We start from the raw sequence: 71,205 nt of genomic DNA, 5'->3' as shown, positions 1-71,205 counted from the left end.
GCAGGAGTAGGAGTAGGCCCCTCGAGCCTGCTCCGCCATTCAATAAGATCAGGGCTGATCTTCAACCTCAACTCCACTTTCCCCATGTCCCTTGATTCCCTTAGCGATTCTCTTCTGGGGCAGAGAATTGCAAAGATTCACCACCCTCTGAGTGAAGAAATTTCTCCTCATCTCAGTCCTAAATGGCCGACCTCTTATCCTGAGACTATGGCCTAAGAATTCGGTTGCTTTGTGCCTCCCATTAACGACCTAAGAGGGCGCTAACGGGACGCAAAGCAACTAGGGCCCGGGCGCTGCGCCGCCAATGCCTCCCACGAAATTCAGCGGGAAGTTAGCGGCGGCGGTAACCGCTAGAGTCCCACGGCGCTGCACCACCGGCGTTGACGTCATCGCCGTGCGAAGCACCCCGCTCGCACCTCGGCCGCGATCTTCGGTAGCGCCTCCTGACTTACCGCCGGACACTATGTCCGACGGGGTCAGGGGGGGCCTACCTGCGGAAAGGGCGGTGCAAATTAAAGGGGAGGTGCCGGCGGCCATTTTTGTTGCTGGCCGCCTGCCAGCAGCTGCCCCCTCTGCCGTCCCTGGCCTCCTCTGCAGCCCCCCCCGCGGGGTGCCGGCTGCACTCCAAGAGCCCGGCACTTCTCTTGTGTGCCGGGCTCTTTTGCCGGCTCTCCCAATCCCTGGTGGCCCAGCTGGGCCCCGGGCCACGCCGTGCTAGGCCCCTCCCCTTTAATAAGGGGAGGAAGGCCTGCAGTACCGCGGCACGACATGCAGCAGAGCGTGGCGCTGCGGCACGTAGCGCCGCGATATTCACTTGCAGCGCCCCAAGAGGGAGGCGGGGCGCTTCCAGTAGCACCCTGTCTCCCTCTTGGGGCACTACCGGTGAATTTCGGCCGCAGGGGCACTAATTTTTTCGGGGAGCTAAAAGCGCTAAAAGCGAAGTAAGCGCCCCAAAGGGGGCGCGACTCAATTTTTCTCCCTATGCCCCCTAGTTCTAGACTCTCCAGCCAGGGGAAACAGCCTCTCAGCATCTACCCTGTCAAGCCCTCTCAGAATTTTACTCACGAAGAACATCGGGATAGTTCAGCTCAGGCCACCTCCACAGAGACAGGACGGAGTGCTTAAATGCTACGGCCTCCCCGCTCCCCCATTCCTCCCTCCCGCTTGCTTTCCCGCCACTTCCCAGGTAACTGGGCCCTAATCAGAAGAAGTTCCATCTGTATCAGGAAGTGCCGATTGGTCACACGCTCGGTTATAACCCGAGTATAACCTTGTAATGTGACAGCACGATCCAGTAATAAGTGCTCACAGTCTGTAATTCTAAATCTTCTTATATGATTAACCGCTGCCGATGTGCATCATTTTGATCTTTCTTTATGTAGGGACACAAGTAGAGGGCCGTGGCCCAGACTGCAGGACATCACCAAGGTTAAAATCAGTTAGGATTTAAGCTCTCGGGTAACGGACTCTGCTTAACGTGCTCGCATCAAATTATTTCCTGCACCGCACCCATTTTGTCGGGCAGCAGTTGTTGGTGCTGATTCTGCTGTTGGCATTTACACCTCCTCTGTTTCTTTGCTTGTCCTGTTACCGCCCCCTTTTTGCCTCGCACCATCATTCCTTTTGTCATTTAACCACTCCTGCCGTCCACCCTATCACAGACCCTCCCTTTTGCTCTTTCCTCCTCTCGCCCGCTTTCCCCGCCTCTGCGCCTGCTTAAAACCTGTTACATCACTAACTTTTTCCAGTTCTGACGAAGGGTCATCAGCCTGAAACGTGAACTCTGTTTCTCTCTCCACAGATGCTGCCTGACCTGCTGAGTGTTTTCTGTTTTATTACTTTCTGCGCTAGTCTAATGTCAAACCACCTTTGGGTCTCCAGGAATTAAAGATTCATCTCCTGGACACTGCTTCCACCAAAAGCTCTGTGATCAGCTGTGGCTCAGTGGGTAGCACCCATCGCCTCTGTGTCAGAAGGTTGTGGGTTCAAGTCCCACTCCAGGGACTTGAGCACAAAATCTAGGCTGACACTCCAGTGCAGTGCTGAGGGAGTGCCGCACTGTCGGAGGTGCCGTCTTTCAGATGCGACGTTAAATTGAGACTCTGTCTACCTCCTCAGGTGGACGTAAAGGATCCCATGGCCACTATTTGAAGAAGAGCAGGGGGAGTGCTCCCCAGTGTCCTGGGGCCAATATTTATCCCTCAATCCAACATCACTAAAACAGATTATCTGGTCATTATCACATTGCCGTTTGTGGGAGCTTGCTGTACGCAAATTGGCCTCTACATTACAACAGTGACAATACTTCATTGGTTGTAAAGCGCTTTGAGATGTCCGGTGGTCGTGAAAGGTGTTGTCGAAATGTAAGTCTTTCTTTAACCCTGGAGAAAAATATAATGGGGTATTAAAAACTGCTCTTAGTTATAAATATATTGGAGATGGGACAAAGGCTGTTTGACTGGTAGTCGAGGAGCATTCAATTTGGGTGTAGGAGAATCAGTTTGCTTTCCAATTGGTGTGGGTAGGCGATGCGCCGTGAGGATGGTTGTGTCGGGGGAGCGTGGGGGCGGGGTGGCTAGAGGTGGGAGGGTCATGTGACAAAATCTCCAGGAATTCCTCCAACCAGAGTTGGCGACCCTAACCCTACGTGAGTACATCAAGCAGCGCCTGAAAAAATTAAACCCGAGAGAGAGAGAGAGAAAGAGCCTTGGGAAATCAGGATGAATTTACTCTCCCCTCCCCTCCCCTCCTTTCCCACACCTCCTTCCCTCTCTGCTTCCTCTCCCCCATCTACCTTTCCTCCTTTCCACTCCTTCTTCCTCCTCCCCTCCCACCAATCTCTGTCCTCTTCCATCTCTTCACCCTCCTCCGCCCCATCTGCTCTCTTCTCCCTTCCTCCCTCTTGAAGAAGTCCCACTGTTTTGGAAGGTCTCGGGAATGAATTAAGCTAGTGACAAATCTTGAGCTCAATACAGTTGTGGATGATGGAGATTATGAGGAACACAATAGCAAAGCTCAAAAAGCAAGCACCGACCACTGGAGAGAATAGATTCTAAATATTGCTACCATCTGCTCAACTGTTTACAGTCTATTTTTTGCCATAGAGGAATTTATAGCCCTTAATCATCCTGCGGGCCTTTGGGTGTGGTCTTGAGCAGTGCATTTTCACGAAGTTAGGAGGCACAGTAAGTTGTGTGGATGGGAGGAAAAAGTTACAAAGGGACACAAACAGGCTCAGTGAGCGGCCAAAACTTGGCCAGATGGAATCCAATGTGGGGAAGGAAGTGTGAGGCCATCCGCTTTGGATCTGAGAAAGACCAAACCTTTCTTAACAGTAGGAGACGAGGTGCTGTGGAGGAGCAAAGGGATTTAGGTGTCCGTGTACACAAATCACTAAATATTAGTGCAGTGCACTGGTACAAAAAGTAATCAAAAAGGCTAATGGAATATTTTTTTATTAGTTTATGGGATGTGGGCATCGCTGGCAAGGCCAGCATTTATTGCCCATCCCTAGTTGCCTCTTGAGAAGGTGGTGGTGAACCGCCTTCTTGAACCGCTGCAGTCCGTGTGGTGAAGGTACTCCCACAGTGCTGTTAGGGAGGGAGTTCCAGGATTTTGACCCAGCGACGATGAAGGATCGGCCGATATATTTCTAAGTCAGGGTGGTGTGTGACTTGGAGGGGAACTTGGAGGTGGTGGTGTTTCCATGCGCCTGCTGCCCTTGTCCTTCTAGGTGGAAGAGGTCGCGGGTTTGGGAGGTGCTGCTGAAGAAGCCTTGGCGAGTTGCTGCGGTACATCTTGTAGATGGTAAACACTGCAGCCACGGTACGCCGGTGGTGGAGGGAGTGAATGTTTAAGGTGGTGGATGGGGTGCCAATCAAGCGGGCTGCTTTGTCCTGGATGGTGTCGAGCTTCTTGAGTGTTGTTGGAGCTGCACTCATCCAGGCAAGTGGAGAGTATTCCATCACACTCCTTACTTGTGCCTTGTAGATGGTGGAAAGACTTTGGGGAGTCAGGAGGTGAGACACTCACCGCAGAATACCCAGTCTATGACCTGCTCTTGTTGCCACAGTATTTATGTGGCTGGTCCAGTTAAGTTTCTGGTCAATGGTGACCCCCCAGGATGTTGATGGTGGGGGAGTCGGCGATGGTAATGCCATTGAATGTCAAGGGGCGGTGGTTAGACTCTCGCTTGCTGGAACTTTACCTTAAAGAGATGGGAATTCAAAATTGAGGGACTGTCGCTTCAGTTGAACAGAGCCGTGATCAGACTCCGTCTGGAGAGCTGCGCTCAGTTCTGGGCACCGCACCTCAGGAAAGATATATTGGCCTTGGAAGAGGTACAGCGCAGAGTCACCTGAATGACACCAGGGCTTAAAGGGTTAAATTATGAGGGCAGGTTGCATAAACTTGCCTTGTATTCCCTCGAGTATAGACAATTGAGGGGTGATCGCTACGTTAAAACTGTGACTACACTTCAAAAAAAGTATTTCATTGGCTGCAAAGCAGTTTGGGACGTCCGGTGGTCGTGAAAGGCGCTATATAAATGCAAGTCTTTCTTTCTTTCTTTCGTGTATTTGAAATGATCAAGGGGTTTGATAGGGTAGATGCAGAGAAACTATTTCCGCTGTTGGAGGAATCCAGAACAAGGGGTCATTTAATAATTAGAGCTAGGCTATTCAGAAGTGAAATCAGGAAGCATTTTATCACACAAAGGGAAGTGGAAATCCCCCCCAAAAGGCAGCACTTGCTGGGGGGGCCAACTTAAATTTTCAAGACTGAGATCGATAGATTGTTGGGTAAGGGTACCAAGGGATAGAGAACGAAGGCAGGACAATGGAGCTGAGGTACAGATCAGCCATGATCTCACAGGATGGCGGAACGGGCTCAAGGGGGCTGAATGGCCGCCTCCTGTTCCTACGTAACCCTGCCTTTGTTCGGCCGACTTTGTGGATTGTGTCTCCATCTGCTGGACTTCAGTCGGAATTGGCGACGGAAAATGATCTTGAAACTTGACCTTATCTGACTTCCGTTGTCAAAACACTGTCAACGCTATGACCCTGCCAGCTGAAGCCTTTCTGGGACCATCAGATGGCCCCAGGGAAATCCCATTCCCCACCTCAACACTCCCAGAGATTGCACATTGCTCAAACCTCACCAGGTCTAATGCTCGATGAGCCCCCTGACTCAAGTTACTAAGGAAGCACCCTGGGCCTGTCTATAACAACAAAAACAACTTGTATTTATATAGCGCCTTTAACGTAGTAAAGCGTTTCACAGGAGTATTATAGGAGAAAAAATTTGACGCCAAACCACATAAGGAGAAATTAGGGCAGGTGACCAAAAGCTTGGTCAAAGAGGTAGGTTTTAAGGAGCGCCTTAAAGGAGAAGAGGGAGGTAGAGAGGTGGAGAGGTTTAGGCCGGGAATTCCAGAGCTTAGGGCCCAGGCAACAGAAGGCACGGCCACCAATGGTGGAGCGATTATAATCAGGGATGCTCAAGAGGGCAGAATTAGAGGAGCACAGATATCTCGGGAGGGTTGTGGGGCTGAAGGAGATTATAGAGATAGGGAGGGGACGAGGCCATGGAGGGATTTCAATACTTGGATGAGAATTTTGAAATCGAGGCGTTGCTTAACCGGGAGCCAATGTAGGTCAGCGAGCACAGGGGTGATGGGCGAACGGGACTTGGTGCGAGTTAGGACACGGGCAGCCGAGTTTTGGATGACCTCAAGTTTACGTAGGGTGGAATGTGGGAGGCCGGCCAGGAGTGCGTTGGAATAGTCAAGTCTAGAGGTAACAAAGGCAAGGATGAGGGTTTCAGCAGCGGATGAACTGAGGCAAGGGCGGAGACGGGCGATGTTACGGAGGTGGAAGTAGGCGGTCTTTGTTATGCTGTGGATATGTGGTCGGAAGCTCATTTCAGGGTGAAATATGACACCAAGGCTGCGAACAGTGTGGTTCAGCCTCAGACAGATGTTAGGGAGAGGGATGGAGTCAGTGGCGAGGGAACGGAGGTTGTGGCAGGGACCGAAAACAATGGCTTCGGTCTTCCCAATATTTAATTGGAGAAAATTTCTGCTCATCCAGAACTGGATGTCGGACAAGCAGTCTGACAATTTAGACACCGTGGAGGGGTCGAGAGAAGAAGTAGTGAGGTAGAGCTGGGCGTCGTCAGCGTACATGTGGAAACTGACGCTGTGTTTTCAGATGGTGTCACCAAGGGACAACATGTAGATGAGAAATAGGTGGGGGCCAAGGATAGATCCTTGGGGGACACCAGATATAACAATGCGGGGGCAGGAAGAGAAGCCGTTGCAGGAGATTCTCTGGCTACGATTAGATAGATAAGAATGGAACCAGGCGAGTGCAGTCCTACCCAGCTGGACGACAGTGGAGAGGCTTTGGAGAAGGATGGAATGGCCAACCATGTCAAAGGCTGCAGACAAGTGAAGAAGGATGAGGAGGGATAGTTTACCTTTGTCACAGTCACAAAGGATGTCATTTGTGACTTTGATGAGAGCCGTTTCAGTACTGTGACAGGGGCGGAAACCTGATTGGAGGGATTCAAACATGGAGTTGCGGGAAAGATGGGCACGGATTTGGGAGGCGACAACACGTTCAAGGACTTTGGAGAGGAAAGGGAGGTTGGAGATGGGGCGGTAGTTTGCAAGGATAGTGGGGTCAAGGGTTGTTTTTTTGAGGAGAGGGTTGATGACGGCAGATTTGAGGGAGAGGGGGACAGTACCTGAGGAGAGAGAACCGTTAAAAATGTCAGCTAACATGGGACCTCTTCCACCTAGAAGGACAAGGGCAGCAGGCGCATGGGAACACCACCACCTCCAAGTCACACACCATCCTGACTTGGAAGTATATCGGCCGATCCTTCATCGTCGCTGGGTCAAAACCCTGGAATTCCCACCCTAACAGCACTGTGGGAGTACCTTCACCACACGGACTGCAGCGGTTCAAGAAGGCGGCTCACCAGCACCTTCTCGAGGGCAATTAGGGATGGGCAATAAATGCTGGCCTTGCCAGCGACGCCCACATCCGATAGAAAATGAATTTTTTTTTAAATGTTGGGCTAATTTTAACTGGCCTCTTCCGCCTCCTTGTTCTCGTGGCAGCACTAACAATACTGAGCATTCACTTTACTCTGCTGGAACTGACGTTGGCAGCAGCTTCCCCATGTTTAGGGGAACTGGAAGCGAGGCTTAAATGTCAAATTGGCCATTTCATGGCTGCCCGAGAATTTGCAATGAGCCAATTTTTTTTTGTTCTCGAGCCAACAGAATATAGTTCAGACACTGTATTGAGTAGAGTTAAACATGAAGGCCTTGTGACATCATCATTCTCAAATTAAACAGCACAATTGATCACCCTGCAGCAAATCCCAATTGTGATGAAAGACTGAATGTCCATTATCTATTTTCCCCTAGGACACTGGCGCACAGTTACCCTATTGCCGTCCCACAAGAGAGGAATGGGCAAAAATCACACACGTTTCTTCATTCCTTAGCTCTTTCCTTTGTTCTCTCCCATGTGCCAATCTGACAGTTGATTTTTATATCAACTGCTAATGGGTATTTCTTTTTCTAAAAAGCCAACACTTTCATCCACCCCTTCTCAGTTATAAGAACAATCCCGGTCTATATTCTCTGGAGTTTAGAAGGATGGGAGGTGATCTCATTGAAACATGTCAGATTCTGAGCTAGGATTGACAGGGTAGATGCTGAGAGGCTGTTTCCCCCTGGCTGCAGAGTCTAGAACCAGGGGGCATAGTCTCAGGATAAAGGGTCGGCCTGAGATGAGGAGGAAATTCTTCACTCAGAGGGTTGTGAATCTTGGAATTCTCTGCCCCATAGAAACATAAGAATTAGGAGCAGGAGTAGGCCATATGGCCCTTCGAGCCTGCTCCACCATTCAATAAGATCATGGCTGATCTTCGACCTCAACTCCACTTCCTGGCCCGATCCTCATATCCCTTGATTTCCTTAGAGTCCAAAACTCTATCTATCCCAGTCTTTAATATACTCAATGACTCAGCATCCACAGCCCTTTGGGGTAGAGAATTCCAAGATTCACAACCCTCTGAGTGAAGAAATTCCTCCTCATCTCAGGATGACCCCTCTGCTATCTCTCCCCTAACCTCTTCCTTCTAGGATGCATAACATCTGGGCCTGGTGATTTGTCTTAATCCTCTTTGTGCCTATTAGAATATTTATCACCAGTAATGGCTCTTCCACATTCTATTTCTGTATTCATACAGTTCCCATTTCATCTTCCTCTAATAACAGACAAAATATTTAGGCAACTCTGCCATTCCCGCCATCTTTGGTTCAAGGTTGGCCCTTAATCTAGCAGTCCCAACCCTTCATTGATTCTTTGTAGTGGATTACATTAAAAGAAAGAATTTCATTTATATAGCGCCTTTCACGACCACTGGACATCGCAAAGCGCTTTGCAGCCAATGAAGTGGAGTCACTGTTGTAATGTAGGAAATGCGGCAGCCAATTTGCGCACAGCAAGGTCCCACAAACAGCAATGTGATAATGACCAGATAATCTGTTTTTGTTATGTTGGTTGAGGGATAAATATTGGCCCGGACACTGGGTATAACTCCCCTGCTCTTCTTCGAAATAGTGCCATGCGATCTTTTACGTCCACCTGAGAGAGCAGACGGGACCTCGGTTTAACGTCTCATCCAGAAGACGTTACACCACATTACAGGAAAGATGATATGCACTAGAGGATTCAAAGGAGATTTACGAGGATGTTGCCAGGACTAGAGAATTTTAGCTATGAGGAACGATTGGATAGGCTGGGGTTGTTTTCTTTGGAACAAAGGAGGCTGAGGGGAAACTTGATTGAAGTGTTTAATATTGAGGGGCCTAAGTAGTGAATAGGAAGGACCTAGTTCCCTTAGCAGAGAGGTTAATAATTAGAGGGCATAGATTTAACATAAGAACATACCATGAGCAGGAGTCGGCGATTCGGCCCTGCGAGCCTGCTCCACCATTCAATAAGATCATGGCTGATCTTCTACCTCATCTCCACTTTCCTGCACTATCCCCATATCCCTTGGTTCCCTTAATATTCAAAAATCTATCGAGCTCTGTCTCAACAACTGAGCCTCCACAGCCCTCTGGGGTAGAGAATTCCAAAGATTCACCACCCTCTGAGTGAAGAAATTTCTCCTCATCTCAGTCCTAAATAGCCGACCCCTTATCCTGAGACTGTGACCCCCTGGTTCTAGACGCCCCAGCCAGGGGGAAACATCCTCACTGCATCTAAGAATTTTGTATGTTTCAATGAGATCACCTCTCATTCTTCTAAACTCTAGAGAATATAGGCCTAGTCTACTCAATCTCTCCTCATAGGACAATTCCCACCCACCTACCCCGCCCATTCCAGGAATCAATCTGGTGAACCTTCATTGCACTCTCTCAATGGCAAGTATATCCTTCCTTAGATTTGAAGTAGAAGGATTAAAGGAGTTGAGGAGGAATTTTTTTCAGAGGGTGGTGAGGGTCTGGCATGCACTGCCTGAAAGTATGGTAGAGACAGAAACGCTCATCACATTTAAAAAGTGCTTGGATAGAAGCGCTGTAACCTGTAAGGCTACGAGCCAAGGGCTGGAAAGTGGGATTAGACGGGATAGCTTTCGGTCGGTGCAGATTTTGCCAGCGCTGGGGAGGCAGGTATGGAGGTGGGTCTGCCGGGAAAATGGCAGAATTTGGGGGCGGGTGCCCAACCCGCCTCCATGCCATCTTCCCAGGAGGCGGTTAGCCGTCCCGCGTCGGGTCCCGTCTCCTTGGAGGCGGGAAGGTATTAAAGCCTATTAACTGCCTTTTAACAGGTAGTTAACAGGCAGAAAATATGATTATGCCCTTTTTGCCCTCACAAGTGCGGGCTTCCCGAAGGCTCTGAAACCCGCCAGCGAGGCAAGGCGAGGCGAGTGCTGGGTCTGCGGGGGTCGGGAGGGTGCAAAAGTGTGGTGTGAAGGTAATTGATGGGTGCAACTGTGGAGACGTGAGTATCTGAGGTAAGTGCAAAGTGTTATTAAAAATGTACTTACCTTTGTTTCTTCCTATAGGCTTCAGTCGGTGTCTATGCGGAGAGTCTCGGACCTCCGAGTTGGGAATGACAGGTGGCCGTTGCATTCACAGATGCAACAATCATCTCATTTCTGTAAAAGAAAGAAGTTTGATGAAGACCTCACCAAACTGCAGAGAATGTCAGTGTTTGACAGCTTCACAGAGCTGTGCTGTCAAACGATGACAATTCATCTGTCAAAATTTTTTGACAGATGAAACATCATACATTGACGTGCTCTGCAACCGGCTTTCCCTTAATTGGCCTGCTAAACCCGCTGGGCGGGCTTAACAAGGTCAATCAAGGGAAAATAGTGTGGGTTGGCCAGAAGTTGTTGGAGGCAGGACTGAAACCCGACAAGTGGGAGACCCGCCTCCAAAAGCTCCCCATTGGTAAAATCACCCCCGAAGTGCCGTAAATTTCTGATGCTATGGAAATAGTGTTATGGTATTGGACTGGTAACCAGTGGTAAGTTGTGCAATTGGATTCAAAAGTTCTGGTGATTTGTGCTGACTCCAGAACATAGGCCCAGCAGATTCATTCATGTCTTCTTTAGGAAGGGGACCCAGCCACCCCTACCTGGTCTGGCCTGCGTGTGACTGCAGTCTATGCTATGTTTGACACTTGATACCCTCAGCAACTGAGAATGGACTATAAATGTTGCCTTGTAATGTTGCCTGCATCCCATGAACAAAAAAACTTAAGGTTTTTATAAAGTCCATGATTCCCTATATTGACATTGTCATATTTCTCCATTTACAGTCCCATTACAGCGTTCTACTCTTGATTGTTCTCTTCAATATCCTCTAATGGCCTACAAATCCCATCTATTCTGTACTATTCAATGGTTACCTAGGAATCTTTGTAGACCCATCCCATTACTATTTCTTAAATTTACCTGGGAAGATTCTGAGCACTGCCACCATCAATATTTTCCTTTCTATGGGTGAGGTAAAGAGAATCTAACTTGACCATGCTGACTATCCAGCTTCAATTTGGAACAGGAGCTTGGGACGCCCAAGACTAGGGCTGGGCCCGGTGCGTTCGAGATTTGAATTGTTTTTCAGATGTCCTACTTCGACCGGGACGATGTCGCTCTGGTCAACTTCTCCAACTTCTTCAAACATCGGGAGAAACGGGAACGTGCCAGGAAGCTGATGGAATTCCAGAATCGGCGTGGAGGCCACACCCTCCTGCAGGATGTGAAGGTTGGAATTGAGAAATTTCTTGTAGAAAATGGCTGCTTGTATGATTCCACTTGACATACAGGAAACTCTTTTTTATCCGGCACCGACAGGACCGGCATGGTGCCGGTTTATCAAAAAGTCCGGATTACAGAGGGGTATAGTTAAAAGGTACGAGAGCTCCGTACACAGCAACAAATCCAGGCTTCCCTGTTGCTTAGCAACAAGTGCAGGAACCCCGGCCACAGACCAAGCGTCCCTGTTGCTTAGCAACAAGTCCAGGAACCCCGATTACACAGCCACAGATCCAGGAACGGCCACTAATATGAAGTAAAACTTACCTGCACCTACTCCTGAATTTTGCCGGTTAACAGAGATTTCCGGTTATTTAGGTGCCGGTAAATCGAGAGTTTCCTATTGGGCTAATTTGTTTAAACTTTATGGGTGAGGTGGGGGAGTAGGCTGCCTTGTGGAGCTGTTTTGTGTTTCTACTAGTCTCTAGTCCAGGTGATGAAACTTCCCCAGTGTGTGTGGGGTGGAGGGGATTCATGAAGGTTCTTGGGCTATTGTGTGTTTGCATTTAAACCAGTATCTCAATCCCTGAAAAAATGGTTATAACTCGCTTCCCTGTTTTATCTCCTGTGAGCCGAGTACAAATGGACATGATCCAAGTCCCCTGAGTTAATGTGAACCTTTACACTTAAACTTGAAATGATTTTTTTCCCTTAGAAACCAGAGAGGGATGAGTGGAGCAATGGTCTACAAGCAATGCACATTGTCCTGGAGCAGGAGAAGAACATGACCCGGAGTTTGCTGGATCTACACCTCGCCACCACCCAGACTGACTCTCAGTAAGCTTTGCTTCCAAACCTGTTATAATTTTAGTCATTAGTTTTATGGGTTTGTTATCGAAGGCCCCTGATAGAAACATAGAAGGTCATTCGGCCCCTCAAGCCCGCTCCGCCATTTAATGAGATCATGGCTGATCATCCAAATTCAGTACCCTGTCCCTGCTTTCTCCCCATATCCCTTGATCCCTTTAGCCGTAAGAAATATATCCAACTCCTACTTGAATATATTTAATGAATTGGCCTCAACTGCCTTCAGTGGTAGAGAATTCCACAGGTTCACCACTCTCTGGGTGAAGAAATTCCTCCTCATCTCAGTCCTAAATGGCTTACCCCTTATCCTTAGACTGTGGCCCCTGATTCTGGACTCCCCCGTCATCGGGAACATCCTTCCTGCATCTAGTCTGTCTAGTCCTGTTAGAATTTTATAAGTTTCAATGAGATCCCCTCTCATTCTTCTAAACTCTAGCGAATATAAGCCTAATCGACCCAATCTCTCCTCATACATCATTCCTGCCATCCCAGGTACCAGTCTGGTGAATCTTTGCTGCACTCCCTCCATGGCAAGAACATCCTTCCTCAGATAAGGCGACCAAAACTGCACACAATACTCAAGGTGTGGTCTCACCAAGGCCCTGTACAACTGTAGCAAGACATCCTTGCTCCTGTACTCGAATCCTCTCGCTATGAAGGCCAACATACCATTTGCCTTCTTAACCGCCTGCTGCACCTGCATGCTTACCTTCAGCAACAGGTGCACAAGGACACCCAGGTCTCGTTGCATTTCCCCTTTTCCCAATCTATTGCCGTTCAGATAATAATCTGCCTTCCTGTTTTTGCCAACAAAGTGGATAACCTCGCATTTATCCACATTATACTGCATCTGCCATGCATCTGCCCAATCACCCAACCTGTCCAAATCGTACTGGAGTTTCTCTGCATCCTCCTCACAGCACACACGCCCACCCAGCTTTGTGTCGTCTGCAAACTTGGAGATATTACATCTAGTTCCCTCGTCTAGATCATTAATATATATTGTGAATAGCTGGGGTCCTCGCACCGATCCCTGCGGTCCCTGATCTAGGTAATGCTCAAGCCCAAGTGGTTTGGACTTGTCTATTTGACCCAATTTTTTGTCCCTGATCAGACCTACACTCCCGTGTCCATCACTGGAACACTGCTCCCAACAATGTCACTTGGCAATTGGGCTAAGCTAGGATCTGTCTGGATGGTAGGGCTGGGTCTGGCTGTCCATTTTTGGGGCAGAAACTGACCGCTCATTTAGGCTGCATTTAGACTGAGTGTCACCAATGAGCCCTAGTAAAACGGAAGTCAATGCGGATGGCGGGGAGGTGGTGGGGGGGGGATCTCTCCAGTGGCTGTAGTAATAACTGGCACAAAGGAAGATGGTTGTGGATGTTGGAGGCCAATCATCTGAGCTCCAGCACATCATTGCAGGAGTTCCTCAGGGCAGTGTCCCAACCCCAACTATCTTCAGCTGCTTCATTAATGACCTTCACTCCATCAAAAGGTCAGAAGTGAGGCTGTTCACTGATGGTTAGTGTTCAGCTCCGTTTGCAACTCCTCAAATAATCCGTGCCTGCTTGCAGCAAGACCTGGATAACACCCAGGCTTGGGCAGTTAAGTGGCAAATATCATTGTGCCAGACAATGACCATCTCCAGTAAGAGAACATAATCACCTCCCATTGATATTCAATGACATTACCATTGCCAAATCCCCCACCAGCAACATTACGGGGGTTGCCATTGACCAGAAATTTTGCAGCAAGTGTCTCATCTCCTGATTCCCCAAAGCCTCCCCACCACTAACAGGGTACAAGTCAGAGTGTCACAGATTACTCTTCACATGCCTGAATGTGTTCAGCTGCTACAACTTCAAGACATTCGAAACTATCCAGGACAAAACTTGACCTGCACTCCCACCACCACTGGCGGACCGTGGCTGGAGGTTGTACCATCTACAGGGTGCACTGCAACAATTTGCCAAGGCTTCTTTGGCCGCACATCCCAAACATGCCAACCTCCACCTTTTAGAAGAAGGGCAGCGGATGCATGGGAACACCATCATCTCCAAGTCACACACCATCCGGACTTGGAAATATATCGCCGTTCCTTCATAGTCGCTGGGTTCAATGACCCACTCCAAGAGACTTGAGCACAAAATCCAGGCTGACACTCCAGTGCGGTGCTGAGGCGGCGCTGCACTGTCGGAGGTGCCGTCTTTAGGAAGAGATGTTAAACCGAGGCCCCATCTGCCCTCTCGGATGGATGTAAAAGATCCCATGGCACTACCCGAAGAAGAGCAGGGGAGTTATCCCCAGTGCCTTCATTGGCTGGCTGTAAAGCGCTTTGGGATGTCCTGAGATCGTGAAAGGCGCTATACAAATGCAAGTTCTTTCTCTTTACCACTCTATTCCTTCCGAGCTTAAAACCTCATTTGCTCATCCAGCAAGCAACTTCTCTGGCCTGTGTATGTTGTAACAAACATAGAAACATAGAAACATAGAAGATAGGAGCAGGAGTAGGCCATTCGGCCCCTCGAGCCTGCTCCGCCATTCAATGAGATCATGGCTGATCATCCAAACTCAGTACCCTGTCCCTGCTTTCTCCCGATACCCCTTGACCCCTTTAGCCTTAAGAAATATGTCCACCTCCTTCTTGAATATATTTAATGCCTACTGCCTTCTGTGGTAGAGAATTCCACAGGTTCACCACTCTCTGGGTGAAGAAATTCCTCCTCATCTCTGTCCTAAATGGCTTACCCCTTATCCTTAAACTGTGACCCCTGCCTCTGGACTCCCCGACCATCGGGAACATCCTTCCTGCATCTAGTCTGTCCAGTCCTGTCAGAATTTTATAAGTTTCAATTAGATCCCCTCTCATTCTTCTAAACTCCAGCGAGTATAAGCCCAATCGGCCCAATCTCTCCTTTACGTCATTCCTGCCATCCCAGGTATCAGCCTGGTGAATCTTCGCTGCACTCCTTCCATGGCAAGAACATCCTTCCTCAGATAAGGCGACCAAAACTGCACACAATACTCAAGGTGCGGTCTCACCAAGGCCCTGTACAACTGCAGCAAGACATCCTTGTTCCTGTACTCGAACCCTCTTGCTACGAAGGCCAACATACCATTTGCCTTCTTAACCGCCTGCTGCACCTGCATGCAACTCCCATACTGCTTCTCCTCTCCCCAGCGCAGTTACTGTCCTCAGCACAGAACATATTGGCTGTCATCTGGCTCTGTGCCCTGCCCTTTTTTAAATAAAAGATGCAAAGAAAGTAGAGTATCAACATGCAGTGAGAGGACTTAAAGCAGGGGGTGGGGAGTAGAAAGTGAGAGAAAGGAAACAGACAAACAACAATGAGATAATGTGTCACGTACAGAGAAAGAATGGAAGAGAAACAAAAGGTGGGAGGCAACAATTTGCATTTATATAGCGCTTTCAACGTAGTAAAACGTCCCAAGGCACTTCACAGGAGCGTTAGCAAACAAAATTTGACACCGAGCCATATAAGGAAATAGTTGGACGGGTGACCAAAAGCTTAGTCAAAGAGGTAGGTTTTAAGGAGCGTCTTGAAGGAGGAGATAGAGGTAGCGAGGCGGAGTGGTTTTGGGAGGGAATTCCAGAGCTTAGGGCCTAGGCAGCTGAAGGCACGGCCACCAATGGTGGGGCGATTAAAATCAGGGATGCTCAAGGTGCCAGAATTGGAGGAGCGCAGAGATCGCGGAGGGTTGTCGGGCTGGAGGAGGTTACAGAGGTAGGGAGGGGGCGAGGCTAGGGAGGGATTTGAAAACAAGGATGAGAATTTTAAAATTGAGGTGCTGTGTGTGGCTCGGCGTCAAATTTTTTTGTCTTAAAATACCCCGGTGCAGCGCCTTGGGACATTTTACTATGTTAAAGGCGCTATATAAATACAAGTTGTTGTTGTTGTTTCAGCGCCAATTAAACGACATTCACTGCAAATTCTTCGGATTGATCTGGTAATAACTTTGTATTGTGGGACATGTCAATGCTCTCCATGAGATTGGGGCTGAATGAAATAATAATAATCAACTTTATTGTCATTGTTAGTGCACAAGTGCAGTACAACGAAATGTCACAAACCTGATGTAATTTAGATAACTATCCTGCTTTCTAAGTCAAAATATGAAGGCCTTGTGATGCTAATCGTGGCACAATTAATCTCCTTGACGAGCTGCAGCCAATCCCTGAAAGACCAATTGTAGTGCAGTTAGAAGTCTTGTGCATTCATTAAATCTGTATCTGTTCTTTCTCCTTCTTAGGCAGTCCCTCGGTACCGAGGATGACTTGCTTCCACATCAAAAATGAGTTCTCAGGTGACTGATGAGTCCAATGCGGGACCGACAGTCTCTGTCACAGGTGGGGCAGACGGTGGTTGAAGGGGCGGGTGGGTGGGGTGCTTGGGTTGACGTGCGCTCCTTGCGCTGCCTGCGCTTGGCTTCCGCTTGCTCCCGGCGAAGAGACTCGAGGTGTTCGGCGCCTTTCCGAATGCTTCTCCTCCACTTTGTGCGGCCTTGGGCCAGGGATTCCCAGGTGTCAGTGGGGATGTTGCACTTTTTCAAGGAGGCTTTGAGGGTGTCCTTGAAGCGTTTCCTCTGTTCTTTCTATTGTATTAACAGGAATGTGATTCAATGGTTTTATGCTCGCTCTTCCTAATTTCATCATCTTCGATTCCCAGTGGTTTTGCTTTTTTGAGGTGTTCATCAGTGATGGAACATTGGATAGTAACCGATTTGGCTTCTTGCCGTCTAATTGTACAAACTAAGATTTTTTCTCTCAATAGATTTTTTTTTAATTAATGAATAAATTGATTTTTGAATTGTTGACTATTTCAGTTGGTTGGAGGATCTGGCTCTAATTCTGAATCTCTGGGAGGACTCGAGCTGGAGCCGGAGTATTAATGGGATTGAAATTGTTCTCTTCAGGTGCCCTACTTCGAGCGGGACGATGTCGCCCTCGGCAACCCCTCCAGGTTCTTCAAACATCAGCCCCAGGAGGAGCGGGAAGGTGCCGAGAAGCTGATGAAATTCCAGAATACCCGATCCTTCATCGTCACTGGGTCAAAACCCTGGAACTCACCCCCCCCAACAGCACCGTGGGAGTACCTTCACCACACGGACTGCAGCGGTTCAAGAAGGCGGCTCACCGCCACCTTCTCAAGGGCAACTAGGGATGGGCAATAAATGCTGGCCTTCCCAGCGATGCCCACATCCCATAAGCCAATTTAAAAAAATGCAACCTGGGGACTTCATCACCAACCTGAAGTGTCTGGGGGCGCCTGAGCATGGGATGGGAGAGTACCTGTTTGACACGCTCTCTCTAGAGGAGAGTAGTTAATCTGACAAAATACTGCCCAACTATCTGAATTGAGGCAGTCTTTCCTGTGTCAATTGATCTCTAGATACCCATGACTGAAGTCTTGCGAGTCTGTTGTGGACAATGTTTTCACTGGTATGGAATGTGTGTGTTTGAAAAGAATTGTGATTTGATGCAGCAGATTCCTGTACGCGTGGCCATGCTGTTCTAATTATTTGAAATACAATCTATGCCGGCATTGCCTTTGATCTTTGTCCTGGCGGTCTATCACGGGTCCTATTAGGCTCCTACTTGTGAATAATGTGACATGATTGGCCAAATCCTGCATAAGGTATTACAAAGTATTTACAGCACAGAAACAGGCCATTCGGCCCAACTGGTCCGTGCCGGTGTTTACGCTCCACGAGAGTCTCCTCCCACCCCTCTTCATCTAACCCCATCAGCATAGCCTTCTATTCCTTTCTCCCTCATTTATCGAGCTTCCCCTTGAATGCATCTATGCTATTTGCCTCAACCACTCCATGTGATAGCGAGTCCCGCTCTCTGGCTAAAGAAGTTTCTTCTGAATTCCATATTGGATTTATTAGTGACTATTGACGTAAGAAAACTACTAGGCACTTGGTTTAAGCGTTAAACAAAGTTTAATCAACTGTTTTTCAACATGGAGATCTAGTTGTGTCCTTCACTAGTTCCTGTTAAAGAATGTCCTGAGCAAGCTGGGCCCATGCCCGAGTATTTATAATCTCCCTGGACAGCGCCACCAGCAGGCCGCCCAGTATCATTTCATAAGTCATTTCCACATGAATGACAAGATTCATGTCAACTATCTTATATTTATGGCCCCTAGATTTGGTCTTGCCTGCAAGTGGAAACAATGGGGGTGATTTTATCAATGGGGACGTGATGGAGGCGGGAAAGCTGCTTGTCGGGTTTTAGTCCCGCCTCCATTGACGTCTGGCCAACCCACGCTATTTTCCCTTGATTGGCCTTGTTAGCGGGCTTAGCAGGCCAATTAAGGGAAAGCCGGTGACAGAGAACGTCAGCGAGTGACGTTTCATTTGTCAAAAATTTTTGACAGATGAATTGCCATCGTTTGAGAAGCTGCCAAACACTGACAATCTCTGTTCTTTGGTGAGTCCTTGTACTCAAGACTCACTTAGAAAGCTTTCCTGAGCAGAAAGCAGAAGGTTGCAGCATTTAAGAATGTAGCAGCCGTTCTGCTTTCTCTGTCGATGAGATGAGGCAGCTCCACAGCCTACAGGGATGAAGCCTGGAGGAAGAAGCAAAGGTATGTAATCCTATTAAAACACTTTAGACTCACCTCACACACTTACCTCTCCACACTTGCACACTTGTTAACAGGCAGTTAATTGGCACTAACCCCTTCCCTCCTTGAGGAGACGGGACCCGGTGCGGGTCGGGTACCCGCCTCCTGGGAAGATGGCACGGAGGCGGGTTGGGGGCGGGATGGGTACCCGCTCCCAGATTCTGCCATTTTCCCGGCAGTCCCGCCTCCATACCCACCTCCCCAGGGCTGGGAAAACCGCCCGCCTCTTCTCTACGTCTAATCTATCAAACCCTAAGGTCTAATGGAAGTCATTTTATAAACTCCTTTGTTCCTCATGGTGCGTGGTTGGGGTGGGGTGTGGGGGGGTGGAGGGGGAGGGGGGGAAATAAAGCAGGTATAAAATGATGAAACCATTTCAATCTACAAAAATGTACATGGTGGATTTCCCATGATCTGGTTTGTGTGGTATGTATTTTTTAACTTGTTCTCCGGATGTGGGTGACACTGACTGACATGAATCTTGTCAGTCATGTGGAAATGACTTATGAAGTAATACTGGGCGGCCTGCTGGTGGCGCTGTCCAGGGAGAGTATAAATACTCGGGCATGGGCCCAGCTTGCTCAGGACATTCTTTAACAGGAACTAGTGAAGGACACAACTAGATCTCCATGTTGTAAAACAGTTGATTAAAGCTTTGTTTAACGCTTAGACCAAGTGCCTAGTAGTTTTCTTACGTCAGTCATGAATATATCCAACAGGGAATTCAGCAGAAACTTGTTGACCCGGAGAGTGGTGAGAATGTGGAGCTCGCTACCACAGGAGGTAGTTGAGGCAAATAGCATAGATGCATTTAAGGGGAAGCTAGATAAACACATGAAGGAGTTTTCTTATGTCACTGGCCATGGTATATTCTTAGTTACCCAGAAGGGATAGTAGTGGGGTGTGGTCTTAAAGCCATTTGCCAGATATTTGGGTTCACATTGGAACGTTGCCCATGTGGGATTTGAAGTCCTAACCTTGAGTTGCTAATCCAATACAATAACCATTACGTTAATGTAGAAGACGGTGGAGGTTTGCAATGTAGTGAGCTGCTTGGAAGCACTTTGTCACCTTCAATTTCTTGGAAATCTAAGCTTGAGTTAAAAGCATTAAATGTTTTTGTGCTGCAGCGATATTGACGTGCTACGACACAAGGTAAAGTGTGGGTAATATCTCGAATGTTGAATGGTGGAAGCGGATGAAGTGAGTTGAGGTGAATTGCATAAACATAAGGACACGTTTCCAGCGTTCTCCCAATCTTGCAATGGGAGACTGGCGGAAACCCTGCAGAAATGGTGTTTGTGTCGAAGTCACAGCAGGAGACAGGGAGAATCCCTGGTGCATGGCTCTACTGATCCTTTGTGGCTACTTCTCACTGGGCTTAATCATTTCTTCCAGGGTGAGTCCGTTCTTCCAGGGTGCATCCTGTGTCACTGGCTATATCCCTACAGATGATGCTGCTTCCTCTCGCTGACTCCTCTGAGCCAGCCCATTTCTGTTACCGATTGTATCTCAATTGGCTCAGTGACACCTCCCAGATATCTCTGGTAATATCCTGCATGCTCAAAAGAAATACTAGGTTGATTCCTGGGATGAGAGGGCTGTCCTATGAGGAGAGATTGAGTAGAACGTGCCTATACTCTGGAGTGTAGAAGAATGAGAGGTGATCTCATTGAAACATATAACATTCTGAGGGGGGTGGACAGGGTAGATGCTGAGAGGTTGTTTCCCCTGGCTGGAGAGTCTAGAACCAGGGGTCACAGTCTCAGGATAAGGGGTCGGCCATTTAAGACTGAGATGAGGAGGAATTTCTTCACTCAGAGGGTTGTGAATCTTTGGAATTCTCTACCCCAGAGGGCTGTGGAGGCTCAGTCGTTGAGTATATTCAAGGCTGAGATCGATAGATTTTTGGACTCTCGGGGAATCAAGGGATATGGAGATCGGGCGGGAAAGTGGAATTGAGATCGATGATCAGCCATGATCTTATTGAATGGCGGAGCAGGCACGAGGGGCCATATGGCTGACTCCTACTCCTAATTGTTATGTTGTAACTAAATAAATAAAATTGCACAAAATGAGCAAAAGGATGTTAAAATATTGTTTATTTTGTTTTTGTTTGAGTCTTGAAGAGACACTCTCTTAAATAGGGATGATCAATGGGTTCCGCACTTGGTCTGATATCCCAATCCCTACAGAGGAGGAAGAAGTTGATCTGGATATAAGTGGCACTTTTAAATATGTACATTGATCTGATAATTGTTCCTGCTATAACATCAGTGTGGCTGAATTCGGAATCGTGGCTTTTTCTGCATTACGTGAACGTGTTAACCATCAGGGGAACTGAAAGTCCACAGCGAAGAGGAGGAGGACCATTCTTGCAATAGGCTCTCATATCGCTGGTGCAGTTTATATAATTGAATCATACTGCAAAGAAGGAGGCCATTCGGCCCATCGTGCCTGTGCTGGCTTTTTGAAAGAGCTGTCCAATTAGTCCCACTCCCTTGTACTTTCCCCATAGCCCTGCAGATTTTTCCTTTTCAAGAATTTATCCAATTTCCTTCTGAGAGTTACTATTGAATCTGCTTCCACCATCCTTTCAGGCTGCACGTTCCAGATCATAACAACTCGTTGTGTAAAAAACAATTCTCCTCATCTCCCCCTCTGGTTCTTTTGCAATTGTCTTCAATCTGTGTCTCTGGTTACCGACCCTTCTGCCAATGGAAACAGTTTCTCCCGATCTACCCTGTCAAAACTCTTCATAATTTTAAACCCCTCTATTAAGTCTCCCCTTAACCTTCTCTGGTCTAAGGAGAATAATTCCAGTTTCTCTGGCCTCTCCCTGGTATCTTTCCAGTAAATCTCCTCTGTGCTCTCTGCAAGGAACCATCTTTCAGATGAGACATTAAACCGAGGCCCTGTCTGCCCTCTCGGGTGGACATAAAAGATTCCACGGCGCTATTCAAAGAAGACCAGTGAGATGTCCTGGGCAACATTTATCCCTCAACCAGCATCCCTATCTCTATAGCGTCCTCCACACCCACAGCCCTCCAAGATCTCCACGCCCCTCCAACTCCAGCCTCCCGTGCATCCCCGACCTCCCTCACCCCACCTTTGGTGGCCATGCCCCCAGCTCCTGGATTCCCTCCCTCCTCCCCAAGACTCTCCCCAAAACCCACCCAGAGCAGCACCACAGGGGCAATGGTCAAGGAAATGGTGTCTGGATCACGGTTCATCGGTGCAAGGTATTGGGAGTTTTTTCCTGATTTTTCTCACCCTGCCTCCTGAACCCACTCCTGCCACGGTACACAATACAGACACACCCAGTTCGCTCTTTGTATCTGTCTGCCCATTCCACCTCAAACATTGCCCACCTCAAGCCTCCTCCTACCCTCCGATTTGGTCAGGGTTTGACCTGGAGTTCAACGTTCAGTGCGGCTTTGTTCCACCCATCTCCTAGTTGGGCCAGAAAGCTTATTCATAAAATTCAAAGCCTTTCCAGCCCAACTCTCTCATTTGGTAGTCAAAATAACCATAAACTGATTTCCCTATGTAGCTGATCAGGGTGTATGCACAGTGGGCAGGTACTCAGTTAGCAAGAGACCCAGAGGTGGATGGCTGAGAGGAAGCGAGTTTAGCAGCTCTCTGAAAACAAAGCAGGGTTTGAGTCGAGGACGTTTCCTTTACGGACGAGAGGTCTTTGTGCTTTTATTCCAGTTTTTTACTGAGAGAAAATTATACGTACCAACTTTTAAATGATGCAAAATATCAAATGCGTGGTGGTGGGTGATGGGTGAGTGATTCTGCCTGATGTTTCTACCTGTTTTATAAAAATATATATTTTAGCTGCACTAATTGGAAGCGATTCAACGATTGATTCCTTTCCACTCTCCCTTCCTTTCCTGAAAGCTCTGACTCGTACTTGAGTGCAGTTCCACAGATGCCAGCCGCTCTTCAGACCAAGAGACCTTTCTTTAACTGTAAACTTGGTGATTGTTAGGCTATCCTGCCCTGCTCCAATTCTGGTCTCTTGCGCATCCCCCATTACCTCCGCCCCCTTCAGCTGACTAGGCCCTAACCTTTGGAATTCCCTCCCTAAGCCTCTTCTCCACTATCCTCCTTTAAGACGCACACTCGCCTCTGAGTCAGAAGGTTGTGGATTCAAGTCCCACTTCAGTGCATAAATCTAGGCTGACCACTCCCAGTGCAGTGCTGAGGGAGCGCTGCACTGTCGGAGGTGCCGTCTTTCGGATGAGACGTTAAACCGAGGCCCTGTCTGCTCTTTCAGGGGGACGTAAAAGATCCCGTGGCACTAAAGAGCGGGATGGAGTTATCCCCGGTGTCCTGGGCCAATAGTTATCCCTCAACCAACATAACAAAAACAGATTACCTGGTCAGTATCACATTGCTGTTTGTGGGAGCTTGCTGTGCGCAAAATGGCTGCCGTGTTTCCTACATTACAACAATGACTCCACTTCAAAAGTACTTCATTGGCTGTAAAGTGCTTTGGGACATCCGGTGGTCGTGAAAGGTGCTATAGAAATGTAAGTCTTTCTTTTTTTACCTCTTTGACCAAGCTTTTGGTTAGCTGTCCTCATATCTCCTTATGTGGTGTCAACTTTTGTCCAATCACGCTCCTGTGAAGCGCCTTGGGATGTTTTACGACGTTAAAGGCGCTATATAAATGCGAGTTGTTATTTCACTCTGCCAGTTATCACAGCTCCGGTTCTCGGCCCACATCCAAGCCACGCCCTTTCTGGTAGGTGTTACTGAATAGTCAACAGGAATGGGAACCTTGCCTGATTTTCTTTTTTCACCCTTTCCTGTCCGAGGAGTACTCAAGTCAGTTGTAGTGCTCCCGACCACTACTTCAGTTAAAGGCCAGTGGTCACTGAGTTCAAAATATTGACTGCCTGCAAGAAGCAAGAGTATTGGTATGTCTGTAGGAACGGAGTGACATGAATCTGTCATTCATGAAAGAATTCCGTAGGGACCGCTCCCTCCGAGACACCCTAGTCCACTCCTCTATCACCCCCAACAGCCCTTCCCCTTCGCCTGGCACCTTCCCGTGCAAGCGCAGGAGATGCAACACCTGCCCCTATACCTCCCCCCTTCCCACTGTCCAGGGCCCCAAACACCCCTTCCAGGTGAAACAGCGATTTACTTGTACTTCTTGCAATCTAGTATACTGTATTCGCTGCTCACGATGCGGTCTCTACACTGGGGAGACCAAACGCAGATTGGGTGATTACTTTGCGGAACACCTCCGTTCAGTCCGTAAGGGTGACCCCGAGCTTCCGGTCGCCTGTCATTTTAATTCACCGCCCCATTCCCACTCAGACCTCACCGTACTCAGGCTCTTGCATTGTTCCACGGAAGCTCACCGTAAACTCGAGGAACAGCACCTCATCTTCCGATTAGGCACTTTACAGCCTTAGTCTCAATATCGAGTTCAACAATTTCAAGGTCATAACCTCGGCCCCTATTCCATTTTTATATTTTTTATCCACACTTTTGGTTTGTGCCTTTTCCTTTTTATTCTCTCTCTCCCACATGGCAGCTGTCTCTCACTCTGCCAGCGCATTTCACACTTCATCTAGAGCCATTGTCTGTTTCTTTACCTGTCCTATTACCATCTCGTCTCACCTTGAATATCTCTTAATGTCTCTTCTTTCATCCCCTCCCCCATTTCCCAGCCCCCAAACTGCCTTTTGTTTCATTTCCTGCCTTTTCTCTCAGTCCTGACGAAGGGTTTCGACCTGAAACGTTAACTCTGTTTCTCTCTCCACGGATGTTGCCTGGCCTGCTGAGTTTTTCCAGCATTTTCTGTTGTTATTCATGAAAGAAAGACTTATGAAATAATACTGGGCGGCCTGCGGGTGGTGCTGTCCAGGGAGAGTATAAATACTCGGGCACGGGCCCAGCTTGCGCAGGACATTCTTAACAGGAACTAGTGAAGGACACAACTAGACCTCCGTGTTGTAAAACAGTTGATTAAAGCTTTGTTTAACGCTTAGACCAAGTGCCTCGTAGTTTTCTTACATCACTGAGCCTGGGACCTTCTGCCAATCTAGTCTCCCAGACATGCTAACTGCTGATCACAGTGCAGTATAACAACTCACAATTATGTAGGACTTGCACGTACAACAGCATGGGGGGTGGCGGATACCAATCAGGACCTGGGGTGGTTTATTGGAGTGGCGGGTGTGGGGGAGATCGGGAGGCAGGCTTAAAGATATAGGGGAAAAAATTGGGTGGCGCCCATTTTGAGGTGCTAACGGTGTTAAAGCCCCAAAAAAGTTAGCGCCCCGAAAAAGTTAGCACCCCGAAAAAGTTAGCGCCCCTCCGCCATTAATTCAGTAGTAGCACCCCCAAGCAGGAGGTGGGGCGCTACTGGAAAGCGCTCCACCTCCTCCTTGGGGCGCTACTACTGAATTTCACGGTGCCGCGACATTGCAGGCCTCCCTCCCCTGATTAAAGGGGAGGGGCCTAGCGCTACGCGCACCGGGGTCCTGCCGGTCCACCGGGGAGCGGGGTGCCGTGAAAACAGCTTGGCACTTGATCGCAGCCGGTACCCCGCATACAAAAGAGGAAGAGGTGGCAGGTGCCGGCAGTCGACCAAATAAAATGGCCATCCGACACCTGCCCCTTTTACCAGCGCCGCCGCCGCTGCAAAAACGCCCCCCCTGACCCTGTCGGACATATCGTCCGGCGGTAGGTCAGGGAGCGCAAGGGAAGTTTGTGGCCGGGGCGCTGCGCACAGCGATGACATCATCGCCGGGGCGCTACCGGCTACCGCCGCCGCTAACCTCCCGCTGAATTTTGCAGGAGGCGTCAGGTGCGCCGCACCCGGGCGCTAGGGGATTTGCGCCCCATCAGCACCCGGCTACCGAGAGGCGCACACCAACCCAATTTTTCCCCCATAGACTTTTGAAAGAATGCAGAGGTGGTTCAGTGTTTTTGAGAGATAGTTGCAAAGAGCAGAGGCAGAACAAAATTGACCTCCATGGACTCGCTCCCCCCTATCATGGTAACCTCCTCCATCCCTACAACCCTCCGCGATCTCTGCGCTCCTCCAATTCTGGCCTCTTGAGCATCCCTGATTTTTGTCACTCCACCATTGGCGGCCGTGCCTTCAGCTGCCGAAGGCCCTAAGCTCTGGAATTATGTCCCTAAACCTCTCCGCCTCTCTCTCTCCTTTTTAGATGCTAATTAAAACCTACCTCTTTGACCAAGCTTTTAGTCACCCATCCTAATATCTGCTTTATGTGGCTTGGTGTCAAATTCTGTTCTGTAACGCTCCTATGAAGCGCCTTGGGGAGGTTTTACTGCGTTAAAGGATTTGAGGATTTGAGTACAGGAGCAAGGATGTCTTACTACAGTTATACAGGGCCTTGGTGAGACCACACCTGGAGTACTGTGTGCAGTTTTGGTCTCCTTACCTAAGAAAGGATATACTTGCTATAGAGGGAGTGCAGCAAAGGTTCACCAGACTGATTCCTGGGATGGCAGGACTGTCGTATGAGGAGAGATTGGGTCGACTAGGCCTGTATTCACTCGAGTTTAGAAGAATGAGTCATAGAGTCATAGAGTCATAGAGTTTTACAGCACAGAAAGAGGCCCTTCGGCCCATCGTGTCTGCGCCGCCCATCCATCCCTGTCCAGTCTAATCCCATTTTCCAGCATTTGGTCCATAGCCCTGTATGCAATGGCATTTCAAGTGCTCATCCAAATGCTTCTTGAATGTTGTGAGGGTTCCTGCCTCTACCACCCTTTTAGGCATTGAGTTCCACATTCCAACCACCCTCTGGGTGAAAAAGTTCCTCCTCAAATCCCCTCTAAATCTCCTGCCCCTTACCCTGAATCTATGCCCCCTTGTTATTGACCCCCCTACTAAGGGGAAAAGTTCCTCTTTGTCTACCCTATCTATGCCCCTCATCATTTTGTACACCTCAATCAGGTCCCCCCTCAGCCTTCTTTGCTCCAAGGAAAACAACCCCAGCCTGTTTAGTCTTTCTTCATAGCTGAGGCGCTCCATCCCAGGTAACATCCTGGTGAATCTTCTCTGCACCCTCTCCAAAGCAATCACATCCTTCCTATAGTGAGGCGACCAGAACTGCACACTGTACTCCAGCTGTGGCCTCACCAGCGTTTTGTACAGCTCCATCATAACCTCCCTGCTCTTATATTCTATGCCTCGGCTAATGAAGGCAAGTATCCCATATGCCTTTTTAACCACCTTATCTACCTGTTCCGCTGCCTTCAGAGATCTATGTACATGTACACCAAGGTCCCTCTGACCCTCTGTACTTCCTAGGGTCCTACCACTCATTGTGTATTCCCTTGCCTTATTTGTCCGTCCAAAATGCATCACCTCGCACTTTTCAGGGTTAAATTCCATTTGCCACTTTTGCGCCCAACTGACCAACCCGTCTATATCGTCCTGTAGCCTGAGGCTTTCCTCCTTGCAATTTACCACCCCACCAATTTTCGTGTCATCTGCAAACTTACTGATCATCCCTTTTACATTCTCATCCAAATCATTTATGTAGATCACAAACAACAAGGGACCCAGCACCGATCCCTGAGGTACCCCACTGGACACAGGCTTCCAGTCACAAAAGCAACCTTCGACCATCACCCTCTGCCTCCTGCCACTCAGCCAGTTTAGGATCCAACGCGCCAAGGCACCCTGGATCCCATGGGCTCTTACCTTCTTGACCAGTCTCCTATGCGGGACTTTGTCAAAAGCTTTACTGAAGTCCATGTAAACCACATCCACAGCATTTCCCTCATCCACCTCCCTAGTCACCCCCTTGAAAAATTCAATCAGATTTGTCAGACATGATTTACCCTTGACAAAGCCATGCTGACTATCCCCGATTAATCCTTGCCTCTCCAAGTGGAGACTAATTTTGTCCCTCAGAATTTTTTCCAATAATTTCCCTACCACAGATGTTAGGCTCACTGGCCTGTAATTCCCTGGTTTATCCCTGCTACCCTTCTTGTATAATGGTACTACATTAGCTGTTCTCCAGTCCTCTGGTACATCCCCTGTGGCCAGAGAGGTTCTGAAAATTTGTGTCAGAGCCCCTGCAATCTCCTCCTTTGCCTCCCACAGCAGCCTGGGATACATCTCGTCCGGGCCTGGGGATTTATCCACTTTTTGGCCTGCTAAAACCGCTAGCACCTCCTCCCTCTCGATGCTAATATGTTCAAGTACGTCACAGTCCCCTTGCCCGATTTCTATGTCTGCATCGTCTTTCTCCATAGTGAACACAGATGCAAAAAATTCATTTAAAACCCCGCCTACATCATCTGGCTCTACACGCAGATTGCCACTTTGGTCCCTAATGGGCCCTACCCTTTCCCTGGTTATCCTCTTGCCCTAAATATACTTATAAAACATCTTAGGATTTTCCTTTATTTTGCTCGCCAGTGTTATTTCATGGCCCCTCCTCGCCCTCCTAATTTCTTTTTTAAGTATGCCCCTGCACTTTTTATACTCCTCTAGGGCTTCTTCCGTCTTTAGTCTTTTGTAACTGCCAAAAGCCCCCCTTTTATTTCTAATGCATTTTTGTATCTCCCTTGTCATCCAAGGTTCCCTTTGCTTGTTGGTCCCACCCTTGACCTTTACAGGAACATGTTGGCGCTGTACTCTCTCTATTTCCCTTCTGAAAGTCTCCCACTGTTTTGATGTGGATTTTCCTATAAGTAGCTGCTCCCAGTCCACTTTGGCCAGATCCTGCCTTATCATATTAAAATCGGCCTTCCCCCAATTTAGAACCCTTATTTCCGGGCCGTCTTTGTCTTTTTCCATGACCACCTTAAATTTCACCGAATTATGGTCACTGTCGCCAAAATGCTCTCCTACTGATACTTCCACCACTTGCCCGGCTACATTCCCCAGAATTAGGTCCAGTACCGCCCCCTCTCTTGTAGGACTTTCTACATGTTGGCTCAAAAAGCTCTCCTGGATGCACTTTAAGAATTCTGCACCCTCTAAGCCTTTCACACTCTGACTATCCCAATTTATATTGGGGAAGTTGAAATCCCCCACTATTATTACCCTATTATTTTCACACTTCTCTGAGATTTGCCTACATATCTGTTCCTCTATCTCCCCCTGACTGTTTGGGGGCCTATAGTACACTCCCAGCAAAGTGCTTGCCCCCTTTTTGTTTTTAAGTTCTACCCATATGGCCTCATTTGAGGAACCCGCTAATATATCATCCCTCCTTACAGCAGTAATTGACTCCTTAATTAATATTGCAACACCCCCTCCCCTTTTACACCCCCCTCTGTCTCGCCTGAAGATTCTATACCCCGGAATATTGAGCTGCCAGTCCTGACCCTCCCTCAACCATGTCTCCGTGATGGCAACAATATCGTACTCCCATGTGTTCAACAACAACTTCAGTTCATCCACCTTATTTGCAAGACTCCTTGCATTAAAATAAATGCCTTCCAGCCCTGCCATATTCCCTTTTGCCTTCACATATTTGCTCTGCCTTCCCAGCTGACTTGTTTTTTCCTCTGTATTTGGCTGTAAATCACCCCCTACTATAGCTCCACTCTGTACCCCATCCCCCTGCCAAGTTAGTTTAAACCCCCCCCAGCAGTGCTAGCAAACCTCCCCGCAAGGATATTGGTTCCCCTCTGGTTCAGGTGTAAACCGTCCGACTTGTACAAGTCCCACCTTTCCCAGAAGCAGACCCAGTGATCCAGGATCTCATTGAAACCTATAAAATTCTGACAGGGCTTGACAGACTGGATGCAGGGAGGATGTTTCCCCTGGCTGGGGGGTCTAGAACGAGGGGTCACAGTCTCAGGATACGGGGTAGGACATTTACAACTGAGATGAGGAAACATTTCTTCACTCAGAGGATGGAGAACCTATGGAATTCTCTACCACAGAAGGCTGTGGAGGCCAAGTCACTGAATACCCTGAGCTTCCGGTCGCCTGTCACTTTAATTCTCTGCTCCACTCCCACTCAGACCTCACTGTCCTCGGCCTCTTGCATTGTTTCACGGAAGCTCAGCGTAAGCTCGAGCAACAGCACCTCATCTTTCGATTTGGCACTTTGCAGCCCTCTGGACTCAACATAGAGTTCAACAATTTCAGATCATAACCTCGGCCTCTATCATATTTATATTTTTTATCCACACTTTTTGTTTGTGCTTTTTGTTCTTCCCTCCCACGTGGCAGCTGTCCTTCATTCTGCCAGCGCCATTCACACTTCATCTAGAGCCATCCTTTGTTGCTTAACCTGTCCCATTACCGTCTCCTCCCGCCTTGAATATCTCTTAATGCCTCTTTACCTCTCCTGCCTTCCAGCCTATCACAGACCTTCTCTTTTGTTCTTTCATTCCCCTCCCCCCTTCCCCAGCCCCTAAACTTGCTTTAAAATCTATTCCTTTTCCTGCTTTTTTCCAGTTCTGACGAAAGTTCTTCGACCTGAAACATTAACTCTGTTTCTCTCTCCACGGATGCTGCCCTGGCCTGCTGAGTTTTTCCAGCGTTTTCTGTTATTTCAGATTTCCAGCATCCGCAGTATTTTGCTTTTGAATATATTTAAGAAGGCGATAGATAGATTTCTGGACACAAAAGGCATCAAGGGGTATGGGGAGAGAGCGGGAGTATGGTACAGGAAACTCTCGTTTAAACGGCACCTAAATATCCGGAATTCTCTATTAACCGGCAAAATTCTCACTCCGAAAACAACACCTCAATAACCGGCAATGTTGCCGAGTCTGAGCCTCCCGTGGTGGCCGAGTTAGTCAGTGGGGGTAGTTCTCCAAACTGCCACTACTCGGCTTCTTGGCGCTGTCGGAAGTCCGAACACCTCAATAACAGGAGTCTGACTCTCCCGCGCTGCTGGGAGTCTCTTTAACACAACATTCTGTAGGTGAGTACCCAATTACCGTATACTGCACATTTCTTGATTTTTTTATTTTTGTTTGTTAAAAATAGCCTCGGTAGATAACCCTCTCCGTCTTCCGGAATTTTTAATCAACCAGCAACACGCCGGTCCCGTCGGTGCCGGATACCAAAGAGTTTCCTGTATTGAGATAGAGGATCAGCCATGATCATATTGAATGGCGGAGCAGGCTCGAAGGGCCGAATGGCCGACTCTTGCTCCTATTTTTCTATGTCTCTATGTTTCTAAAAGGCGCTGTATAAATGCAAGTTGTTGTTGTTGATGGAGCAGATGTTTGGCAGCAGGTAACGAATGACGCAAGAGTAAAGGCAAGAATGCCGATCCCTGGCAATGGTTCTCCATTGGTGTTGCTCCAACACTACCGACGCTACGCACCATGCTAGGCTGCCATTGCTTTCCGTGGACTGACGACAAGCTGGACTCTCTCCTCTTTTTTTTTGTAGAGCTGTTGGGAAGACTTGTCTTCTCATCACGTACACAACCAATGATTTCCCCGAGGAGTACATCCCGACTGTGTGAGTATCTGCTGCTACGCTTTTCACCTTCCCCTCCACACAAGGGGTGTTTGCTGTCATGAATCTTACCGTTCATGTAGAAATGACTCATGAGATAACACTGGGCGGCCAGCTGGTGGCGCCGTCCAGGGAAAGTATAAATACTCGGGCGTGGGCCCAGCTTGCTCAGGACGTTTTTGTAACCAGGAACTAGTGATGTAACTAGAATCTCATGGTTGTGAAACAGTTGATTAAAGCCTTGTTTTACACTCAAACCAAGTGCTTAGTAGTTTTCTTACGTTATTTGCTTTGGGGACAGAGGCCTGGAATTTCCTGGGGTTGCGATCCCGGCCTTTACATTTCTGCAGTTCCACATGCCGCCGGTCTCTCTATAGCTCCAGTGAGACTGATAATGTAGCGGGTAATTTTAGCTGATGGGAAATTTCCTCTTCAACAGATTTTGAGAATGTGCTGTAGCACGCCACATGTTTTATAAGGGCCCAATTTAAAGACAAAGGGGGCAAAATTCGTCTCCTTTGCGCCCGCCGTTAGCGCCTCCGGGGGTGCTAACGAGGCACAAAGGGCTTATCGCCCAGGCGGGGCGCTAATAGCGCCTGCCGAGAATTTCGGCGGGGTGTTACTGAGGCGCTGGCCGATAGCGCCATGCCCCCGCCGGTAGCGCCCCAGGCCGCTGATCAGCCGGCGATTATGTCATCGACGAGCGACGTGACCCCCTTCGCGCCCCGCGGCCGAAATTCGGCTGTGCCCCGCGAGGCTGCCGCTTGCGATGTCAGCAACAGCCTCGCGGGTCGCAAGCTGGGCCACACACACTGCTGGCGGGGTGCTAATAAAAGGGTCAGTCTGGCTGCGCCCCGCGCTGACATTTTTGATTTTGGCCGACCTCCGGTTTGGCCCCTCTTGGCGGCCGGGCTGCGGCCACGGCACCACGCCGCCCTGGTGGGCTAGTGGAGGCCGTCAATCGGCCTGTAGAGCGCACAGCGTCCCTCCCCTTTAACGGAAGGGGAGGGGCGCTGAAACGCGTCAGCGCTACGCAAAGTGGTCCCATAGCGCTGCGGTGCTACCGCGCTTTGCGCCCCATGCACCGCCCCGAGAGGAAGTGGAGCGCCCAAGATAGCGCTCCGTTTCCTTGCCGGAATGGTAAGCCCAATTTAGCGGCCGGGGCAGTACTCCCGCCCTGGGTGCTAAATGTGAGGCGCTAATTCGGTTACCGCCCCCATACGGGTCTTAACCGAATTTCGCCCCCAAATTCTTTACCTTCCTTCGGAGGTCCAGTTCACGACCCGGGTCCAGACTCCCGAGGTTGACCCCACTCCTGCTAATGCTGAAGCCGGTTTGCCTCTTCCTTCTCGGCCTACCGCCTTGCGATGGTGCGTCCGGCCTCTGAGAGGCCGACGAGGCAGGAACTCCTGGAGTAGGGAGTGGCCGCCCTTGGGCCGTGAACCTTGGCCAGGACACCCGGGAGAACTCGCCCTGCTCATCTTCAAAACGGTGGCATTGGACCTTTTAAAACCACATCTGCCTAGTAAATGGAAAACGACCCAGAGAGGCTCCAACCTATTAATGTCTGTTTGCACTGATGTCTTTTTTCTGCCTTCCTTTTCAGTTTTGATAACTATTCCACCACGGTGACCATTGATGGTCACGTAGTGAACCTAGGACTGTGGGACACGGCAGGTCAGGAAGACTACGACCGGCTCCGACCACTCTCCTACCCGCAGACTGTAAGAATATTTTCACAGCAAATCTCTCTCTCTGTTTCTACCCTTTCTTCCTTTTACCAAATTGCCTCCTAAGAAGGTTAAGGGGTGATTTGATCGAAGATATTAAGGGGAACTTATAGGGTAGATAGAGAGAAACTATTTCCGCTGGTTTGGGGAGTCTAGGACTTGGGGGGCACAGTCTAAAAATTAGAGCCAGACCTTTCAGGAGTGAAATTAGGAAACACTTCTACACAGAAAGGGTGGTAGAAGTTTGGAACTCTCTTCCGCAAAGGGCAATTGATGCTGGATCAGTTGTTAATTTTAAATCTGAGACTGATAGATTTTTGTTAACCAAAGGTATTAAGGGATATGGGGCAAAGGCATAGATACATAGAAGATCGGAGCAGGAGTAGGCCATTCGGCCCCTCGAGCCTGCTCCACCATTCAATGAGATCACGGCTGATCATCCAAATTCAGTACTCTGTCCCTGCTTTCTCCCCATATCCCTTGATCCCTTTAGCCTTAAGAAATATATCTAACTCCTTCTTGAATATATTTAATGAATTGGCCTCCACTGCCTTCTGTGGTAGAGAATTCTGGGTGCAGAAATTCCTCCTCATTTCTGTGCAAAGTGCAATGAGACCTGGGTGTCCTTGTGCACCAGTCGCTGAAGGTAAGCATGCAGGTGCAGCAGGCGGTTAAGAAGGCAAATGGAATGTTGGCCTTCGTAGCGAGCGGGTTCGAGTACAGGAACAAGGATGTCTTGCTACAGTTGTACAGGGCCTTGGTGAGGCCGCACCTTGAGTATTGTGTGCAGTTTTGGTCGCCTTATCTGAGGAAGGACGTTCTTGCCATGGAAGGAGTGCAGCGAAGATTCACCAGGCTGATACCTGGGATGGCAGGAATGACGTATGAGGAGAGATTGTGTCGATTGGGCTTATACTCACTGGAGTTTAGAAGATTGAGAGGGGATCTCATCGAAACCTATAAAATTCTGTCAGGCCTGGACAGACTAGATGCTGGAAGGATGTTCCCGATGGTCGGGGAGTCCAGAACCAGGGGTCATAGTCTAAGGATAAGGGGTAGGCCATTTAGGACTGAAATGAGGAGGAATTTCTTCACCCAGAGAGTGGTGAACCTGTGGAATTCTCTGCCACAGAGGGCGGTGGAGGCCAGTTCATTAAATACATTCAAGAAAGAGTTGGATATATTTCTTAAGGCTAAAGGGATCAAGGGATATGGGGAGAAGGCAGGGACAGGGTACTGAATTTGGATGATCAGCCATGATCTCATTAAATGGCAGAGCAGGCTCGAAGGGCCAAATGGCCTGCTCCTGCTCCTATCTTCTATGTTTCTATGTTTCTATGTTTCCTAAATGGCTTACCTCTCTGTCCTAAATGGCGGGTATATGGAGTCAGGTCACAGATCAGCCATGGTCTCAGTGAATGTCAGAACAGGCTCGAGGGGCTGAATGGCCTCCTCCCGGTCCTATGTTCCTATAGTTTGGCATGGAGTTGAGTGGAATGAAAGCGCACTATTATAGGACTACTAGGCTATTCATTTTACTTTCCTCTTTTCCAGGACGTGTTTGTGATCTGTTTTTCCCTGGTCAGCCCTGCTTCTTTTCTGAATGTCCGTCTCAAGGTGAGTCATGGGGACGCTAGAACCTTAAGCACAGGAAGCGGCCGTTCAAACGATTGCATCTGTGTGGGCCACATCAGAAAGATCCCGCTTTCTCTGCTTTGTTCCCCATAAATTTTTCATATTTTCTCTTGACAAATGTTTTTCCAATTCTGTCTTAATTGCCAATCAACTACTTCTGATTGCACTCCTGTGAAGCGCCTCTGGAGGTTTTTCTGCCTTAAAGGTGCCGTATAAATGCAAGTTGTTGTTGTAGTGCAATCCATATTCTACTGACGGCGTGCGGGAAAAAGATTCTTCCTCTATATTTCTGAGTTTATGTCACCTTGTTCCTGATTCACTGTCCAGTAGAAATGATCTTTCCTTGTTTATTCTCAAACGCCTCCATTTTTAAATTCTCATCCTTGTGTTCAAAGCCCTCCATGGCCTCTCCCCTCCCTAACTCTGTAACCTCCTCCAGTTCTACAACCCTTCAGAAACCCTGTGTTCCCCCAACTCTGGCCCCCACTTCCTTTATTCCACCATTGGCGGTCGTGCCTTCAGCTGCCTAGGTCCTGAGCTCCGGAATTCCCTCCCTAAACCTCTCCACCTCCTCCTCCTTTAAGACCCTCCTTAAAACCTACCTCTTTGACCAAGCTTTTGGTCATCTGCCCTAATTTCTCCTTCATAAGAACATTAGAACATAAGAAATAGGAGCAGGAGTCGGCCATTTGGCCCTTTGAGCCTGCTCCGTCATTCAATAAGTTTAATGGCAGATCTTCTACCTCATCGTCACTTTCCTGAACTATCCCCATATTCCCTGATTCCCCTAGAGTCCAAAAATCTATCGATCTCTGTCTTGAATATACTCAACGACTGAGCCTCCACAGCCCTCTGGGGTAGAGAATTCCAAAGATTCACCGCCCTCCGAGTGAAGAAATTTCTCCTCATCTCAGTCCTAAATGGCCGACCCCTTATTCTGAGACTGTGACCCCTGGCTCTTTGGCGCGCTGTCAATGTTTGTTTGATGACGCTCCTGTGAAGCGCCTTGGAACGTTGTGGGCGCTGTATAAATACAAGTTGTTAATAATAGAGTATTACAATTCAGGAATACAAATGGCATTTAATTAAACACAGCACACGACAGAAACCAGGATGAACTTTCATCTGCATAGTTTCACTCCATTTGCATGTTACTAGATAAAATCAATGACTAAAGTATTATCTCAGGCCGGAAGTTAGCTATTTACAACAGCACGCACCCAACTTCATTTCGAAACACAACTTTTTTTTGTTCGTTCACGGGATGTGGGCGTCGCCGGCAAGGCCAGCATTTATTGCCCATCCCTACTTGCCCTCGAGAAGGTGGTGAGCTGCAGTCCCTGTGGTGAAGGTGCTCCCACAGTGTTGACTTTGTTGCAGTGGTTCGGTACAACTGAGTGGCTCGCTGGGCTATTCCAGAGGGCGGCTAAGAGTCAACCGTGTAGCTGTGGGTCTGGAGTCACATATAGGCCAGACCGGGTAAGGGCGACAGATTTCCTTCCCTAGAGGACATGAGTGAACCCGATGGGTTTTTACGACAATCCGGTAGTTTCATGCTCACTGGTACTAGCTTTTTAATTCCAGATTTATTTGATTAACTAAATCCACCCATTTACTACAGGTGAGGGGCGCAGAACATTTTCCCACTATTTTTGGCCCAAGTGTTAGCATTTGAGTACTCCCAGGTTAGGTATAGCATGAGGCAGGTGCAAGGTAATGCTTAGAATAGCACTCCCCCATTTCTTGTTTCCATATTGTTCTTGAAGGGTGAGCCGAAGGGCCTCTTTCTGTGCCGTATAACTCTATGGCCTAGAAATTGGGTTGGGGCGCCAAAGTGGCGTCAAAGTCGCCTCAGCGCAGGATTTAGCGCAGCGTTCGAGGCTTTAGCGATCGTCAGATATTCAGTTTCATTGCCCCTAGAAGGAGACGGGGCGAGGCTTGAGGCGCTCCGCATCCCTCTTAGGGCGCTGAAACTGAATATTGCAGCGCAACGTGCCGCAGCGCCACACGCTGCGGCACGGCACGCTGCGGTTCTGCAGGCCTTCCTCCCATTGTTAAGGGGGAGGGGCCTGCAACAGCGTGATCCCCGCTCGCGAGTGCCGGCAAACGAGCCCGGCACCAAGGAGAAGTGCTGGGCTCTCGGGAAACAGCCGACAATGCCGCGGGGGGGGGGGTCCAGGAGGCCGGGGACGGAGGTGCTGGCAGGCGGCTGCCGAAAAAGACGGCCGCCCCGCACCTCCACCTTAACTTGCGCCGCTGCCGGCACAGCAAGGCCCCGTGAACCGGGCGCCGGTAGCGAACGGCGCAGTTGCGCCGTTCGCTACCAAATATCATGAACGGGGCGCGAATGGGGCGCTGCACACACCGATGACATCATCGGTGGCGGTGCAGCGCAAATGGCTAACGCCACCATTAGCGCCCCAGCTGAATATCGCGGGAGGCGCAGCCAGTGGTGCTACAGCCACTGACTGCCTCTTTAGGCGCTAACAGGCGGCGCTACTCGCCCAATTTCTCCCCCTATGACTCTATGGGCTCGATTTTCCAAGCCCCGAGGAGGCGGGTTTGGAGGCGGGAGTGGTGGGAAAATTGCAGAATTGGGGGGCAGGAATCCATCCCACCCCCAACCCGCCTCCGTGCCAATGTCCCAGGAGGCGGGTACCTGACCTGTGCTGGGAGCCGCCTCCCCGAGGCGGGAAGGGGATTAGTGCCAATTAACTGACTGTTAACAGGTAGTTAACAGGCAGTTTTTTGCCTAATCCCTATTTTTAGCCCTGAAGTGTGGGCTTCCTGATGGCTCCAAACCACGCCAAGTTAGCGAGGCGGACCGTCGGTCTGCAGGGGTTGGAGGGGTCGAGATGTCCGTTGTGCAGGTGAGTGGTGGGTGCATGTGTGCAAAGGTAAGTGTGTGAGGTAAGTGTAAAGTGTTTTAATAAGTTTTACTTACCTTTACTTTCTCCTGCAGGCTTCCTTCCTTCAGTTCTCGGGAGTCCCTCAGCTCTCCGGCACAGAAAGCAGAATGGCCGCTGAACTGTCAAACGCTGCAGCCTCTGCTTTCTGGTCTGGAGAGATCTCTAACTGAGTCTGAGTAGAAGGACTCAAGTTAGAAGACGGATTGTCAGTGTTTGACAGCTTCACAGAGCTGTCAAACGCTGATTTTTCATCTGTCAAAAGCTCTTGACAGATGAAATGTCAATTGCCGACGTCACCAGTAACCAGGTGTCCCTTAATTGGCCTGCTGAACCCGCTGGGCGGGCTTAACAAGGTCAATCAAGGGAAAATAGCGTGGGTTGGCCACAAGTCAATGGAGGCGGGACTACAACCCAAAAAGTGGGAGTCCCGCCTCCAAAAGCTCCCCATTGATAAAATCCAGCCCTATGACTCTATGACTAATGTGAATTCAGCGTTGAATGTAGACAATTTGATCTCGTTCTCACTCGGAACTCGGGTGAGGCTGCTATGTGTTCATTTTACCTCAGAATCTTACAACAATCAGAAGTAGGGTTGCCAACTTTGCTTGGGTGAATTCCTGGAGGTTCCATCACACGAGGGAGGAGATTGCAGGGGCTCTGACACTAATTTTCAGAACCTCTCTGGCCACAGGGGATGTACCAGAGGACTGGAGAACAGCTAACGTAGTACCATTATTCAAGAAGGGTAGCAGGGATAAACCAGGGAATTACAGGCCAGTGAGTCTAACATCTGTGGTGGGGAAATTATTGGAAAAAATTCTGAGGGACAAAATTAATCTCCACTTGGAGAGGCAAGGATTAATCGGGGATAGTCAGCATGGCTTTGTCAAGGGTAAATCATGTCTAACAAATCTGATCGAATTTTTCGAGGGGGTGACTAGTGGGGTGGATGAGGGAAATGCTGTGGATGTGGTTTACATGGACTTCAGTAAAGCTTTTGACAAAGTCCCGCATAGGAGACTGGTCAAGAAGGTAAGAGCCCATGGGATCCAGGGTGCCTTGGCGCGTTGGATCCTAAACTGGCTGAGTGGCAGGAGGCAGAGGGTGATGGTCGAAGGTTGCTTTTGTGACTGGAAGCCTGTGTCCAGTGGGGTACCTCAGGGATCGGTGCTGGGTCCCTTATTGTTTGTGATCTACATAAATGATTTGGATGAGAATGTAAAAGGTATGATCAGTAAGTTCGCAGATGACACGAAAATTGGTGGGGTGGTAAATTGCGAGGAGGAAAGCCTCCGGCTACAGGACGATATAAACGGGTTGGTCAGATGGGCGGAAAAGTGGCAAATGGAATTTAACCTTGAAAAGTGCGAGGTGATGCATTTTGGACGGACAAATAAGGCAAGGGAATACACAATGAGTGGTAGGACCCTAGGAAGTACAGAGGGTCAGAGGGACCTTGGTGTACATGTACATAGATCCCTGAAGGCAGCGGAGCAGGTAGATATGGTGGTTAAAAAGGCATATGGGATACTTGCCTTCATTAGCCGAGGCATAGAATATAAGAGCAGGGAGGTTATGATGGAGCTGTACAAAACGCTGGTGAGGCCACAGCTGGAGTACTGTGTGCAGTTCTGGTCGCCTCACTATAGGAAGGATGTGATTGCTTTGGAGAGGGTGCAGAGAAGATTCACCAGGATGTTACCTGGGATGGAGCGCCTCAGCTATGAAGAGAGGCTGGACAGGCTGGAGTTGTTTTCCTTGGAGCAGAGAAGGCTGAGGGGGGACCTGATTGAGGTGTACAAAATAATGAGGGGCATAGATAGGGTAGATAAAGAGGAACTTTTCCCCTTAGTGGGGGGGTCAATAACAAGGGGGCATAGATTCAGGGTAAGGGGCAGGAGATTTAGAGGGGATTTGAGGAGGAACTTTTTCACCCAGAGGGTGGTTGGAATGTGGAACTCAATGCCTGAAAGGGTGGTGGAGGCAGGAACCCTCACAACATTCAAGAAGCATTTGGATGAGCACTTGAAATGCCATTGCATACAAGGCTATGGACCAAATGCTGGAAAATGGGATTAGACTGGACAGGGATGGATGGGCGGCGCAGACACGATGGGCCGAAGGGCCTCTTTCTGTGCTGTAAAACTATATGACTATATATGACTCTATATGACCCCCCACCCCGGTCAAATCACTTTTCTCCCCGTCAACCAATAATTTTTTTAACTAATAACGGAAAGTTTTCAAAGAAAAATGGGGGAAATAAAAAACCCTCACAATTTTATTTTGAATGCCCCCCTTATGATTTTTCTCCTGGTTGTCTCGTAGTAGCATCCAAGAAATTAATCTTTCATTCCTGGAAACTCCAGGCCAATTCTGGAGGGTTGACAAGCCAAGTCAGAAGAGACTTTCATCGCACTTAACATAGAAGATAGGAGCAGGAGTAGGCCATTCGGCCCTGCTCCGCCATTCAACGAGATCATGGCTGATCATCCAAACCCTAGCACCTGGTCCCTATACCGACAGCCATCCCACCCAAGCCCTATCCCCGTAACCCCGCGTATTTAATCCCCCCTAACACTAAGGGTCAATTTTTTTATCATGGCCAATCAACCTAACCCGCATATCTTTGGACTGTGGGAGGAAACCAGAGCACCCGGAGCACGGGGAGAATGTGCAAACTCCACACAGACAGTCACCCGAAGTCAGATTTGAACCCGGGTCCCTGGCGCTGTGAGGCAACAGTGCTAACCACTATGCCACTTCTCTGGGCTAGCTTCATTACTCGCTGAAGGAGGGAATAAGCCTAGGTTACATCACCTCGTTGCGGTCCAGTGTCCCTCTGCTAGAAGCGGGTGGACGTGAATGTTGGGTGAGGATGAGGACGGGGTCAGGCTCATCTGTGCTGCCTCTTGTGGCCAGATGACAAGTCAAAACCTATTGTTCAGCCTTGTAGCATGAATGGCCACTTGGGCAAGACACCAGAAAATTGTCAGCGAGGAACATTTTTTTTTAAGTTAGGTCTTTGAATAGCAACGATAGTGTTCTTGGATTTAATAACATAAGAACATAAGAAATAGGAGCAGGAGTCGGCCACTTGGCGCTTCGAGCCTGCTCCGCCATTCAATAAGATCATGGCTGATCTTCTACCTCATCTCCACTTTCCTGAACTATCCCCATATCCCTTGACTCCCTTAATATTCAAAAATCTATCGATCTCTGTCTTGAATATACTCAACGACTGAGCCTCCACAGCCCTCTGGGGTAGAGAATTCCAAAGATTCACCGCCCTCTGAGTGAAGAAATTTCTCCTCATCTCAGTCCTAAATGGCCGACCCCTTATTCTGAGACTGTGAGCCCTGGTTCTAGACTCTCCAGCCAGGGGAAACATCCTCTCTGCATCTACTCTGTCAAGCCCTGTAAGAATTTTGTATGTTTCAATGAGATCACCTCTCATTCTTCTAAACTCTGGAGAATATAGGCCTAGTCTACTCAATCTGTCCTCATAGGACAATCCCCCCATCCCAGGAACCACTCTGGTGAACCTTTGTTGCACTCCCTCTATGGCAAGTATATCCTTCCTTAGGTAAGGAGACCAAAACTGTACACAGTGACGTAAGAAAACTACTAGGCACTTGGTCTAAGCATTAGACAAAGCTTTAATCAACTATTTTACAACATGGAGGTTTAGTTGTGTCCTTCACTAGTTCCTGTTAAGAATGTCCTGCGCAAGCTGGGCCCGTGCCTGAGTATTTATACTCTCCCTGGACAGCGCCACTCGCAGGCCGCTCAGTATTATTTCATAAGTCTTTCTTTCATGAATGACTGATTCATGTCACACCCAATACTCCAGGTGTGGTCTCACCAGGGCCCTGTATAATTGCAGTAAGAAGTCTTTACTCTTATACTCAAATCCTCTTGTAATAAAGGCCAACATACCATTTGCTTTCCTAATTGCTTGCTGTACCTGCATGTTAACTTTCAGTGATTTGTGTACAAGGACACCCAGGTCCCTCTGAACACCAACATTTCCTAATCTCTCACCATTTAAAAAAATACGCTGCTTTTCTTAAAAAATACTCTGCTTTTCAACTGATCTGCTCCAAAAAAAATTGCCAGGGTGCCTACAAGTTCATCATGTGACCTCTGTTGCTGTATGTTAATAAAGAAAAATTTGGGTCGAATTTCCATAGAGTTCTCCCGTAACTGTGGCGAAGGAGCGGGAGAAATGGCGAAAAGGACTGGTTATGCTGTATTTCTCGGGGTTTCCGCCAAAGTCACGGCGGGAGATTGGAGGAGCACTGGCGGAATTTCCAGATGATTGTCTGGCGGCAATGTTTGCCTTCGGGTAGAGGTCGCTGGAGTTGAGATTGGCCGTGCGGGTCTAGACTTGAATGGATCTGAGTATCGCGCCCAGCGCACGATGAGCGGCCCATGTGATGCCGCCCGCTTCGCGCTACCGCCCGCGGCAAGTTTCCACCCCGTTGTCAGAAGTCGGCACCAGGCGAGTCCCAGGGAATGTGTCAATCTTTGCAGGGGGGTCCCCCGCCACAGGAGAACAAGTAAACCACCGGTCTAATCCACTGTCCCGAGCTACTAACCGTTCTGTTCAGCATTTGTCAAGAGGCTTTTCACTTTATTTGTTTCAATTTGCATTTAATGTTTAGAAATCCCAGCCCTTGTTGGCGGGCGAGAAAGCAAATGCAAATGCTGGATGGAATTTGAATTTGAGTTTAGGCTTGCCTCAGTTCAGTCTCCACACGTTATTTCTGCGTAATGGGCAAACCAATCCACTTACATTCAGCAGGAAGGCAGTGACGACGTGGATCACTGCAGCAGGGAGGAGGGACTTCAGTTATGAGGAGAGGTTGGAAAAGTTAGGGCCTCTTCTCCTTGGAACAGAGAAGGTTTAAGTGGTGACCTAATAGAGGTTTTCAAGGTGATGAGAGGTTTTGATAGAGTAGAGAGAGAAAAAATACTCCCTCTGGCGAGTGGGTCAATAACCAGAGGTCATAGAGTCAAAATCATTGGAAAAAGATCTCGAGGGGCGATGAGGAGATATTGTTTCACTCGGAGAGTTGTCGGGATCTGGAACGCTCGACCTGAAAAGCTGGTGGAAGCCGATTCCATCAATGATTTTAAAAGGGAGTTGGACGGGTTCCGGAGGATGAGGAACTGACAGGGTTCCGGACAAAAAGCGGGGAATGTGGGGACTGAGCACGACGGCTCTTCCACAGAGCCGGCACAGGCTCGACGGGCCGAGTGGCCTCCTTCTGTGCTGTGAGTTGCTCTGATTCTACGAACAGGAGCACAGATCTCAAAGGTCACCAGTCTGCACCTACTATTTTTTTTTTTAATTCTTGTCATGTCGCTACCTATTTTGTGCGGCAACATATTAGCCTTATTCTCAAAAGGCTGCACCTTGGCATCCATTATAATGCAGTTCAGTGGTGCATCACGGAGTGAGAAATCGGACATCACATTGTTGAAAAACTGGCCATGCAAAGTCCCGCAGTTTCGAACCCTGGAAAGCCATGGATTCGAGTAGGAGGCGGTGTAATGAGCCTTGATTTCAATAACAGTGAGAAACTTTCAAATGTTGGTGTTCAGAGAGATTTGGGTGTCCTCTTGCAAGAATACAGAAAGTTAGCATGTAGGTACAGCAAGCAAGAAGGAAGGCAAATGGCATGTTGGCCTTTATGGCAAGGAGGTTGGAGTATAAGAGAAAGGAAGTCTTGCTACAATTGTGCAGGGCCTTGGCGAGACCACACCTGGAGTACAGTGCACGGTTTTGGTCTCCTTATCTAAGGAAGGATATACTTGCCGTGGAGGCGGTGCAGCGAAGGTTCACTAGATTGATTCCTGGGATGAGAGGGTTGTCCTATGATGAGAGATTGTGTAGAATGGGCCGATACTCTCTGGAGTTTAGAAGAATGAGAGGTGATCTCATTGAAACATAGAAGATTCTGAGGGGGATTGACAGGGTAGATGCTGAGAGGTTGTTTCCCCCTGGCTGGAGTGTCTAGAACTAGGGGGCATAGTCTCAGGATAAGGGGTCAGCCATTTAAGACCGAGATGAGGAGGAATTTCTTCACTCAGAGGGTTGTGAATCTTTGGAATTCTCTGCCCCAGAGGGCTGTGGAGGCTGAGCCATTGAGTACATTCAAGACAGAGATCAATAGAATCATGGGGAATCGAGGGATATGGGGATCAGGCGGGAAAGTGGAGTTGAGGTCGATGATCAGCCATGATCTTATTGAATGCTGGAGCAGGCTCGAGGGGCCGTATGGCCTACTCCTGCTCTTATTTCTTATGTTCTTATGTATAGGGAGAAGGGAGAACATGTAGAATGGCATATTTGGATCCTGGTGGGAACAAGAGAAGAAAAATGAGATGGTAGTAGACTATAATATGCAGATAAAGTTGAGAAAAATAAAGGTTCCGATGAGGCCAAGAGAGGCAAGAGAAGGTACACCTGTCAGATGCTGAGTCTTCAAGTATTCCTACCAGGAATGTAGGCGAGATCTCAGCGATTCCCCAGCTATGATACAAATAATAGACTAGATTTTCCATCCATTGACTAGGAATGGATGGCAGTGACATCACGTGAATGGAGCACACCACTCCTCAATCACCCCCAACAGCCCCTCGCCTTTGCCTGGCACCTTCCCGTGCAAGCGCAGGAGATGCAACAACTGCCCTTTTACCACCTCCCTTCCCACTGTCCAGGGCCCCAAACACCCCTTCTTGCAATCTAGTATACTGTATTCGCTGCTCACGATGCGGGCTCCTCTACATTGGGGAGACCAAACGCAGATTGGGCGACCGCTTTGCTGAATACCTCCGTTCAGTCCGTAAGGGTGACCCCGAGCTTCCAGTCGCCTGTCACTTTAATTCTCCGCTCCGTTCCCACTCTGATCTCTCCGTCCTCGGCCTCTTGCATTGTTCCACGGAAGCTCAGCGTAAGCTCGAGGAACGGCACCTCGCCTTTCAATTAGGCACTTTACAGCCCTCTGGACTCAACGTTGAGTTCAACAATTTCAGACTATAACCCCTGATGTAAAAGGACTACTGAGCCCTTGGTTTGAGTGTAAAACAAGGCTTTAATCAACTGTTTCACAACCATGAGATTCTAGTTACATCACTAGTTTCTGGTTACAAAAACGCCCTGAGCAAGCTGGGCCCACGCCTGAGTATTTATACTCCTTGGATGACGCCACCAGCTGGCCGCCCAGTGTTACTTCATGAGTCATTTCTTCATGAATGATATGATTCATGACAACACCTGCCCCCCTTTTTCAGGCTGTTGATGATTTTGCCATCCCCATTTGCGACAATTTATCCCTCCTGCCTCCGACCCTAGCACAGACTGTTCCTTCCTCCCCTCCCCCTCTCCCTGCCTCTGCGCCTGTTTAAAATCTCCAGCCTTCTCCAAGTTTTGACGAAGGGTCCCAGACCTGAAACGTTGACTCTGTTTCTCTCTCCACGGATGCTGCCTGGCCTGCTGAGTGCTTCCAGCATTTTCTGTTGTTATTTTATGACTTTCCGTAGCTTTGGTTCACAAACGCAATGGTAAATAAAAACCATGTCGGCCCAACTCTCTGTACAGGAAACTCTCGATTTACCGGCACCTAAATAACCGGGAATCTCTGTTAACCGGCAAAATTCAGGAGTAGGTTCAGGTAAGTTTTACTTCATATTAGTGGCTGTGTAACTGGGGTTCGTGCACTTGTTGCTAAGCAACAGGGAAGCCTGGATTTGTTGCTGTGTACGGAGCTCTTGTACCTTTTAACTATACCTCTCTGTAATCCGGACTTTTTGATAAACCGACACCACGCCGGTCCCGTTGGTGCCGGATAATAAAGAGTTTACTGTACCAATAAGCCAGCACTTGCCCATCTATTTTCACAGTGGTACCCTGAGGTGAAACGGCACTGCCCCAACTCTCCCATCATCCTTGTGGGCACTAAGCTTGACCTGCGGGATGACAAAGAAACCATAGAGAAGCTGAAGGAGAAGAACCTGGCGCCCATCAGCCACGAACAAGGTGCACAGGTAGCGAAGGAGATTGGTACGTGACATTTCTACAAGAGGAGCGTAAAGCTTGTTTGCACATTAATTTGACCAATGATAATCTCATGGGTGGTGGGATATGTCGGATCGTACTGCCAATAATGGGATATGATGTGTCCCATCCTCTGAACAAAAAGCTATCAATCGAGTTCAAGACGCAATGGAGTATCTGTCGTCGCTTGACGAACAAATGTTCACATCGCCTCTAGGGCTCGATATCTGTTCGTGTTTTTACGAGGCACAATCAGGGATTAGCCCTGGAACACGATCTCCTCATACTATCTGAGCTGCACGTCAAAAAACGCTGGCCTGTATCTTGAAAATCATCTCCTTCCTCACAACCCCACAGCACCAACGCCAGTTCTCCATTCCATTTGTGGCCAGAAGAACAAGACAGCTTAACCTAGAAATTCGGCAGCGCAGCGCCCCCTTTTTACGGGCGTTAAATGGCCTCCCAAGCCTCTGATAGGACGGGCAGGAAGGGCACGCTCATTACGAGCTGGAAGTGCGCCACCTGCCATATTGGTAAAGGCCAATAAATTGGTGCTGTGTCCACGGCCCTTTGCATATGTAAATAAGTGTCCTATCGCCTGTTTTAGGCCCCCTTTGCAAGGTTGGTCTACCAATTGGACTATCTTAAAGGGACCGCCTGTAGATCACAACCGACAAGGTAAGCTTTTACAAAATACTTACTGATGTAAGAAAACTACTAGGCACTTGGTCTAAGCATTAAACAAGGCTTTAATCAATGTTTTACAACATGGAAGTCTAGTTGTGCCCTTCACTAGTTCCTGTTAAAGAATGTTCCGAGCAAGCTGGGCCCATGCCCGAGTATTTATACTCTCCCTGGACAGCGCCACCAGCAGGCCGCCCAGTATTATTTCATAAGTCATTTCCACATGAATGACAAGATTCATGTCATTTACCTGAATGTGGAGCCGGGTAGAGCAGTCAGTGCTGCTCCTGACCTCACATTAAAAGAACGTGGACCGCTGCTGGCCACCACCACCCCTCCCGCCCCGCCGATCACCGGCGCTACCCCTCCACCCAGTCGCCCCCACCTTCCCGGTGGTCTCCCTCCCTCCCTCACTTACCTGAGGGCCGCTGCTCGGGCAGCTCGCCGCCTCGATGTAAATGAGGCCTGAGATCGTCGGGGCGATGGGGGGGCACCTTGGGCCTAATCATTCATGGCTGGTTCCCTGCACCACCCCCTCCCCATCCGCCTGCGCACCAAAAAATGGGCACACTCAAATCTCTAAGCCCTTCTATCTTAGCAATAGTTAGTTCAGAAACGGCCGCATTACGCTGTAGGGCCCATTTTTACAAAGGCCCGCTCACTATAGTGAGCCTCACTTACCAATCGTCCATATCAGGAAATCGCAGGCATGTTGCCCACGATTATCCACCTGTTAAAGTCGATAAAGGAAGTAAGTCCTTTCTGGAACAGAGGGGGAGCAACTAAGCATAAAAAAAAAGAGGACAACTGTTGAAAATGTCTGTCTTTTGTCCAGGAGCTGTGAAGTTTATTGAAAGTTCGGCCTTCAAACAGAAGGGCCTCAAGACAATATTCGAGGAGGCCATTCGGGCTGTGATCTTCCAACCAGTGCAGAAGAGAAAGATACAGTGCTGTATTCTGTAGACTAATTATAGGTAATTATTGGTGGGTTAATTCCGTGGCAATTTCTGAGATGTTGGGCAAAATAATGGAGTTTGAAATCAATGGGCACTTTTGTTGCCAGTCTTCTCCCCTCTTATAGAATCTTACAGCTCAGAGGGAGGCCATTCGGCCCATCGTGCCTGTGCCGGCCCTTTGAAAGAGCTCTCCAATTAGTCCCGCTCCCCCCTGCTCTTTCCCCGTAGCCCTGCAATTTTCTGCCCTTATCCAATTCCCTTTTGAAAGTTATTATCGAATCTGCTTCCACCGCACGTTCCAAATCGTAACACTGGCTGTGTAAAAGAAAATTCACCTCATGTCGCCTCTGGCTCTTTTGCCAATTACCTTAAATCTGTGTCCTCTGGTTACTGACCCTCCTGCCACTGGAAACAGTTTCTCCTTATTTACTCTATCAAAACCCTTCTTGATTTTGAACGTCTCTTCTCCTGAATGCCTTGGGGATGAGGTCCCATGGGTACTGGATCCTCTCCTGTATGTCTCCCAATTGGCTATTCTTCATATTGGAGACATTAGCTGGTTGAGTGCATGTCACTGTTCCTTTTCTGCACCAGATTGTCAAGCATGGGTTTTGGGCCCTTTGTTCTTTAATCTTTTTTGTTTTGGGGGGGCTTGGTGAGGTGGAGTATTTAACTTGGCAATTTTAGTAATCCACTTGCCTGGATGAGTGCAGCTCCAATGACACTCAAGAAGCTCGACACCATCCAGGACAAAGCAGCCCGCTTGATTGGCACCCCATCCACCACCTTAAACATTCACTCCCTCCAACACCGGCGCACCGTGGCTGCAGCGTGTACCATCTACAAGATGCACTGCAGCAACTCGCCAAGGCTCCTTCGGCAGCACCTCCCAAACCCACGACCTCTTCCACCTAGAAGGACATGGGCAGCAGTCGCATGGGAACACCACCACCTCCAAGTTACGCTCCAAGTGACACACCATCCTGACTTAGAAGTATATCGCCGATCCTTCATCGTCGCTGGGTCAAAATCCTGGAACTCCCTGCCTAACAGCACTGTGGGAGTACCATCACCACACGGACTGCTGCAGTTCAAGAAGGCGGCTCACCACCACCTTCTCAAGGGGTAATTAGGGATGGGCAATAAATGCTGGCCTTGCCGGCGACGCCCACATCCCATGAACGAATGAAAATAAACTCTCACCAATCCCATCTAACTGCCTTCGTGCAATATCTGTCAATCCTTTTTCTCTCAGGAACACATCCAATTACTTCTTGAACCCTCGCTGTACTCTCTGTAACAGATTACGCAACGGGTCCTCATAATTTAACTCTCTAACCCTGGTGTCATTCTGGTGAATCTGCGCTGTACTCCCTGGCGGTGTATTTGATTTGCGCTAGTGCTAGATGCAGAGAGGATGTTTCCCCTCGTGGGGAAATCTAGAACTCGGGGGGGCATAGTTTCAGAATAAAGGGTCACCCTTTTAGAACTGAGCTGAGGAGGAATTTCTTCTCTCAGAGGGTCGTAAATCTGTGGAATTCTCTGCCCCAGAGAGCCGTGGAGGCTGGGTCATTAAATACATTTAAGGTGGAGATAGACAGATTTTTACAAGATAAGGGAGTGAAGGGTTATGGGGAGCGGGCAGGGAATCAAATCAAATCAACTTTTATTGTCATTGTTAGTGCACAAGTGCAGTACAACGAAATGTAGGCTTGCGGCTCCCGAGAGCGTACATTTAGATTAAGACATTTAAACATTCAACATACGTTTGGCTTGTAATACATTAACATAAACATAACCATAATAAAGTGCATTGGCAGATGTGCAGGCTTTAGAGTTTATTTGTGGAGTTCAGTAGGATGACAGCCCTGGGAAAGAAGCTGTTCCTAAATCTGGTCGTACGGGTGCGAATGCATCTGTAGCGTCTCCCAGATGGCAGGAGAGGGCGAACAGACTGTGGCTGGGGTGGGTAGGGTCTTTGATGATGGACCGTGCCCTCCGTAAACAGCGTTTCTGGTATATGTGCTCTATGGTCGGTAGCCGGGTGCCGGTAATGCGTTGGGCAGTTTTGACTACCCGCTGCAGGGCTTTGAGTGGCTTTGAGCCCAAGATCAGCCATGATCTTATTGAATGGTGGAGCAGACTCGAGGGGCCAAGTGGCCTATTCCTGCTCCTATTTCTTATGTTCTAACATCTGTGTCAAGTCTTCCCACCCGCCAGCCATAACTCTTGATCTCTCTATATTTCCATTGCAGATTTAAACAGACTGAAGCCACGATTTTCTCTAATGGGATGGAGCAAATGCATCTCTATGACGAGAGGACTGGGCCCATCTGATCCCTACAGACTATTTTATCGAGCGCAACCCCAGTCTTTTATTGGATCACAGGCGTGAGGGGCAATCCAAGCTAATTGGCTGTTTAACTGGAACTACTTCTGTGGACCATGATCAGTGAGAGCAAATTCGATTTTAACTTGCTTTTGTTAAAGGAAGGTTAATTTGGAGGAAGGCATGTTTGATATCTCGAGGGCAGTGCCAGCGGGGTGGTATTTAGTCCCGCAATCCCTTTATGCTTGGTGGCTGGGCAATGCCAGAGCACTAGGGCCCCTACTAGGCTTTCCTGATACAGGTGGTCACTTTCGACCACCCATTTTTGGGCCCCTTTCAAAAAGGGAGCCAGCCGGATCACCGGTGTAAACGGTGGGTTTAAGGCCTCTGACCCCATTTTGAGGCCGTTAGCTGCCTGTTAATGCCAGGCTAAGGCAGTGAAAATTGACCCTGGTAAGTGTGTACGGACCTGGTGATGCAAAGTAATGGCGCAAATCAAAGAGTATGGAACTGAAAGGGTAGTGTCAGCTGCCCCAAGCTGTCCTCCAACTGAGGACCAATACATATGGCAGCTTCCCCCTCTATTCCTTTCACTGTTTATATGCGTTGAGACTGTTCAGGTACGAGGCTCCAACACCTGTTCCATCGCTGGCTCCCATGTTCTGTGTGAAGTTATCCCTATACAGAAGATCACTGTGGATTAAGACACGGGCCCGTAATTTCCGATCGGAGGCTTCCTGCGTGCAGATGCCTCCTATCGGAAAAAAATCTACGAAATTACCTGAGGGTTCCGAGGTCCGGACACTTCCATTCCTGGGCCGCTCCACAGTCGAAATGCGCAGTGGCCCACGTATCCCAGGGGCGCAGGCGGTTCGCAAGCATCCCTGGGATCACGTGGGCCAGGCCAGCCAATAGGAGAAGGGAATCTCCCTTCATACTTTTGACAGATAGACCTGTCATTGAAACTTATAAAATTCTAACAGGACTAGACAGACTAGATGCAGGAAGGATGTTCCCGATGGCGGGGGAGTCCAGAACCAGGGGTCACAGTCTAAGGATAAGGGGTAAGCCATTTAGGACAGAGATGAGGAGAAATTTCTTCACCCAGAGAGTGGTGAACCTGTGGAATTCTCTACCACAGAAGGCAGTTGAGGCCAGTTCATTAAATATATTCAAGAAGGAGTTGGATATATTTCTTAAGGCTAAAGGGATCAAGGGATATGGGGAGAAAGCAGGGACAGGGTACTGAGTTTGGATGATCAGCCATGATCTCATTGAATGGCGGAGCAGGCTCGAGGGGCCGAATGGCCTACTCCTGCTCCTGTCTTCTATGTTTCTATGTCAAATATATGAATGGAGATCACTCCAAAAAGACACTAAAACATTAAATCATTTTTTTTTAAATCACGTTTTTAAAATGAGTTAAAATTACATTAAAGTAAATATTTTAAACAAAAATTTAATTTTTTAAAAAGATAATTAAAGTTTTTACAGGGCTAAAAATAAACTTACCTTTTTTAAAAGTATTTTTAAATTATAAATGAGTGAAATTTAAAAAAATGTTTTTTTACTTTTTTCAACTCTTATGCTGGTAAAAGCAGATCTTACGCCTGCTATTACCAGGCGTAAGATTTCTAAGGGTTTTCAGTGAGCGGAGGTTCGCAAGAAAGCGGAACTCTCCCCCCCCCGCAGAGGCTCTTCTCCAGGGCAGGCGTCTGATCTGTCAAGAGCGTTGCTGGTTTTCAGCGCATGCGCTTGGCATGCCTGAAACCGGCATTTCCGATGTCCCTATGGGTGAGTACACAGCGCGTGCACACCTGTCGGCATCGGAAAATACGGGCCAATGTAGTGATTTAAGCCACGGAAATTCATTCCCACAGAGCCTTCCTTTATGAAACGTGTCGTGCGATTTGCATTGATCTGATTTTCGAACCTGTATCTCGAATGCCTCGTCCTTCTTAACGTTTCTCTGCATTCAATCAGTATTTCTCCCATATGTGTAGAAACAGCTTCCACCTTTAACTTCATCACCCACGTAGGTCCGCCATCTCCATATTAAGACGGGTTTGTTTGGCATTTAAACATTTATGATTTTATTTCTGGGCTTCTTTAAGTTATATTTGAGAATCGCAGAATCGTATAGCGCAGAAGGAGGCCATTTGGCCAATCCTTGCGTGATTCAAAATAATAATAATAATAATTCAACTTTATTGTCATTGTACAATGCACAAGTACATGAACAACGAAATGTGATCTTGCAAGCTCCCATGAGTCCAGTACAAATAACATTAACATTAAACGTAAATAGCACCGTCCTGGGAGAAGCAAAGCCGCTGCGTCTGTGCGCGCCGCCATTCCATTTCCACCATTCCTCCTGTCCGACAATCTTCAGCCCAACGCCCGGGCCTGCTCACCAGCCACCCCTCCTCGGGGCTCCTTCCGTGACCTTCTCACCAACTGCCCCTCCTCGGGGCTCCTTCCATGACCTTCTGCACCTGGTCTTCCCTGATGGTCACCCCTCCAGGTACTAACCAGGTACTAACCAGGCTTGGCTCTGCTTAGCTTCCAAGCCTTGCCAGTGACCCTGTCCCTAGTCCCAGGAAAAGAATCTGTGCCAGCTCTTTGAAAGAGCTATCCAATTAATTTCCCACATTACAACAGCGACTCCACTTCAAAAGTACTTCATTGGCTGTAAAGCGCTTTGAGACGTCTGGTGGTCGTGAAAGGCGCTATAGAAATGCAAGTCTTTCTTTTTTTAACACCACTCCCCCCTGCTCTTTCCCTATAGCCCTGCAAATTTTTCCTTTTCAAGTATTTATCCAAGTTCCTTTTGAAAGTTACTATTGAATCTGCTTCCACCGCCCTTTCAGGCCAGATCACAGGCTAAAAAACATTCTCCTCATTTCCCCACTCATTCTTTTGCCAGTTATCTTAAATCTGTGCCCTCTGGCTACCGACCCTCCTGCCAGTGGAAACAGTTTCTCCTTATTTACTCTATCAAAACCCCTCATAATTTTGAGCACCTGTATTAAATCTTCCCTTATCCTTCTCTACTTTAAGGAGAACAAGCCCAAGAACAGACTTAACATCATCATAGAATCATAGACATTTACAGCACAGAAGGAGGCCATTCGGCCCATCGTGTCTGTGCCGGCCGGAAAAGAGCGATCCAGCCTAATCCCACTTTCCAGCTCTTGGTCCGTAGCCCTGTAGGTTACGGCACTTCGAGTGCATATCCAAGTACTTTTTAAATGTGATGAGGGTCTCTGCCTCTACCACCCTCTCAGGCAGTGAGTTCCAGACCCCCACCACCCTCTGGGAAAAAAAATTCTCCTCAACTCCCCTCTAATCCTTTTACTAATTACTTTAAGTCTATGCCCCCTGGTTATTGACCTCTCTGCTAAGGGAACTGGTCCTTCCTATCCACTCTATCTAGGCCCCTCATAATTTTATACACCTCAATTAAGTCTCCCCTCAGCCTCCTCTGTTCCAAAGAGAACAACCCCAGCCTATCCAATCTTTCCTCATAGCTAAAATATCTCCAGTCCTGGCAACATCCTCGTAAATCTCCTCTGCACCCTCTCTAGTGCAATCACATCCTTCCTATAATGTGGTGACCAGAACTGTACAACATCCTCAAGATATGTTTCAGCTTCATCTTAAAACAACGTGATACCTTGCTGCTCCTGTTGAAATCGTGATATCTCTTCCAGATTTCCTTCCTGGTTCTTCTGACCAATCGAGATCAAGTTGCCCCAGTCTATGACGTATCGTTTATTCCCTCCATCTCCGACCAGAAGCTGTCTAACGGAACAACCTCCGCAGCCCAGTCAGTGAAACAGGTACTCCGAGCAATTTTTGTGGTGCCGTTTCTTGTTGCCATTAGGGGTACGCTGTTCATCGAAGTTCATAGAAATTTACAGAATGGAAGGAGGCCATTCAGCCCATAGAAACATAGAAACATAGAAAAATAGGAGCAGGAGTCGGCCATTTGGCCCTTCGAGCCTGCTCCGCCATTCAATATGATCATGGCTGATCCTCTATCTCAATGCCATACTCCTGCTCTCTCCTCATACCCCTTGATGCCTTTTGTGTCTAGAAATCTATCTATCTCCTTCTTAAATATATTCAGTGACTTGGCCTCCACAGCCTTCTGTGGTAGAGAATTCCACAGGTTCACCAACCTCTGAGTGAAGACATTTCTCCTCATCTCAGTCCTAAATGCCCTACCCCGTATCCTGAGACTGTGACCCCTCGTTCTAGACCCCCCCCCCAGCCAGGGGAAACATCCTCCCTGCAACCAGTCTGTCTAGCCCTGTCAGAATTTTATACATTTCAATGAGATCCCCTCTCATTCTCTAGTGAATACAGGCCTAGTCGACCCAATCTCTCCTCATATGACAGTCCTGCCATCCCAGGAAACAGTCTGGTGAACCTTCGTTGCACTCCCTCTATGGCAAGTATATCCTTTCTTAGGTAAGGAGACCAAAACTGCACACAGTACTCCAGGTGTGGTCTCACCAAGGCCCTGTATAACTGTAGTAAGACATCCTTGCTCCTGTACTCAAATCCTCTTGAAATAAAAGCCTTTCAAGCAGCACTTTTAAAATGTATCTGTGGCACAAAGAAAATTGATGCTTTTAGCATCATTCAGGACAGAAGGCGGCCATTCGGCCCGTCGTGCCTGTCTTTGAAAGAGCCGTCCAATTAATCCCATTCCCCTGCTCTTCCCTTCCTACGTTACAACACTTCAAAAAAGCACTTCTCCCACTGTAAAGTGCTTTGGGACGTCCGGTGCTCTTTCTTTCACAGCCCTGTAAAGTTTTTCCCCTTCAAGTATTTATCCAATTCCCTTTTGAAAGTTACCATTGAATCTGCTTCCACCGCCCTTTCAGGCAGCGCATTCCAGATCACAACAACTGGCTGTGTAAAAAAACATTCTCCTCACGTCACCTCTGGTCTTAATATCTCCTGATGTGGCTCGCTGTCAAATGTCTGATTAACACTCCTGTGAAGCGCCTTTACTACATTAAAGGTGCTATATAAATACAACTTCTTGTTGTTGTTCATACACTCAGGATCTAGGATCCAAACCGTAGCTGATTTTTGTCCGGCCCTCAGGATGAGGATCGCCCTGGCAAGACTGTTCTTGCGACTGATGGTTTGCTTTCCTTTGCCCTGAGCAGTACTGAGCTACCATCTTGAGGAACAGCAGTTGTTTTTTAGAACTGACCCTCACACAGGCCGGACCCGGTCAGCGGGCAAGAGCGTTTTTTTCTTTTTAATCTGCCGCTGGACCACAAATGACCAGATTTATTGAAACTCAATTTCACAATTTGCTCTGTGGCAAGTATATCCTTTCTTAGGCCCACCAAAGAGCCAATCCAGCCTAATCCCACTTGGTCCGTAGCCCTGTAGGTTACGGCACTTCAAGTGCACATCCAAGTTGGCTTAATGCTGTATTCATCAATTTGCATTGGTTAAGTGGCTCCTTCACAAGTGTGAAAGGAGCATCACAGGTGTTGTGACTGGCATTGGTTGTGTGTCATTCGCACTCACGTTGATCTCGCACAAGATAGTCTGCAGGACAATCAGGCACGCCTACCATTTTAGTGGGAGGGAGGAAGGGGGACACACTAAATTCTATTAGAATTAGATTAACTTTTTTATTCTCAATGAGGAAAATACGGCCCAGCGTGTTGCAGTTCAAAGTTCAGCAGGTAAAGGGTAGGAAAACCCAATGGCTGTGAGTCCGCCCAACCTCCTTACCCATGGCCACATTGATCCTAACGTGTATAAAATTTCTGTACAAATATGTGTCGTCAAACTCTCCATATGCTCGCCATTAAAAGCGTGAAGAAAACGTACGACGAGCCCATTATGGCCTGATCCTTCTATTGAAAAATATTCTCCAAAAATGCTTGTACCTTGACTGCTAATGTTTGACCATTTTATTCCTTGGATTTGTCAGTTGTTTGCTTGTGGCTTCTTGAAATAAAGTTTACCATAAAAATTAAAAACAGTGGTCAAATATTCAATGCTGCACTCATCCAATAAAAGCATACAGCTCTTGTGTCAGCCTTGGCTCAGCGTGGTAGCACTCTTCGCCTCGGAGTCAGAAGGTCGTGGGTTCCAAGTCCCACTCCAGAGACTTGAGCACAAAAATCTAGGCTGACACTCCCAGTGCAGTGCTGAGGGAGTGCCGCACTGTCGGAGGTGCCGTCTTTCGGATGGGATGTTAAATCGAGGCCCCGTCTGCTCTCTCAGGTAGATGTAAAGGATCCCATGGCACTATATCGAAGAAGAGCAGGGGAAATCTCCCCGGTGTCCTAGCCAATATTTATCGCTCAATCAATGTTGCTAAAACAGATTGTCTGGTCATTATCACGTTGCTGTTTGTGGGAGCTTGCTGTGCGCAAATTGGTGCTGTATTTCCTACATTACAACAGTAGAAAAAAGTACTTCATTGGCTGTAAAGTGCTTTGGGATGTCCGGTGGTTGTGAAAGGCGCTATAGAAATGCAACTGAATTTTTTACTAATTCAAAGTTACTTCATTGATATTATCTAAGAATTCTATTTTATGGCACTAAATTTCCACTTTGCTGCGATATTTACGTTGCTTGATTATTGGATGATTCAACATTTATTTAGCACGAGAGACAACTTGGAATGATCGGGGGACGAGTGTACAACACCTCGAGCCAAAGCAAAATCACTGGCGTGGTGGAACATCCATTGTATTCGTCCACCTTCTCATTCATAGCTGATTCGTTAAAGGCAATGTCTGGCTGCCGCGTTATGGGCAGTATATGTCAAAGGCTCAAGGCTCTGTGAAACCACTATCACTGGCTCATTTACAAAGCGTTTTGTCACCCTCTTGCAGTGAGAGGAAGGAACTGCAAGTCAAAGCATATTGTTGCTGTTCTGTACATGGCTTTAATGTGCATTAAGTAAAAATATATGAATGCATGTGTATGTATGTGTATATACATGTGTGTGTGTGTGCATGTATGTTTATATAGATATAATATACAGGAAATTCTTTTTTATCCGGCGCCGATGGGACCTGCGTGGTGCCGGTTGATCAAAAAGTCCGAATTACAGAGAGATACTTACCAAGGTACGAGAGCCTCGTACACGGCTACAGGTGCAGGAGCCCTGGTTACACGGCACTTGTGCAGGAACCCCGGTTACACGGCCACAGATCCAGGAACCCCGGTTACACGGCCACAGGTGCAGGAACCCCGGTTACACGGCCACAGGTGCAGGAACCACGGTTACACGGTCACAGATCCAGGAGACCCTGTTGCACAGCCACAGGTGCAGGAACCCCGGTTACACGGCCACCGATCCAGGAACCCCGGTTACACGGACACAGGTGCAGGAACCCCGGTTACACGGCCACAGGTGCAGGAACCACGGTTACACGGTCACAGATCCAGGAGACCCTGTTGCACGGCCACAGGTGCAGGAACCCCGGTTACACGGCCACAGATCCAGGCGTCCCTGTTGCATGGCAACAGGTGCAGGAACCCCGGTTACACGGCCACAGATCTAGGAACCCCGGTTACACGGCCACAGATCCAGGAACCCCGGTTACACGGCCACAGGTCTAGGAACCCCGGTTACACGGCCACAGATCTAGGAACCCCGGTTACACGGCCACAGGTGCAGGAAACCCGGTTACACGGTCACAGGTGCAGGAACCATGGTTACACGGCCACAGATCCAGGAACCCCGGTTACACGGCCACTAATATATTGTAAAACTTACCTGAACCTACTCCTGAATTTTGCCGGTTAAGAGAGGTTTCCGGTTATTTAGGTGCCAGATAAAAGAGAGTTTTCTGTATATAATGTGTGTGTATGTATGTGTTTATATATATGGATGTATGTGTGTGTCAGCATGAACTGGAATGGCAGGACCAGCTGGTATATTTTCAGTTCTGCTGAAATGTTGCCTGTTTTTAAAAAGAAAGACTTGCATTTATATAGTGCCTTTCATGACCACAGATCATCCCAAAGCACTTTACAGCCAATGAAGTACTTCTGAAGTGTAGTCACTGTTGTAATGTAGGAAACGCGGCAGCCAATTTGCACACAGCAAGCTCCCACAAACAGCGATGTGATAATGACCAGATCATCAGTTTTTTAGTGATGCTGATTGAGGGATAGACATTGGTCAGGACACCGGGGAGAACTCCCCTGCTGTTCTTCGAAATAGCGCCATGGGATCTTTTACGTCCACCTGAGAGGGCAGACGGGGCCTTGGTTTAATGTCTCATCCGAAAGACGACACCTCCGACAGTGCAGCACTCCCTCAGTACTGCACCGGGAGCGTCAGCCTAGATTTATGTGTTCAAGTCCCTGAAGTGGGACTTGAACCCACAACCTTCTGACTCAAAAGGCAAGGGTGCTGCCCACTGAGCCACAGCTGTGTAGTTTAGTGCCATTTAATTTCTATGAGTGACTTCACTGTTAACTCCCCACCGCTATTCTGTCTGGTCATTGTGTGTGTGATCCATCCGCTTTTAATTTATTTCAGGAGGCTCGAGCTGGCTTTTACCTGTGGCTTTAGAGGGGTGTTCATGCCACTGATTTCTATTGCGTGCCCAGTGGCAACGCTAGTGAGGAACCAGATGCCATCGCGAAGACCCAGTAAGACAATGGCTCTTCCCAATGGCTCTTCCTGGCAACCAGTCTTGGTAGAGTTGACAAGTTTACAATGACGTTACTGCTGGGAGCGCAAGACCCACACAAGGGGAAAGATACAGAACAAACATCTCACTAAAACCAATGTAAAAGCAGCTTAAGTAAAGGGCCTGAAGATAATGTGGGTTATTTTGGCCAAAGGTTGAAAACAGGTGCTAAATGGGTGCTGTGCTACAGGAAACTTTCTGGTATCCGGCACGGACGGGACCGACGTGGTGCCGGTTCATCAAAAATTCCAGATAACCGAACGCTATAGTAAAAGATACGGAGCCGAGAGCTCCGTATAAAGCAACAAACCCTGTTGCTTAGCAACAGCTTCAGAACAACGTCCACAAGTTGCAAGCGTCTCTGTAGCTTAGCAACAGCTGCAGCCACACCCTTGCCTTCCTCCATTTGTTGCTGTGCAAGTAATAAAAGTTACCTGAACTGACTCCTGAATTTTGCCGGTTAACCGACATTTCCGGTTATTTAGGGGCCGGTTAATCGAAAGTTTCCTGTAATAAGACACGCCTGTTTGAAAGTCTGGATTTAGCTCACTATTTTGGTCCTAATTGCTGATTAGCATAATTTGAACTTGCCCGGAGATGCCAAAGCAGACACCCTGCGGGTTTAGTGCTCAACTTCGGATTGGAGGCAATTTTGGTGGAGCAGTGACTGTGGGCTCCTCGCACCCACTCCCACTGAAGGTGCGGGGTGCTCTGGTTGGCACACAGCAGCGTGTTGCAGGATGGCTCGGGGACCGAGCGAGTGGGCGCACAGGTTCTTGGACGGGCCACTGGAGGTGCTGATGGAGGAGGTCCAGAGGAGGAGGGTGCTCTGTGCCCGCGGGGGGGGGGGGGGGGGAGAGTGGAAGAACACCACCTCGCCCTCCTGCCCCGCTCTCCTGCTGCAGCTGGTGCTGCTCTGCCTGGCATCATCTCCTCCTCCCATTCCTCCTCCAGACCAAGGGGGGGGGAACCCCTAGCAAGATGCCTGTGACCAAGCACTCCCTTTCTCCTGGTGACTCCTACAAAGGGCGCGATCTTACCAGCCCTGGGGAGGCGAGTTTGGAGGCGGGGCTGCTGGGAAAATGGCAGAATCTGGGGGCAGGTGCCCATCTCGCCCCCAACCCGCCTCCGTGCCATCTTCCCAGGAGGCGGGTAGCCGACCCGTGCCGGGTCCCTTCTCTTGGAGGCGGGAAGGGGATTACAGCCACTTACCTGTTTGTTAACAGGTAGTTAACAGGCAGATAAGCGGATTAGCCCCATTTTACCCACACAAGTGTGGGCTTCCCGAAGGCTGCGAACCCCGCCAGGGTCACCGAGGCGCGCAGTGGGTCTGCGGGGGTCGGAGAGGTGCAAAAGTGCGCTGTGAAGGTAAGTGATGGGTGTAAGTGTGGAGAGGTGAGTATGTGAGGTAAGTGGAAAGTGTTAGAAAAAGTTCACTTCCCTTTGTTTCTTCCTGCAGGCTTCAATCAGTGAGTATGCGGAGAGTCTCGCATCTCCGCGGCAGAGATGTCAGATGGCCGCTGCATTCTCCAATGCAACAACCATCTAATTTCTGCAAAAGGAAGAGGTTTGATGAGTCTTGAATTCAAGAACTCATCAAACTACAGAGAATGTCAGTGTTTGACAGCCTCACAGAGCTGTCAAACGATGACAATTCATCTGTCAAAAATTTTTGAGAGATGAAAGGTCATACGCTGATGTTCCCTGTAACCGGCTTTCCCTTAATTGGCCTGCTAAGTCCGCTGGGCGGGCTTCACAAGGTCAATCAAGGAAAAATAGCGTGGGTTGGCCAGAAGTCGATGGAGGCGGGACTGAAACCCGACAAGTGGGAGTCCCGCCTCCAAAAGCTCCCCATTGGCAAAATCCAGCCCAAGGTGTCCAATAAGGTGGAGTATCACAGCACTCACTCTTTTTAGATCCTTAGAGAATTTCCAGAATAAATGTTGCTAGAGCGTCGGTGAAATCTTGAGTGTCCCAGAAAGTCTCCCCAATGTGTTTCAGAGGTCCCTTTCACAGCTCCAGCAGCAAGTGAACATGAAATGGTGCGTATACCTTTAAGTAGCGCTCGAAATCCACATCAACACGTGTTTACTCCCAAAAGAGCTGGTCGCTGTTAGGAGAGGGGGGGTTACAGCAAGTGCTAGCCACCAAAATGCCGTGCAGCCTCTTTAATGGGCGCTAGCGGGCATGTTAAGTGGCAATTGGCTCCTTAAAGAGCCTCCGGGCGGCCGTTCCAAGCGCGTGCTTCAACTCCTTTACCAAGATGGCAGCATGTACTAAATGCGGGCTGAACCGGCGTTTCAGCTCCAGGCCCCATCTTGGCCACCTTGGAGGATCTATCGTACCCGAACGTGCTGTGAAAATCCCCCCCCCGCCCACCCCGTCAGTAGAGGGCAATCCCCCCCCAGCCGTGGGAAACATCCTCCCTGCATCCAGTCTGTCTAGCCCTGTCAGAAATGTATACGTTTCAATGAGATCCCCTCTCATTCTTCTAAACTCTAGTGAATACAGGCCTAGTCGATCCAATCTCTCCTCATACGACAGTCCTGCTGTCTTCACAACCAAAATGGCCCAGAGGTCAGCGGGAAGCGGACGCCTGGCGGTTAAAAGCGGTTGTGTCAGAGGCCAGGGACCCGAGGGAATGGTCCCCGACACAAGGGCTCGGGGAGGGGCAAGTTCAGGGTGTGGGGGTGGGGGGGGGGGGCGGGAAACAAGGCAGTTCTACTCCTCCTTGTGGCCCACGAGGAAACCTGTAAAAAAAAAAAAAAAATATCCCCTTAACTAGGCCAACTTCTGGGCCTGAAAGCTATAACTGGCTGCTCTGGCCTAGCGGGGAGACCACCACTGCTTCCTCGTCCAGCCCTCAGGTAAAAATAGCAGTGGGGCCCCGATGATGTAATCGAAGCCCGATCTGCATATTTAAAGGACCTCTGCTGGATTCGGGCAACTTCAAATTGCAGTCGGCCAGATCAGGGCGGAGACGGAGTGGGCAGGTCCGTCTGTCCCCCGCCCCCAAACCCCCACCCCACCCCCGCCGCTCGATTTTAACTACCTCCCTGCCCGGCAGAAACTGGGCAGGGGAAAGTTAAAATCAACCCCCACGGGGCAGGTGTGTGCAAACACAGGCGGCCCCTGAACGCTGGCAATCAGGCCATTGAAACTCAGGAAAATCAGTTCCACTGAAGGAGCGCTGCACTGACGGAGGTGTCGTCTTTCGGATGAGACGTTAAACCGAGGCCCCCATTTGCTCTCTCCGGTGGATGTAAAAGATATCACAGCACTATTTCGAAGAGGAGCAGGAGGGAGTTCTCCCCGGTGTCCCGGGCCAATATTTGTCCCTCAACCAACATCCCCAAAAACAGATTATCTGGCCATTATCACATTGCTGTTTGTGGGAGCTTGCTGTGCGCAAATTGGCTGCCGCGTTTCCTACATTACAACAGTGACTCCACTTCAAAAAGTACTTCATTGGCTGTAAAGTGCTACGGGACACCCGAGGTTGTGAAAAGCGGCGTTTTAAAATTCTCATCCTCGTTTTCAAATCCCTCCATGGACCTCGCCCCCTCCCTATCTCTGCAATCTCCTTCAGCCCCACAACTCTCCGAGATCTCTGCGCTCCTCTAATTCTGGCCTCTTGAGCATCCCTGATTATAATCGCTCAGCCATTGGCGGCCGCGCCCTCAGCTGCCCAGGCCCTAAGCTCAGGAATCCCTCTCCGCCTCTCTTTCTTCCTCTAAGACGCTCCTTAAACCTACCTCTTTGACCAACCTGTCCTAATTCCTGCTTATGAGGCTCGGTGCCAAATTTTGTTCGATAACGCTCCTGTGACGCACCGTGGGACGTTTTACTACGTTAAAGGCACTATATAAATGCAAATTTTTTGTTGTTTAAATGCAAGTTCTTCCTTCCTAAGAGAAGCACCATCTGTGCTACTGTTGCCGTAGTGATAATTATGTGACCTACTTCAGATCAGGCACTCACACTCTGAACAACAACAAAGCTATTATTATTGTATAAGGCTTTCACTAAATGTGCCCGTGACACTTTTATATCAAGTTGGCACTTCCTCCTCAGATAACAAACTGCAATTTCTTTTCAAGCACTAGATGGCAATAATCCTTTTCCAGTTTTACATAGCAGGTCTCAAAATATTGGCCCAGAAAGGTCCTCCAACGAGGCAATTTCCTGCTTAATTATTAAATGATATTTTTAAAGTTTTTTTTCCCTACCATACGCAGCATATAGTCTCAAAACGCAAAGCGCAGCAAGGGCTTGTACGCCATTTTTAAAATTCATTCACGGGATGTGGGCGTCACTGGCAAGGCCAGTATTTATTGCCCATCCCTAATCGCCCTTGAGAAGGTGGTGGTGAGCCGCCTTCTTGAACCGCTGCAGTCCGTGTGGTGAAGGTGCTCCCACAGTGCTGTTAGGGAGGGAGTTGCGGGATTTTGACCCAGCGACGATGAAGGAACGGCCGATATAGTCAGGATGGTGTGTGATTTGGAGGGGAGCTTGCAAGAGGTGACGGTGTTCCCGTGCGCCTGCTGCCCTTGTCCTTCTAGGTGGTAGCGGTCGCGGGTTTGGGAGGTGCTGCCGAAGAAGCCTTGGCGAGTTGCTGCAGTGCATCTTGTTGATGGTACACACTGCAGCCACGGTACGCTGGTGGTGGAGGGAGTGAATGTTTAAGGTGGTGGATGGGGTGCCAATCAATCAATCATATTACTGATTAACACCTCTTGATCTGACTGTTGATTTCTTGGAGAAGAAAATGGAATTGCCGACATATAGGGTTGCCAGCTCTGGTTGGATATGTTCCGGGAGATTTCATCACATGACCTGGAAACGTCTCGTCCCCACACTCCAGCCATTGGTCACCCGACATGTCCGTCCTCGCGGTGCACCGCCTTCCTGGGGCAATCGGAAAGCGAACAGACTCTTCGCTACCTGATTGGCTAATTCTTGACTGTCAATCAAACAGCCTTCAAACCCCCCCCAATCCATCGGCAATATGTCTAGAACTAATAAATGAATGTGTTCAAAGGATTAAAAAAATCACACGATTTTTTTACTGCCCCTATGATTTTTCTTCGGGTGTTTGCTCGCAGCAGTCTCCTGGAGATTAATCTTCAATTCCTGGCGACTCCAGACCAATCCTGGAGGATTGGTGACCCTACCGACAAACCTCCTACGTCACCACAAGATAAGTTTGAGTGAAGGAGACCCTTGGACCTATTCGATTTCATCCTTTCAGAGTAGCAACCCTGCCATCTTTTGATTACAGTTTCAGTGCCCACCAGGGCTTTGGCTTAATGTCTCATCTACAAGGTGGCACCTTTAACACTACGGCACTCCCTCAGCACTGCACCGCAATGTTAACATCAATTAAATCCTGGTGTTAAAGAATAAAAGACAAGAAAGACTTGCATTTATATAGCGCATTTCACGACCTCGGGACGTTCCAAAACACTTTACAGCCAATGAAGTACATTAAAAAAATATATAATCACTGTTGTAATGTAAGAAATATGGCAGCCAATTTGCGCACAGCAAGCTCCCACAAATAGCGATGTGATAATGACCAGATAATCTGTTTTTAGTGATGTTGATTGAGGGATAAATATTGGCCTCAGGACACCGGGAAGAACTCCTCCTGCTCTTCTTCGAAATAGTGCCCTGGGATCTTTTACGTCCACCTGAGAGCAGACGGGGCCTCGGTTTAACGTCTCATCCGAAAGACGGCACCTCCGGCAGTGCAGCACCCCCTCAGCACTGCACCGGAGTGTCAGTCAAAATTTTGGTGCTTAAGCCTCTGGGGTGGGACTACGAACCCACAACCTTCTAGACTCAGAGGCACGAGTGTGACCCATTGAGCCACAGTTAACATTAAATCCTGGTGTCAACATAGATTAAATCCTGGTGTTCGTCTCAAACCCATCGATCTTCTACCAAAGTTACAACAGAATATCTGGAGAACCTCGTTGGAAATTCTCCCTCAACATGTTTTGTTAATGCAGTAAGTAATGCAGTTTGTGTTTATTTTATCTTTCTTCCCTCGTTACACAATTTCACATCTTGTACCCAAGATATACTCTAATCAGATCAAAGTATCTCCTCTTAAACATCCTTTTTCAGTGCCATTCTATAATGTGAACAAAGCTTCTCATTAGATTAGCAAACGTACATTACAACAGTGACTACACTTAGGAAGAAGGTGCAATGTAAAGCCTGGTAAAGAGCAGGCTCTCCTTCTCCATATGGTTTATAGTCTTGTGCGCAGGAGTTGATGCTGAAACACATACAAGATACAAGATAAATCCCAAACAATGCCACAAAGTTTGTTTTTTATTCGTTCACGGGATGTGGGCATCGCTGGCCAGGCCGGCATTTTTTGCCCATCCCTACTTGCCCTCGAGAAGGTGGTGGTGAGCCGCCTTCTTGAACCGCTGCAGTCCGTGCGGTGATACTTCTTTGTAGCGCTTTGGTACAACTCAGAGGGCAGTTAAGAGCCAACCACGTTGCTGTGGGTCTGGAGTCACGTACCGGCCAGACCGGGTAAGGGCGGCAGATTTCCTTCCCTAATAGGACATTAGTGAACCAGATGGGTTTTTACGACAATCCAGTAGTTTCATGGTCACCATTACTGATACTAGTTTTTTATTCCAGATTTATTTAATTAACGGAATTTAAATTCCCCAGACGCCGTGGTGGGATTTGAACTCGTGTCGCCGGATCATTAGTCCAGCACTGTGTACAGTTCCGGTCACCGCATTACAGGAAAGATGTGATTGCACTAGAGAGGGTACAGAGGAGATTTACAAGGATGTTGCCGGGACTGGGGAATTTTAGCTATGAGGAAAGATTGGATAGGCTGGGGTTGTTTTCCTTGGAACAGAGGAGGCTGAGGGGAGACTTAATTGAGGTGTATAAAATTCTGAAGCGCCTAGATAGAGTGGATAGGAAGGACCTATTTCCCCTAGCAGAGAGGTCAATAACCAGGGGGCATAGACTTAAAGTAATTAGTGGAAGGATTAGAGGGGAGTTGAGGAGAACTTTTTTCACCCAGAGGGTGGTGGGGGTCTGGAACTCACTGCCTGAAAGGGTGGTAGAGGCAGAAACCCTCATCGCATTTAAAAAGAATAAAAAGCTAGTATCAGCAACATAACCACTATGCTGCTGTATCCGTACTAAGTAAGACATAAGAACATAAGAAATAGGAGCAGGAGTCGGCCATTTGGCCCCTCGAACCTGCTCCACCATTCAATAAGATCATGGCTGATCTTAGGAGTTTAAAACTGGTGAAGGGTGAATTTGGGACAGACATCAGTCAAAGGTGCTGAACTATTTACCTTGTAAAGTTGTAAATGAATCGTTCCCTCTTGTCTGCTGCGCGCTGTGCACAGACAGGGTGTGTGGGGGGTCGGTTGCTCTGCAATACTCGAGTCACACAGTTGCAGACAGAGTGACTCATTACCTTTTTACCTGATGCGTACGGTACAATAATATGAGTTTACCATGAGGCATGCCTGAATCACACTGGACAAGAGTGCACATTCTTAGCGTTCTACCTGGCATGCATGGGTACAAGCAGAAGCTTGCACATAAATTACCACATGAATCATATTGGACTTCCTGTATATTTTAACGTCAATCTGATCCTTATATTCACCCTGAATTCCCCAGTCAAAAATCAAACTTACTAATATGAGCAATGCTTCTATTGGTAAAGCTCCCCCTCCCCCCCCCCCCCACCCACCCACCACCCAAACCCCGCCCCAGAAATGTGTGTGCAAGATGAGAATGGTAACGGACTTCAGGAGGACATGGACAGACTGGTAAAATGTGTAGACATGTGGTGGATGAAATTTGACCCAGAGAGTGTGAAGCGATACATGGGTACATAAGAACATAAGAACAGGAGTCGGCCGTACGGCCCCTCGAGCCTGCTCCGCCATTCAATAAGATCATGGCTGATCATCGACCTCAACTCCACTTTCCCGCCCGATCTCCATATCCCTCGATTCCCCTAGGGTCCAAAAATCTATCGATCTCAGCCTTGAATATACTCAAAGACTCAGCATCCACAACCCTCTGGGGCAGAGAATTCTAAGGATTCACAACCCTCTACGTGAAGAAATTCCTCCTCATCTCGGTCTTAAATGGCCGACCCCTTATCCTGAGACTATGCCCCCTAGTTCGAGACACTCCAGCCAGGGGAAACAACCTCTCAGCATCTACCCTGTCAATCCCCCTCAGAATCTTGTATGTTTCAATGAGATCACCTCTCATTCTTCTAAACTCCAGGGAGTATCGGCCCATTCTACACAATCTCTCATCATAGGACAGCCCTCCCATCCCAGGAATCAATCTAGTGAACCTTCGTTGCACCGCCTCCAAGGCAAGTATATCCTTCCGTAGATAAGGAGACCAAAACTGTGCACAGTACTCCAGGTGTATGCGTAATGCTTCTATTCATATAGCTTCCCCCTCCCCCCACCCACCACCCAAACCCCGCCCCAGAAATGTAGGTGCAAGGTGAGGATAGTAACAGACTTCAGGAGGACATAGACAGACTGGTAAAATGTGCAGACATGTGGCGGATGAAATTTAACGCAGAGAGGTGCGAAGTGATACATGGGTACAGTAGCATAGTGGTTATGTTACTGGACTTATTTATAATCCAAGCTTAGATCCAGATTAATGATCCAGGGATGCGAGGTCAAATCCCAGCACGGCAGCTAGGGAATTTAAATTCAGTCAATTAAATAAATCTGGAATAAAAAGCTAGCATCAGTCATCCATGAAACCGCTGGATTGTGGTAAAGATCTATCTGGTTCACTAATGCCCTTTAGGGAAGGAAATCTGCTGTCTTTACCCGGTCTGGCCTATATGTCACTCCAGATCCCCAGCAATGTGGTTGACTCTTAACTGCCCTCTGAGAATGGTGGCTCACCACCACTTTCTCAAGGGCAATTGGGGATGGGCAATAAATGCTGGCATTGCCAGTGATGCCCTCAAAAATTTGGTAGGAAGGATGAGGAGAGGCAATACGAACTAAATGGTACAACTTTAAAGGGGGTGCAGGAACAGAGAGACCTGGGGGTGTAGATACACAAATTTTTGAATGTAACAGGACAAGTTGAGAAGGTTGTCAAAATGCATATCGGATCCTTGGCTTTATTAATATAGGCATAGAGTACAAAAGCCTTTCCTGCTTAGGCCTCAGCTGGAGTACTGTGTTCAATTCTGGGCACCACACTTTAGGGAAGGCTGTCAAGGCCTTGGGGAGGGTGCAGAAGAGATGTATTTGGGATGAAGGACTTCAGTTACGTGGAGAGACTGGAGACACTGGGGTTGTTCTCCTTAGAGCAGAGAAGGTTGAGAGGAGATTTAATAGAGGTGTTCATAATCATGAATGATTTTGATAGAGTAAATAAGGAGAAACTGTTTCCAGTGCTAGATGGGTCAGTAACTAGAGGACACAGATTTAAGGTCATTGGCAAAAGAACTAGAGGCGATGTGAGAAAACATTGTTTTAACAGCAAGTTGTTGTGATCTGGAATGGGCGGAGGAAACAGATTCAACAGTAACTTTCAAAAGGGAATTGGACAAATGCTTGAGGGGAAAAAATGACAGGGCTATGGGGAAAGGAACGGGGGAGAAGGATTCATTGGATAGCTCTAACTAAAGAGCCGGCACAGGCACGATGGGCTGAATGGCCTCCTTCTGTGCTGTATCATTCCATGATTCTAAGCCAGGGAACATAGCACAGAGTCCCAGCAAGGTCAAAAAGAGCTGGAGAAAAGTTGAGGTAAATCGGAAGTCAGGGAATAGAAGACACCCGCTTGGGTTTTGAAAGCTTGTAAATTATGGGAGGATGAGAAGACTGAGGATGAGGCAAAGAGACCCATAGTGTGTTTCAGTGCAAACAGCTACCTATAGGCAAAGGTATCAAGGGTTACGGAACCAAGGCGGGTAGATGGAGTTAAGAATCAGATCAGCCATGAACTAATTGAATGGCGGAACAGGCTCGAGGGGCTGAATGGCCTCCTCCTGTTCCTATGATCCTATATACAAGTTACAGCATAAATTACAATGGAGAGTGAATTGTTACTTTTTCATTAGTATTATTGTAAAGAAAAAAGGAATTTGGATTTCTATCGCACCTTATTATGTCCTCAGAATGGCCCAGAGTGCTTTATAACCAATTGATTACTTCTAAACCAAGGCCCCATCCTCCCTCTCAAGTAAAAGACCCCACGGCACTATTGCGAAGAAGAGCAGGGGGAGTTATCCCCGGTGTCCTGGGGCCAATATTTATCCCTCAACCAACGTCACTAAAAACAGATTATCCGGTCATTACCACATTGCTGTTTGTGGGAGCTTGCTGTGCGCAAATTGCCTGCCGCGTTTCCTACATTACAACAGTGACTCCACTTGAAAAAGTGCTTCATTGGCTGTAAAGCACTTAGAGACGTCCGGTGGTCGTGAAAGGCGCTATAGAAATACAAGTCTTTCTTTCTTTTTTAAAGTGTCGTCAGTGCTGCTATGTAGGCAAATATGGCACCATATTCGATCGCCTGAGGAAGAGAGTGTTTGAAGACCAGGTCCTCAAACCCGGCACTAAGCTCATGGTCTACAGAGCAGTAGTGATACCCGCCCTCCTGTATGCTTCAGAGACATGGACCATGTACAGCAGGCACCTCAAAGCACTGGAGAGGTACCACCAACGCTGCCTCCGCAAGATCCTGCAAATTCATTGGCAGGATAGGCGCACCAACGTCAGTGTTCTTGCTCAGGCCAACATCCCCAGCATTGAAGCTTTGACCACGCTCAATCAGCTCCGATGGATGGGTCACATCGTCCGCATGTCCAATACGAGACTCCCAAAACAAGCGCTCTACTCGGAGCTCCGGCATGGCAAGAGAGCCCCAGGTGGGCAGAGGAAACGCTTCAAGGACACCCTCAAACCCTCATTGAAAAAGTGTAACATCCCCATCGACACCTGGGAATCCCTGGCCCAAGACCGCACAAAAAGCGGAGGAGAAGCATCTGGGGAAGGCGCCGAACACCTCGAGTCTCTTTGCCGGGAGCAAGCGGAAGCCAAGCGCAGGCAGCGCAAGGAGCGCACGTCAACCTAAGCACCCCACCCACCCGCCCCTTCAACCACCGTCTGCCCCACCTGTGACAGAGACTGTGATATACCTATCAATTCATCCAATAAAAAGCGACGAGTTAGGAACGTAACTAAAGGATTTTATTGACTAAATAACAGAGCCCACCCTCGTGGGTGATCGGGTCCAACAAGGAGGAATACCAGCCAGTCGACTACCTTTATACCTGGGCAGGTAGGTGGAGCCATGGGCGGAGTCGGAGGTGGTCAGCCCAGGTATAACAGCGCGACAAGAGGCGACCTCGTATAGTGATACAACAGTGAGAACGGTGATAACAATACAACAGTGATAACTATAGTGTAACGATAGTGAACGATAAAAGTGGTTTACCACAGACTGTAGGTCCCGTACTGGACTCATCAGTCACCTGCGAATTCATTTTTAATGTGGAAGCAAGTCATCCTCGGTTCCGAGGGACTGCCTAAGAAGAAGAAGAAGATGGTGAACACAGCAAGGTCGCACAGGTAGCAAATGCATGAGTGACTAGAAAACATGTTCTGTGTGGTGTTGCTTGAGGGAGGCATGTTGACCAGGATACTAGGAGAAGTCCATGCTCTTCGGTTAGGTGCCCTGAGATCGTTTGCATTCATCGGGAATAGGTAGACAGTGCCTAAAGTCCCAAACTCTAGGGCAAGTTTAACCAGTATACTTAATAGTGGGAAAGGTGCTATTTAATTCAAGTCAAGACTCTCTCATCTGAGGCCTATTCTTCCCTAAATAGGGATGCGGTACTATAGTTAGTATTTAGGCAGTGTTCACATGACAGGAAAAAGCGAACAATTGTTTTCTGTTTTTATTCACCTATGTGCCATAACATTGTCACGCACCCCTATCGAGTTACTGCCGACTCCTGGTGTCCAGGACACCATTTCTCCCTCAGCCGACACCGTTAAGAAACAGACCACCTGGTCATTTATTTCGTTGCTGTTTCTGAGCTTCACTTCCCAATTTTTCTAGAAATGGAGAAATAGTCTGATCTGAGGGGAACAAGATGGAGACAATAAAACAAAGGTAAATACTGTGGGTGTTGGAAATCTGAAATAGAAACAGAAAATGCTGGAATTACTCAGCACGAGGGGCCAAAGATACAAGAATCATAGAATCATAGTTTAATGGAATGGTTACAGCACAGAAGGAGGCCATTCGACCCGTCGAGCCCGTGCTTCAGCTAGTCCCACTCCCCCGCCCTTTCCCCGTAGCCCTACAAATTTTTTTCCTTCAGGTACTTATCCAACTCCCTTTTGAAAGCCATGACTGAGTCTGCCTCCACCACCCTCTCAGGCAGCGCATTCCAGATCATAACCACTCGCTGCGTAAAAAAGTTTTTTCTCATGTCGCCTTTGGTTCTTCTGCCAATCACCTTACAACCGTGTCCTCTGGTTCTCGACCCTTCCGCCAATGGGAACAGTTTCTCTCTATCTACTCTGTCCAGACCCCTCATGATTTTGAACACCTCTATCAAATCTCCTCTCAACCTTCTCTGCTCGAAGGAGAACAACCCCAGCTTCTCCAGTCTATCCACGTAACTGAAGTCCCTCATCCCTGGAACCAGTCCCGTAAATCTTTTCTGCACCCTCTCTAAGGCCTTCACATCCTTCCTAAAGTGCGGTGCCCAGAATTGGACACAATACTCCAGTTGAGGCTGAACCAGTGTTTTATAAAGATTCATCATAACTTCCTTGCTTTTGTACTCGATGCCTCTATTTATGAAGCCCAGGATCCCGTAAGCTTTTTTAACCACTTTCTCAACCTGCCCTGCC

At 48.4% G+C, this 71,205-nt stretch overlaps 2 protein-coding genes across 2 annotated transcripts; both read left to right on the top strand.

Annotated features, from left to right (window-relative positions):
* The first annotated feature begins 9,225 nt into the window (after positions 1-9,225).
* On the top strand, positions 9,226-18,081 carry LOC147099483 (soma ferritin-like). Its single transcript, XM_085969314.1, has 3 exons — positions 9,226-11,302; positions 12,008-12,129; positions 17,098-18,081. Exons 1-3 carry the CDS (start codon positions 11,162-11,164, stop codon positions 17,192-17,194), a joined length of 360 nt encoding a protein of 119 aa, XP_085825440.1. The 5' UTR covers positions 9,226-11,161; the 3' UTR covers positions 17,195-18,081.
* Positions 18,082-22,013: 3,932 nt separating this feature from the next.
* On the top strand, positions 22,014-53,665 carry LOC147099482 (ras-related C3 botulinum toxin substrate 1-like). Its single transcript, XM_085969199.1, has 9 exons — positions 22,014-22,057; positions 22,722-22,792; positions 31,170-31,269; positions 32,873-32,990; positions 34,551-34,613; positions 45,452-45,611; positions 47,125-47,263; positions 49,501-49,697; positions 53,288-53,665. The coding sequence occupies exons 1-7, from the start codon at positions 22,014-22,016 to the stop codon at positions 47,250-47,252; spliced, it is 684 nt and encodes a 227-aa protein (XP_085825325.1). The 3' UTR covers positions 47,253-47,263; positions 49,501-49,697; positions 53,288-53,665.
* The last annotated feature ends 17,540 nt before the right edge of the window (positions 53,666-71,205 follow it).

The sequence above is a fragment of the Somniosus microcephalus genome, chromosome 28 (genome assembly GCF_052327205.1).
Source record: "Somniosus microcephalus isolate GS21.2 chromosome 28, FLI_Smic_1.0, whole genome shotgun sequence".
Lineage (NCBI taxonomy): Eukaryota > Metazoa > Chordata > Chondrichthyes > Squaliformes > Somniosidae > Somniosus > Somniosus microcephalus.
The sequence above is the reverse complement of the archived record's forward strand: the minus strand, read 5'-3'. Positions and strand labels throughout refer to the sequence as shown.

What these genes read in the sequence shown, in the direction of transcription:
- LOC147099483 (XM_085969314.1), top strand. Translation starts at nt 11,162, where the DNA reads ATGTCCTACTTCGACCGGGACGATGTCGCTCTGGTCAACTTCTCCAAC. An exon ending in CCCTCCTGCAGGATGTGAAG is followed by an intron (nt 11,303 to 12,007) that starts GTTGGAATTGAG and finishes TTTTTCCCTTAG; the next exon opens with AAACCAGAGAGGGATGAGTG. An exon ending in ACCACCCAGACTGACTCTCA is followed by an intron (nt 12,130 to 17,097) that starts GTAAGCTTTGCT and finishes TGTTCTCTTCAG; the next exon opens with GTGCCCTACTTCGAGCGGGA.
- LOC147099482 (XM_085969199.1), top strand. Translation starts at nt 22,014, where the DNA reads ATGGTCAAGGAAATGGTGTCTGGATCACGGTTCATCGGTGCAAG. An exon ending in TCACGGTTCATCGGTGCAAG is followed by an intron (nt 22,058 to 22,721) that starts GTATTGGGAGTT and finishes CTTTCCTGAAAG; the next exon opens with CTCTGACTCGTACTTGAGTG. An exon ending in GAGGAGTACATCCCGACTGT is followed by an intron (nt 31,270 to 32,872) that starts GTGAGTATCTGC and finishes CTTCCTTTTCAG; the next exon opens with TTTTGATAACTATTCCACCA.